Source organism: Manihot esculenta, chromosome 5 (assembly GCF_001659605.2).
Source record: "Manihot esculenta cultivar AM560-2 chromosome 5, M.esculenta_v8, whole genome shotgun sequence".
Lineage (NCBI taxonomy): Eukaryota > Viridiplantae > Streptophyta > Magnoliopsida > Malpighiales > Euphorbiaceae > Manihot > Manihot esculenta.
The window spans coordinates 1,267,445-1,338,648 of NC_035165.2; the positions used below are offsets into that span (position 1 = coordinate 1,267,445).

The 71,204-nt window shown below is 41.8% G+C and overlaps 4 protein-coding genes across 6 annotated transcripts in view; all 4 read left to right on the plus strand.

Moving 5' to 3' along the window:
- Positions 1-32,023: 32,023 nt before the first annotated feature.
- LOC110614838 (protein NTM1-like 9) lies at positions 32,024-34,144 on the plus strand. The gene is made up of 5 exons (XM_021756516.2): positions 32,024-32,512; positions 32,617-32,772; positions 32,865-33,142; positions 33,248-33,727; positions 33,819-34,144. Exons 1-5 carry the CDS (start codon positions 32,362-32,364, stop codon positions 34,005-34,007), a joined length of 1,254 nt encoding a protein of 417 aa, XP_021612208.2. The 5' UTR covers positions 32,024-32,361; the 3' UTR covers positions 34,008-34,144.
- Positions 34,145-44,105: 9,961 nt separating this feature from the next.
- LOC122723718 (NAC domain-containing protein 62-like) lies at positions 44,106-47,336 on the plus strand. The gene is made up of 5 exons (XM_043956845.1): positions 44,106-44,424; positions 44,503-44,682; positions 44,802-45,049; positions 45,429-46,457; positions 46,561-47,336. The coding sequence occupies exons 2-5, from the start codon at positions 44,505-44,507 to the stop codon at positions 46,681-46,683; spliced, it is 1,578 nt and encodes a 525-aa protein (XP_043812780.1). The 5' UTR covers positions 44,106-44,424; positions 44,503-44,504; the 3' UTR covers positions 46,684-47,336.
- Positions 47,337-59,983: 12,647 nt separating this feature from the next.
- On the plus strand, positions 59,984-63,006 carry LOC110614670 (protein NTM1-like 9). Of its 2 annotated transcripts, none has more exons than XM_021756279.2 (5): positions 59,984-60,266; positions 60,346-60,522; positions 60,610-60,866; positions 61,309-62,229; positions 62,320-63,006. In XM_021756279.2, the coding sequence occupies exons 2-5, from the start codon at positions 60,348-60,350 to the stop codon at positions 62,425-62,427; spliced, it is 1,461 nt and encodes a 486-aa protein (XP_021611971.1). In that variant the 5' UTR covers positions 59,984-60,266; positions 60,346-60,347; the 3' UTR covers positions 62,428-63,006. The 2 variants fall into 2 exon arrangements, with proteins under 2 accessions (XP_021611971.1, XP_021611970.1); XM_021756278.2 differs by having other exon boundaries at positions 59,984-60,257.
- A 1,893-nt stretch (positions 63,007-64,899) lies between these two features.
- LOC110608149 (protein NTM1-like 9) overlaps positions 64,900-71,204 on the plus strand; it is a 16,436-nt gene continuing 10,131 nt past the window's right edge. The window contains exons 1-5 of one of the 2 annotated variants that reach the window (XR_006350790.1): positions 64,900-65,309; positions 65,414-65,569; positions 65,662-65,939; positions 66,045-66,524; positions 66,616-66,855. Coding sequence is in view for 1 of the 2 variants with exons in the window: in XM_043956900.1 (XP_043812835.1) it covers positions 65,159-65,309; positions 65,414-65,569; positions 65,662-65,939; positions 66,045-66,524; positions 66,616-66,804 (1,254 nt within the window). In the remaining variant the exon portion in view is untranslated. Of the gene's footprint in view, positions 65,310-65,413; positions 65,570-65,661; positions 65,940-66,044; positions 66,525-66,615; positions 66,997-71,204 lie in introns of those variants that run through there. The other variant, XM_043956900.1, reaches the window with a different exon arrangement.

Below are 71,204 nucleotides of genomic sequence, written 5' to 3' on the forward strand. Positions count from 1 at the left end.
TGGAGCTTTGGGAACTCAGGAGCTCATTTTCGTGGATCTCCAAGTTTAGGTCGTCTCTCTCTCGATCTTCAAGAGGTAAGAGCCGATCTTAAGCTCCTTATATGTTTTAAGTAAGTTTTAAGTTGTTTTATGGGTAGAGATGCATGATTAGGCTTTAAGTTGAGTTTATGGGTTTGATGTATGTTCTTGAGCAATGTGGCTTGCTTGTGTGTTGTAGTTGGGGTATTTGATAGTTTGAGACCCCTAGGTGTGATGTATGGTGTTTATGCATGTTTTAGAACAAGTTTATGCATGATTGGTGAGTTTGGAGGCAAAAATGCTTAAGGGAGCCAAGTTTCTGCCCTTTGGCAGAAACCAGGTTCGGCAGCCGAAGGGAGTTTCGGCCGCCGAACATGGCTTGGGAGGCAGCTTTAGGCTGCCGAAGCTTGCCCCCGAAAGTTGGAGTTTCGGCTCTGTCCGAGACTTTCGGCCGCCGAAGGTGCCGCCGAACATGCATGAGTTTCGCCTCTGTCTGGGAGTTTCGGCCGCCGAAGGTGCCGCCGAACCTGCCTGACTTTCGGCTCTGGAGGGACTTCCGGCCGCCGAAGGTGCCGCCGAAAGTGCCCTGTCCAGCCTTTTCTTGCATGTTTTCTAGGGGTGTTTTGAGGTGTTTTTAGGAGGTTTTTGGGGGTATGTTTAGAGTCTTGTTTATGTTTGTTTGGTACCTCATCTAAGTCCACCTGTGTAGGTTCGGACCCGAGGAACCGAGACCCCCGGCAGTGAGATAGCTGCCTTTGAGTTGTTAAAGCTTCAGTCGTCAGGTGAGTGGAACAACCCCTTAAGTTTTAAAGTAAAGTAAATGAATAAATGAATGAATCATAAAGCATTGCCCATGCATCACTAATGCCATGCAATATTTCAGGATGTTTGCATTAGAATTCACGAATATGCTGCATTGCATAAATTGATGTTGATGTGGATGGTTGATTGGATGATCCATAGTCCTCGATATGTTATGATGAGATATGGCATGTTATGTATGAAAGTCCAGGTTGTACCCATTCTACGTCCCTGGCACAAAGAAAGAGAAAGACCGGTTGACCCATTCTACGTCCCGGCATATTGGAATGTTATGTTATGATGTGTTATGTAAGAGAAAGACCGGTTGACCCATTCTACGTCCCGGCACTTTGGAAAGGAAGAGGACTAATGGTGACAATACCATCCTTTATGTGATTAGCTGTGATGTGTTGCATTTCATGAAAGCATGAAAAAAAAAAAAAAAGTTAAATAATATGTGGAAATAAAATAAATAATAATAATAATAATAATAATAAAAGAATAATAAATAATGAATAATGATAAAGGAAATAATAAAATCAATGTTTTTAGTTTCTGCTCATTGGGCTTTATAGCTCACCCCCTCTCCCCTAACCCCAGTCTTGCAGGTGCAGAGTAGATAGAGAAGTCAGCAGAGTAAGAGAAGTTTATGTAATAGCTTAGCTGTGGACATGGTTTGTTTGTAATGTAAAAGTATGATATGTAATGTAATGAAAGTTTAATAGTGTGCTTGACTAGAGTCTGTTGTATTCCCTGTACACATGGTCTTGTATGAGATATAATGTTTTTATGATGCCTATGTAACCCAAGCCTATGTTATGTTATGTTACCCCATTGGAGTATTTGATGAGGACTCCAATGAGAGGTTTATGTTATGTTTGTGCATGCACAGGCTAGGCTTGGCAAAGAAATGTTTGAATGAAAGAAAAGTTTTAATTTTTTATGTATGTTGTTGACCATGTATGGGATTAAACAGGTTCACAGGATGTATGTTTGGCTTGCTACGGGTTCTGGCGGCCTTAAGCCGACCTGAATCCTAGCGCCGGTAGCGGTCCGGTTTCCGGGTCGTTACAGAGTGGTATCAGAGCCCTAGGTTCATATGGTCGGACCTAGAGTGTCGGGCTCATAGATGTTATAGAAAGTCAAGCACAATAGGAAATCATGTCCACTAGGATAGGATGTAGAGTCCTGTCTAGAATGAAAGTATGTATGCCATGAGATATGCTATGAATATGATGTGTATATGATGTGGGTTCATGTGTTTCCACATGAACCATTTGATGCTAATGTTTTGTTATCTGTGCTGTTTTTCAGTAAACAGAATGCGAGGAACTCGTCGATCGGCTAGATTGACTAGAGTACCACCGGAGGATGAGGGCACGAGCGCCCGTCCTCCAGCATTGCCAAGGGCAATGTCAAGTAGGTCCAACAGGGACAGAGCAGTGGGAGACCCTAGAAGGTCTCTGGATCTGGGTAGAAACAGATCAGTAAGAGGAACGGTTCAAGGAGGCAGGTCAGTGGATGTGGGAGAAGAGATGGATGTGGACCAGAGGAGGGATGGTAATCTTGGTGTGAGCATGCCAGAAGAGGGCATGGGTGAGTCTCAGGGAGGCACTCAGGCCTCGGGGTTTGTTCCACCACCCCAGTACCCACCTTTTTCACCATACCCCGGGTATTCGATGGGAAGTACATCGGATTACCCCAGTTTTAATCCTTACCCTTCTCACATGCCATACCCACCTTTCCACCCACAGTATCCACAATACCCTATGTACCCACCTCAACCCTCCTATCCAGGCACAGCAAACCCTATCCCAGGGGATGCTGCACCACCACCACCAGCAGAACCCACAGTTCCAGAAACCCTAAAGACCTCAGCCTAGCTCATCTGGAGGGAGCAAAGTCAAGATGACTGACTACATGAAGTTGGGTGCTCCCCAGTTTGATACAGGTGATGATCCGTTTGTGTACCTGGAGAAGGTCAAAACAATTACAGATGAGATAGGGGCGGATGACAGTAGAGCCATTCAGATGGCTGGTTTCACTCTGAAATGCAAGAAGGCACGAGAGTGGTTCAAGAACTATGTGAAACCAAGGGTGGACAGTCTGTCATGGGAGGAGTTTGCGAATGAGTTCGCAGGATGGGCTTTCCCTGACAGTTCCAGGGAGCTGAAGGTGATTGAGTTTGAACAGCTGAAGCAGACAGATGAGATGGGTGTCGATGAGTACACCGATAGATTCTTAGAGTTGTTGCCGTTTGCTGGGCAACATCTGGACACAGATCCGAAGAAGTCGAGGAGGTATATCATGAGGCTCAATTCCAGGTATTCCTCTTTGATTCAGTCAGCTGATAGAGAAAGTTTCCATGCCATTATAGACATGGCCAGGAGAATGGAGGCTAGTGTCGTAATAGAGGGAAAAGTCAAGCAGTCAGTGGCACAGCCTTCTGGTTCTAAGACCCCAGGTGGGGGAAGGATAGACCCTTCATCCTTGAGTTCAGCTAGTAAGAAGTGGGGCAGTACCACTAAGAAACCAAAGAAGAATAAGTTCTGGAGCAAGATCAAATCAGGTCTGGGATTAGGAGGTGGCTCAAGCTCTGGTGCTGATAATGCAGTGTGTGCAAGGTGTGGTAAGCTACACAGGGGGGTATGCCGGTTTGGGACGACAGCCTGCTACAGGTGTGGGCAAGAGGGACGCATGTCTTGGGAATGTCCGAGAGCAGTTCCTACGGCACAGCCCCAGCAGACAACTTCGGGTAGCGTAGCACAGCCAGCAGCTTCAGCCGCAACACAGGCTAGTGGCAGAGGCCGAGGGAGAGGGTCAGCCTCTTCTTCATCAGTTTACAGAGGGGAAGGTCCGTCAGCTCCAGCACGGATCTTCACAATGACGCAGCAGGAGGCAAACGCATCCAACACCGTGGTGTCAGGTAATATCATCATTGGTTGTTCAGATGTTTATGCCTTAATGGACCCGGGTGCATCCCATTCTTTTGTTTCTCCGAGAGCGGTCGAGAGGTTGGGTTTGATGGTCTTTGGGTTAGAGTGTCCCCTATGGGTCAGCGGACCCAAATGTGACCCGTCAGTGGCAGAGTCAGTCTGCCAGTACAGTCCAGTTTTCATAGAGGGAAGATGCCTATCCGCCGACCTAGTGGTTCTAGACTTGACAGATTTTGACGTCATTCTAGGGATGGATTGGCTATCTACCCATGGTGCTACCTTGGATTGCAGAGACAAGGTAGTTAAGTTCAGATGTCAGGATGGGTCAGAGGTTGTCTTTAGAGGAGACAGGGGGAGTACACCTAGAGGTTTGATATCAGCCCTACAGGCTCGTAGGCTGCTCAGGAGGGGTTGTCAGGGTTATCTAGCTCATGTGAGAGAGCTAGACAGAGATGTCAGAGAGCCCGCCTCGGTGCCTGTGGTTAGAGAGTTCTTAGATGTTTTCCCAGACGAGCTGCCAGGTTTACCGCCTCCTAGGGAGATAGAGTTCGAAATAGAATTGATGCCAGGAACCAGACCGATCTCTATCCCTCCCTACAGGATGGCGCCAGCAGAGCTGAAAGAGCTTAAAGAACAGTTGCAAGAGCTGGTAGACAAGGGTTTCATCCGACCGAGTGCCTCACCTTGGGGTGCTCCAGTGTTGTTCGTGAAAAAGAAGGATGGATCCCTCAGACTTTGTATCGACTATAGACAGTTGAACAAGGTTACTACCAAGAACAAGTACCCGTTGCCTAGGATCGACGATCTATTCGACCAGCTAGCAGGAGCAGGTTATTTCTCCAAAATAGATCTGAGATCTGGATATCATCAGCTGAGGATCAGAGATGAAGATGTGCCAAAGACAGCATTCAGGACCAGATATGGGCATTTTGAGTTCCTAGTGATGCCGTTCGGGTTAACAAACGCCCCTGCAGCATTCATGGATCTCATGAACAGAGTATTTAGCCAATACCTGGATCACTTCGTTATTGTCTTCATAGATGATATCTTAGTGTATTCCAGGAATGCAGAAGAGCATGCCCATCATCTGCGGTTGGTCTTGCAGACTTTGAGGGAACATGGCTTGTATGCCAAGTTCTCTAAATGTGAATTCTGGCTGAGGAGCATTTCGTTCTTGGGGCATGTAGTGTCAGAGAATGGTATTGAGGTGGACCCCAAGAAGACAGAAACTGTGGCTAACTGGCCTAGACCCACTTCAGTGACAGAGATTAGAAGTTTCTTGGGTTTGGCAGGTTACTACAGGAGGTTCGTTCAGGACTTCTCAAAGATAGCAGCTCCTCTGACCAGGTTAACCAGGAAGAATCAGAAGTTTCTGTGGACCGACCAGTGCGAAGAGAGTTTTGAAGAGCTTAAGAAGAGGTTGACTTCAGCACCAGTTTTAGCTCTGCCATCTAGTGATGAGGACTTTACAGTCTTTTGTGATGCGTCCCGTGTGGGACTGGGTTGTGTACTGATGCAGAATGAGAGGGTGATTGCTTATGTTTCTAGGCAGCTGAAGAAGCATGAGTTGAATTACCCCACACACGACCTGGAGATGGCAGCAGTAATCTTTGCACTCAAGATGTGGAGGCACTACCTCTATGGGGTAAAATGTGAGATCTTTACAGATCATAAGAGCCTGCAGTACATCCTGAGTCAAAGAGATTTGAATTTGAGACAGAGAAGATGGGTAGAACTGCTCAGTGACTACGATTGCAAAATCCAGTATCATCCGGGTAAGGCTAATGTTGTAGCTGATGCCTTAAGCCGGAAATCACTCGGCAGTCTATCCCACATCACAGCAGAACGAAGACCAGTAGTAAAGGAGTTCTACAAGCTCATCGAAGAAGGGCTACAGTTAGAGTTGTCGGGTACAGGTGCCTTGTTGGCTCAGATGAAAGTGACACCCGTGTTCCTTGAGCAAGTCGCTCAGAAACAGCATGAGGACCCCGAGTTAGTGAAGATTGCCAGGACTGTTCAGTCAGGCAAGAATGATGAGTTCAGATTTGACAATAAGGGGATCCTCCGCTATGGGAGTCGATTATGTGTACCAGATGACATAGGGCTAAAAGGAGACATTATGAGAGAGGCTCATAATGCAAGATACAGCATTCACCCCGGAGCCACCAAGATGTATCAAGATTTGAAGAAAGTTTATTGGTGGCCAGCGATGAAGAAAGAAGTGGCACAGTTCGTGTCAGCCTGCGAAGTGTGTCAGAGGGTGAAGCTGGAACATCAGAAGCCAGCTGGAATGCTTAACCCGCTACTGATTCCAGAATGGAAATGGGAAAACATAGCTATGGACTTCGTAGTAGGGTTACCGGCGACGTCCAACAGAGTGGACTCCATATGGGTGATTGTGGACAGACTCACCAAATCTGCTCACTTCATCCCTGTCAGGAGTGGCTACTCTGTGGACAAGTTGGCGCAGGTGTATGTAGATGAGATTGTCAGGCTGCATGGGGTTCCTGTTTCGATAGTGTCAGATAGAGGGCCCCAATTCACCTCCAGGTTTTGGCGGAGTCTGCAGAATGCCATGGGTACTAGGTTGGATTTCAGTACTGCCTTCCACCCCCAGACTGATGGACAGTCAGAAAGGACCATCCAGACTATAGAGGATATGCTCAGGATGTGTGTGCTGGACTTTGGCGGTTCTTGGAGGCAGCATCTACCTTTGGTGGAGTTTGCCTACAACAACAGCCATCATGCTAGCATCGGGATGGCTCCATATGAAGCTTTGTACGGAAGGAAGTGCAGATCACCTGTTTGCTGGGAGGAAGTTGGAGAGAAGGCCTTGGCAGGGCCTGAGCTAGTAGAGATCACCAGCAGGGTGGTACCATTAATCAGAGAAAGAATCAAGACTGCTGCAAGCAGACAGAAGAGTTATGCAGACATCCACAGAAGACTAGTAGAGTTTCAGGAGGGGGATTTGGTATTGCTCAAGGTGTCTCCAATGAAGGGAGTGGTTCGCTTCGGGAAGAAAGGTAAACTAGCCCCACGATACATCGGACCCTTTGAAATCTCGCAAAAGATTGGGAATGTGTCGTACAAGCTGGATTTGCCTGCTTCAATGGAAAGGATCCATCCGGTTTTCCATGTTTCCATGTTGAGGAAGTTTGTGTCAGATCCGAGCAAGGTTCTTAGTGAGCCTGATGTGGAGGTCCAAGAGGATCTCACCTATGTTGAACAGCCAGTACGGATCATAGACACCCAGATTAGAAAGTTAAGAAACAAGGAAATCCCGATGGTGAAAGTCCTGTGGAACCACCACAACTTGGAAGAATGCACTTGGGAGACACGGGAGTCTATGCTCCAGCAATACCCTCATCTCTTTTAAGGTTAGATCCCTATGTGTTGATGTGCTATATATGTATGTTATATGTTTGCCATGTTATGTGTTGTTTGGTGAACATTCGGGGACGAATGTTCTTAAGGGGGGAAGAATGTAATACCCGGCTAGACTCTGGTATCGGAATTCCTACCGTCTGGTGGAATCTCGGATGTCGGAAGCCTCTAGTAGGGTAGAAACATGTTTTCATAAAATATTTTAAAGCATTTCATGGTTTTAAGTATGAAAAATTAAATGAGTTTTGCATGAGAAGTCTTTGGAGGAAAACCCAGGTTCGGCCGCCGAAAGTCAAGTTCGGCCGCCGAACATGCATGCGTTTTGGAGGCACGTTAGGCCCCCGAAAGCATGAGTTAGGGAAGTCCAGGTTCGGCCGCCGAAAGTCAAGTTCGGCCGCCGAACATTGCATGGATGCGGAGGCACATTCGGCCCCCGAACGTGGCCTGGCCAGCCACCTATAAAAGGGGCACTTAGCCGAAATGGGCGAGCTTTCTCCCATTTTCGGCCACAGCAAGCTTCCGACCTTCCCTTTGCAAATCTTGTGTTCTTCCTCCAAATCTCTTCCATTTTCCTTGAGTTTTAAACTCACATTGCAAGTTTTGAGCATTTAAACCAAGTTTTGGAGCTTTGGGAACTCAGGAGCTCATTTTCGTGGATCTCCAAGTTTAGGTCGTCTCCCTCTCGATTTTCAAGAGGTAAGAGCCAATCTTAAGCTCCTTATATGTTTTAAGTAAGTTTTAAGTTGTTTTATGGGTAGAGATGCATGTTTAGGCTTGTTGATGAGTTTATGGGTTTTGATGTTTTGATGAACAATGTATGTTGTTTGTGTGTGTTGAAGTGTTGTAGTTGGGGTATTTGATAGTTTGAGACCCCTAGGTGTGATGTATGGTGTTTATGCATGTTTTAGAACAAGTTTATGCATGATTGATGAGTTTGAAGGCAAAAATGCTTAAGGGAGCCAAGTTTCTGCCCTTTGGCAGAAACCAGGTTCGGCAGCCGAAGGGAGTTTCGGCCGCCGAACATGGCTTGAGAGGCAGCTTTAGGCTGCCGAAGCTTGCCCCCGAAAGTTGGAGTTTCGGCTCTGTCCGAGACTTTCGGCCGCCGAAGGTGCCGCAGAACATGCATGAGTTTCGCCTCTGTCTGGGAGTTTCGGCCGCCGAAGGTGCCGCCGAACCTGCCTGACTTTCGGCTCTGGAGGGACTTCCGGCCGCCGAAGGTGCCGCCGAAAGTGCCCTGTCCAGCCTTTTCTTGCATGCTTCCTAGGAGTGTTTTGAGGTGTTTTTAGGAGGTTTTTGGGGGTATGTTTAGAGTTATGTTCTTGTTGTTTGGTGCCTCATTTGAGTCCACCTGTGTAGGTTCGGACCCGAGGAACCGAGACCCCCGGTTGTGAGATAGTCGTTTAGAGTTCGTTGTTAAAGCTTCAGTCACCAGGTGAGTGGAACAACCCCTTAAGTTTTAAAGTAAAGTAAATGAATAAATGAATGAATCATAAAGCATTGCCCATGCATCATTATGCCATGCAATATTTCAGGATGTTTGCATTAGAATTCACGAATATGCTGCATTGCATAAATTGATGTTGATGTGGATGGTTGTTGGGTGATCCATAGTCCTCTGATGTTATGTTATGATGATATGTTATGGAAGACCAGCGAGACCCATTCCACGCCCCTGGCACTATGTAAGAGAAAGACCAGCGAGGCCCATTCTACGCCCCTGGCACTTTAGAATGTTATGTTATGTAAGAGAAAGACCAGTGAGGCCCATTCTACGCCCCTGGCATTTGGAGATGTTGAGGACTAATGGTGACAATACCATCCTTTATGTGATTAGCTGTGATGTGTTGCATTTCATGAAAGCATGAATAAGAAAAAAAAAAAAGAAAGAAAAAGTTAAATAATATGATAAAATAAAATAATAATAATAATTATAATAAAATGAATAATAATATACCTAAAAATGGAGGAATTAAAGCAAATGTTTTTAGTTTCTGCTCATTGGGCTTTATAGCTCACCCCCTCTCCCCTAACCCCAATCTTGCAGGTGCAGAGTAGATAGAGAAGTCAGCAGAGTAAGAGAAGTTTATGTAATAGCTTAGCTGTGGACATGGTTTGTTGGTAATGTAAAAGTATGAGATGTAATGTAATGTAAGTTTAATAATGTGCTTGACTAGAATCTGTTGTATTCCCTGTACACATGGTCTTGTATGAGATATAATGTTTTTATGATGCCTATGTTATCCAAGCCTATGTTATGTTATGTTACCCCATTGGAGTATTTGATGAGGACTCCAATGAGAGGTTTATGTTATGTTTGTGCATGCACAGGCTAGGCTTGGCAAAGAAATGTTTGAATGAAAGAAAAGTTTTTTTAATTTTTTTTATGTATGTTGTTGACCATGTATGGGATTAAACAGGTTCACAGGATGTATGTTTGGCTTGCTACGGGTTCTGGCGGCCTTAAGCCGACCTGAATCCTAGCGCCGGTAGCGGTCCGGTTTCCGGGTCGTTACAATTCCCACCTTCCTTTTGCAACACTTACATACTACTTGCTGTGGATTATGTGTCCAAGTGGATTGAGGCCAAAGCAACAAGAGATGATGACGCAAAAACAGTGGGTGATTTTGTAAAATCCCACATTTTCTCAAGATTTGGACTGCCCAAAGCCATAATCAGTGACCGAGGCACCCACTTTTGCAACAAGGTCGTAGAAACTCTCCTCAAGAAGCACCATGTCATCCATAGAACATCTACTGCCTATCACCCTCAAACAAATGGGCTGGCTGAAGTATCAAATAGGGAGATCAAGTCCATCTTGGAGAAAACGGTCTGCCCAAATCGCAAGGACTGGAGTACGCGCCTCAATGATGCCTTATGGGCATATAGGACAGCATATAAAACCCCAATTGGGATGTCTCCATATAGGCTGCTTTATGGGAAAGCCTGCCATCTACCGGTGGAACTTGAACATAAAGCCTATTGGGCTGTGAAGAGCTGTAATCTTGATGAAAAAAAGGCTGGAGTTCACAGAAAATTACAGATTCAAGAGCTTGAGGAGATTAGGCGTGATGCATATGAAGCTTCATGGGATTATAAAGCAAGGACCAAAGCATTCCATGACAAGAACATCTCCAGAAAACACTTCCAGGTTGGTGATAAGGTTTTGCTCTTTGATTCCAGGTTCAAATTATTCCCTGGAAAGCTTCGGTCTAGGTGGATTGGGCCATTTTTGGTTGAGCATGTTTATCCACACGGAGCTGTTGACATTAGGAGCCCACAGACAAGCAAAGTTTTCAAAGTTAATGGGCATCGTTTGAAGAGATTCTATGAAGGTTTTACTGTCCATGTTGTGGAGGAGGTTCCCTTGGATCCCTCTTCCCAAGACTGCTGAGCAAGACACTGAAGTCCAGCCCAAGACAGAAAACAGGGCGCTACTGGGAGACAGCCCAGAGGCAGTGATTTGCCCAGTGATTTGCCCACTGCTTGCCCAAATCGCCGGGCAAATCGACTGAATGTACAATAGTCACAAGCGATCGGGGCAGTGATTTGTCCAATTGCCCAGATAATTTGACCAAGATCACCGGTCCAATCGCAAAATCAAGCATCAGCAGAAAAGGGCGTGAACAGTACCAGCCCAGCAACTACAAAGGAGAAGCGATCTAGCCAAGTGATTTGCCCACTGCTTACCCAAATCACTGGTCAAATCACCCTGTCAAGAATCCAGAGGGCCAGCAATAAATGATCAGGGCAGATCACATACCCTAATTACTTTAAGTAGTCTTTTCTTTTATTTTTAATTCTTACGCTAAACTACTGTTTTTATCTCTTCTACTCCTTTAAGCTTTCTCCTCTCCGACCACCACTCACCCACCGGCAAACTCAAGACCACCATGGTCCGAATTAAGATGAAGGCCACCGGCGGACCGTTCATGTGGAAGAAACTAGGGCTGCCGAAACCCATCCCCTCTGACAGTGACGATGAAGCGTGGGACGCACCTCCACCGGCCACCATCAACACCGAGACACCACCGGCCACAAGCACAGGAACAGGACGCATCGATTCACCGGCCGTCCAGATATATCGCCGGCAAAAGAAACGGCAAAGAACGCCGCCATCACCTTCCACAATAACCCCGACGGCAGACCCTGCGGGCAAAAAGCTACCCAAAGCCACCACTCCCTCCGGCCACAGCCAGAAACGGCCAAGAACTCAGTCGCCACCAAGATCAGAGTTGGAACCCACCATTGCCATACATCTCGCAGGACTCAAAGGAAGTGGTATGCCCACTGATGCGCCCACGGACTTGCCAAGCGCTATGGCCAGCGATGTGCCTAGCGATGCGCCTACTGATTTCACCAACGCTATGCCCAGCGATGTGCCTAGCGATGCGCCTACTGATTTCACCAGCGATATGCCCAGTGATGTGCCTAGCGATGTGCCTAGCGACACACTCAGTGATATGCCCAGCAATTTGCCCAGCGATTTGCCCAGGCCAGCATACCCAGATCACATCGTCAAAGCACTGACATTCAACAAAATTTCTGAGCGCACCAGGCTGCTTAAAATTTCATCTCTACCATATCACCCTGGTAAGTATATCCACCATGCCACCCTTGGAGCACTGAGACTCCATTCCCAGGTACGTTCTCTCATCTCTTCTATTGGCTGGGATACCTTTTTCTTCCTACGCATGCCCTCCTTCCTGGAACTCACACAGGAGTTCTTCACCACATTCTATTTTGATAAACCTGCTATGCACAACATACACACACCTGGCACTATTGGGTTTAGATTATTGGGGAAGCGATTTCGCTTATCCCTGCAGGAATTCGGCATAGCCATAGGCAGTGAATGCCCTCAGTCCACCTGGGACTTCCCTGCTGAGTTTGATCCAAGCTCTGTGTACTTGGAATTAAGTGACAATCCACCAGACTCCTACTCACCAACAAGGTCCAAGGACCTTTACCTCAAGAACCCCAGCCTGAAATACCTCCACAGATTCCTGGCTTACACATTTTCTGGGAGGAAGGATGCCTCCAACATCCTGACCAGAACTGAGTTATATATTCTTTGGTGTATGCACACACATAGGAAAATACATCTGGGATACTGGGTTGCCACCCAACTATCTAGCATCATTCAGTATAACAGGCCACTGATTTTTGGCCCCTTGATCACTGCCATTGCAGTGAATCTCAAATTATTGCACCCAGCATATACTGACCTTTCCCCCACCCCCAAAACAACCCCCTTGGACCTACGCACATTGGATGATATGGGGTTGCTTTGTAAGGTGGGGGATGTTTTTTCCATTGCACCTGCAGGTCCAGTAACACCACGCCATGAGCGTGTTTTCAGAAGGAAGAAAGCCACCATAAGCATCACCACCCAGCAGCCAGCCACTACAGCAGCCCCTGCAGATGAGACAACACAAGCAATAGGGCAGGAACCAGCAAATGAGCCACCTCCAGCAGCCGCCCAGCAGGATGCTCCTCAGCCACCTGAAGACGAAGACCCCAACCAGACAGTAGAGGCTCGTCTCAAAAGGATTGAAGATCGAATGCAAAGGATGGAGCACTTGTTGGACCTGCTGGCGGACCATTTTCTGCCCCAGCACCGTGACAGATAGCAATTTGCCCAGTGATTTGCCCAGTACTTGCTCAAGTCACTGGTCAAATCACTCACTGGCCAGGGAGTACCTTTCCCTTTTCTCCTTCATTTTTCTATATGTTTATTCACACATTGAGGACAATATGTGGGATAGGTGTGGGGGTACTGGAGAGTATTTATTCACTGATCACACCATCTTTTTTATTTCTTTTTGTTTCTTTTTGCATTATTTTTTTTACCCCTTTTTGCACACACCAGAATTTTTTTTACACTCCTAGCACACACACAGAATTTTGTAGCTAATTGCTTTACTCAACATAGATAACAAGGTTGAAAGAGTACCCTTATCTCATGACCCCATTAATTTGCCACCCCTTTAAGCCTAAATTGAATCATTCACAGTATGTTACCTTCACTTAGGGAGTTTTTCTCTTGAATTGAATCCTTAAATGTGCTAAGGTCAAGGGAAATAAAAATACAAATACATGCAAACACAAAGCTAGTGTAACTCCCTATGAGTTGATTTGCCCAAACTATCATGAAAAACGAGCACAAAGCACAAATCACAAACTTGTTCCAATGGTCTAAGACTATGAACTGAGCCTAATAGCCACTTGGAGAAGTAACTGACTGAGTAACTGGGGGTGTATCACCCATGTACACAATCGCGTAAAAAGGTCAGTGACTTTTCCAAGCAAATAAGTTTCGATGGTCTAGACTATGAGCAGAGCTAGTAGCCACTTAAACAAGTGACTAACTGAGTAACCGGGGGTGTATCACCCATGTACACAATCGCGTAAAAAGGTTAGTGACTTTTTCAGGCAAGGATAAGAATAAGTGCTGCTGAAAATAAAAATGAAAATTAAAAGGAGAAAAAGAAAAGGGGCAAGTCACTCCTAGGGGTTGCATTAAAACTAACATAAAGTAATAAGCATGATTGTTTCAAAAACCTTTCTCTTGACCATGGTAGGTGAAAGGAAACAAGGAAAGGAGAGGATGACCTTAGTGCATGTACTCTATACTGTGATAATTCAGATTAGGAGTCTAGGGGGGGCTGATTAAGTGGTACTTAGGCTCTAAGGAAAAAGGGGGCTTGATTGGCTAAGTTATTTGTTGCTTGAGGACAAGCAAAAAGCTAGGTGTGGGGGTATTTGATCAAGCATAATTTAGCCACATTTTTATCATAATTATTATTGCTTATTTACACATTTTTCAGTTTAATTTATAGTTTTTATCTTGTTTTTACAGAAAAAGAAGAAATTGAAAAATGGAAGAAAAAGTGCAGAAAATTCACAAAAGGATGATTTGCCCAGTGATTTGCCCAAGATCACCAGATATCTGCTCCAATCACTGCCCAGATCAAGCTAAAGCAGAAACTCGGAGGCAACAGGCAGCAGTGATTTGCCAAGTGATTTGCCCCAGACACTCGAAGATCACTGGCCAAATCACTCGCAGAGACATAGAGGACTGACTCACAGAAGCAGTGATTTGCCCAGTGATTTGCCCACTGATCGCTCAAATCACCGGGCAAATCACTTTGACAGCAGAAACTTACAGCAGAGCGGGAAAATGGACAGAAAACAGAAATCCGAATTTTTAGAAGTCCAAATCCAATCCAATCACCTCCAACACAAAACCAAGAGCCACGAAAGAGTCTCTCATCCAAGGAAATCCAATTGCAATCCAAATCTACATCTATAGAGGAGTCAAACACCAAATCAAAGAGGGATTCCAAAACCCTAGATGGAGAGAATTCTTCAAGCTATAAAAGGAGAACCTCCAAAACCAGCAGGGCATCTTCTGATCAGCATTGGAGCTTCCTCTTCCCCTCGCCAGAAATTCTGCAGCTCTTCCCTTTTCTTTTCTTTTTCATCTTTTGTGTATTTAGTCCACCATGAGTGGCTAATTTTCATATTTTCTAGTTGAAGTTGAGAATATTCAGATTTGTGATGAATTGGGAGGTTTAATACTCCATTGTTGAACTCTTGTTTGTTTCAATATTTATGCAATCTGATCTTTTTTATAAATATTACTTTGCTTTTAGAATCAATAAGGGCCCATTGCTTTTAAATTGCTTAAGTAATATTGTTTGAATTGTTTAGGTCCGTAATTGCTTAGATTGTTCAAATACACTTTTAATCAGTTTGTATGATCTAAACTTGACCACGCGGTTGGCAAGGATAGAATTGGGTTTCTCTAAGTCTTAATGCAATCAACAGTTGTTCGATGCTACAATGCCCCAAGGACGTTCCTTGGCAACTTGTTGATTAGTGTTTGATTAGCGAACGTTTCCTAATCAAACTAGAACTAAGGAAAAATTTGGATTGTGAGAAGCGTCTTCCACAACCAAAACTAATTTATTGAAATCAAATAGGAGTCTTTAATAATCAATGATCAATTCTGAACAAACTGAATTAGACTCACACTTCAGCTAGAATCTCTTTCTCATTGAAATTCTCATCTATTTAAATTATTGCTTTCTTTTGCTATTTCATTTTAATCATCAAATCAAAACCCCACTCTTTTAATTACTTGTTATTTACTTGACCTAGTCATTATTAGGAAAATCATTGGTGTCAATTCCCTGTGGTTCGACCCTATTGCCACTATCTACAAGTTTATTGTTGATTGTTTAATAGGTTTATTTTTTATGGCTTCGACAACCGCCTATCAGCAACCTAGATGCTCTTGAAGAAGTTAGAGAAGAAGCCCAAATCCGAACTGCTGCTTATCAACAACGGGCAGCACGATATTACAACCAAAAGGTTAGAGAGAGAAGCTTGAAAGTGGGAGACCTGGCCTTAAGAAACCTAGAAGCTACAGGGAAAAGAGCGGCCGCGGGCAAGTTTGTATGGGAGTTGTTTGTTGGGGGTTTTTAGGTAGTTTTGGACCCCTTTGTGCATATATTTGAGTATATGTTTGCTATGTGTGTTGGGATGCATGTTGAGTGAGGTTTGGGGGAAGTTGTGCATGAGGTGAGCTAGGTTCTGCCTAACTGGAGAACCCAGCTTCGGCCGCCGAAGAAGGGTTCGGCCGCCGAACATGGTGAGGAGGTGGTTTCGGCTGCCTCAACCTGCCCCCGAAGGATTGGACTTTCGTCTCTGGAGGGGAGGTTCGGCCGCTGAAGGTGCCGCCGAAGGTTGAGACTTTCGTCTCTAGAGTGTGTTTTGGCCCCCGAACCTTACCCCCGAAGGCTTCGGCCGCCGAAAGAGGAGATTCGGCAGTCGAAAGTAGGCAAGTTTCGTCTCTGGAGAGGACATTCGGCCGCCGAACCTGCCGCCGAACGTGTCCTGCCCAGCCTTCTTTTGCATGCTTTGCATGATTGTTCTAGGATCTTTTAGGGGGTTTTTGGGAAGGTGTTTAAGCGTTGTTTTAGAGTTATGTTAGAGTTGTTTGGCACCTCATGTGAGTCCACCTGTGTAGGATCGGACCTGAGGCGAGGTGTTTAGCTCCAGTGTGAGAGTGGGCCCAGAGTTAGCCACAGCTTGGCTTCAGGTGAGTAGAACTAACTATGCATGTTTTAAAGCTAATGGTTAAGATAGTTACAGTATGAGCATGAGACACGCATCATGGATGCCATGTGATACTAGGTTGTATTGCATTAGAGATCACGAATATGTTGCATTGCATTGGTATTGTTGATGGGATGGACCAAGGCGATCTCAGTAGCCCGCTACCTGTTATGGCTAGATAAGACCTTGGGAGCTCCGCAGTTAGGGGCCGGGCTCTAGTACATGTAGTGACCTGAGAATCCGTATGGACCGGGCACCGACAGAGGGAGTTCTGGGATCATGTCTAATCCGAGATGTGAAATGTTTGTGCTGTGACACATTCCATGAAATCATATAATGAATGAATTGTTTTATGGTTTCTACTCACTGGGCTCTTGTAGCTCACCCCATTCCCTTAACCCCAGTTTTGCAGGGCCAGAGTTCAGCAGAGTGAGCTATGGGAGAGCAGAGGTTAAGCATGGGTTGCCGTGTTTGGCTGTATAGCATAGCTAGGTTGTGATAGAGTGGCATGTATATGTATGCAAGAAACTTAATGTATTTGTTGATGCAAGATATGTAAAGATTAACGGATGTTATGTTATGTTATGTATGTTTGTATAGTATAGTTGTGGACATGCTGTATGGACATGATATGTGCGCATGATGTATATACAGGTCTTGTGGTAAAGAGATAGAGTATAATGAGATAATGTCTAGAGTTGTGCTTTGCCCAGTGTGTGCTGAATCCCTAGTGTATGCATGTGTCCTGTTTTCCGTTTCTAACTGAGAAATGTGTCAAGCTAGGCTTAACATATGATGTGTTTCTAAAACTCCAGTGATCAAGGAAGAAAGGGTATAAATCCCTTGACCCATCTGAGAGGGAAGAAAGGGTAAATCCCTTGACCCAAAACAGACATCAAGGCTAGCCTGTAATATGCTGACCCTACGAGGATGTGGTCTATGTTTTCCGTTTAGTAGTAGATCACTGGTGTAGGCCTTGACGGCTGTGATTTTAAGGTTAAGCCTGGTAGTTTTACAGAAAAGATTTTCAAAGCTAGTGTTTAGGTGGCTCATGTATGGGATTGAGCAGGTACCCAGAGTTCAGTAGCAGGCTTGCTACGGGTCTAGGCGGCCTTAAGCCGATCTGGATCCTAGCGCCGAGCAGTTTGGAGCCGTTACAGAGGGGTACCGGTTTTCGGGCTGTTACAGATGGTATCAGAGCATAGGGCCTCTTGAGTACGGTGTGGAGTACGGTGTCATGAGCAAAGATGCTAAGGGATTAGAGGTATCTCACATCGGAAAGAGGTTTTTGTCTTTAGGAGGGCAAGCACAATAAGAAAGATCGAGAGAAAGATCATGTCCACTAGGATAGGCTGAGGAGTCATGTCTTGCTTGATGATGTGTAATGCCATGTTTGATGCATGTGCATTTCTGTTGGTATTATGGATGTTGACGGATCCCTTAGTCCTCGCTATGCTATGTTATGATATAAGATGAGTTGAGAGACCAGGTATGGCCTTTGGCACAGTTGGTCATGGCATGTTAGATTGAGGGCTTTTGGTGACAGGATCATCCATGATATCGATGTGGTTTAGAGTTCATGTGGTTGCGACATGGACCCTATGTTCGGTTGCTTTTCATGTGTTTTGTGTTTTGTTCACATGATGTGTGAAGCTGATGTGTGCCTGTGTGCCTGTTGTGTTTCAGAAGAGTGATGATGCAAGGTGCGAGTCAGTTTGTGGAGTCAGATCCATCTGAGTGGGAAGGTACGGACACCTTTTCTCCCGTTCTGCCAAGAGTGCAGTCAGGAGAAGTTGGCAGTAAGGAATCATCAAGGAACCTTGAGATGTCGCGAGAGGGAAACAAAGAAGGAATGGAGCAAGGAAGAGTGTCCGGAGACAGCATGCGAGAAGAGAGGATGGATGTGCGAAGGAGGGATGTAGGTGTGCAAGTGAATATGGATGCAGAAAGGTTGGGCAACTCGGAAGATGATGTGCAGACGAAGGATGCTCAGACCTCAAGTTCAGGAGAAGTTGAGCCCTCCCTTCTGAGCACAGCTGCAAAAAGAGAGAGAAAGAAGGTTAGAAGCCTTCGGCAGTCGAAGAAGGGCAGGTTTTGGCAGAAACTAAAGACTCGTTTCGGTGTTGGTGGAGGCCCTCCAAGATGTTTGACGTGCGGAAGGTTACATCGTGGACCTTGTCGGATTGGTACAACGGCATGTTTCACGTGTGGACAAGAAGGGCACTTTGTGCGTGACTGTCCTACTTCGCCCAGGGTGGTACAAGCCCAACGGTTAGCTACCAGGAATGTAGGTCAGGCCAGTCACCAGGGACGTAGAGGAGCAGACACAGCGGACACAGTGATGCCAGGTATGCTCACTTGTTCCTGTTCTGTTGTTTTGTGAGCTCTTGTGTGTTCTCTTCGTTAGGTGCTCTAGGAGCTTTGAGCAGTTGAGTTGATAGCTTCTCGGCTTCGCGTGTCCTCTTTGGGTTAGTTAGACCCGGGTAGGATTCATCTCTGGCAAAGGTTCAGTCCAGTGTCCTTGAGAGTAGATGCCAGCCACTCGACTTGACGGTTCGAGACTTGAGTGTCTGGATGTCATTCGGGGGATGGTTTGGTTTTCTCTTTCTGATGCTGGGGTTACCTGCGTCTGCAGCGCAAGGTAGTCAGGAACGGAGTTCCTGATGAATCCGAGATAGGTGTCAGAGGGGACCCAGTAGAATGCCTAGAAGTTTGATGTCAGCTGTCAGGCTCGTAGGGTGTTTAGGCGTGGTTGTTAAAGTGAGTTCTTGTTCAGGTTTGAGCGGGTAGCAAGCAGGTTTGGGAACCAGCCTTAATATCGTAGTGTGAGAGTGGTTAGATGTGTTTGTAGGCTAGTGTCAGGTTTCCCATCAGGCAGGGAGGTAGAGTTGGTATCGAAGTGGTACGCAGTACCAGTACCATTTCTATCTTTCCTCACAAGATGGCACCTGCGGAGTTGTGAGCATGCGTAAGGGCGCGTAGGAGTAGTGGTGTGCTAGAGAGCCAAGGATGAATGGTCCAGTGTGATGTGAGAAAAGAAGGATGAATCCGTGAGCTTAGGAGGGTACAGAGGCAAGAAGAGAGCAAAGAAGAGTAAGAGTAGAGAAGGAGGAAAAAAAGAAGAAGGATCAGAGTAGCGCAGCAGAAGCCTGTTGCGAGTTAAAGACGAAGCCAGTGGAGGACAAATGAAGAGAGAAGGGCAAGGATCAGAGTGCGCAGTGGAAGCTTGGACAGTTCGAGAGCGACGTTAAGTTTCGTTTGCTTGTTTGCTTGTGTATTTGTTGTTTTAACATTCGGGGACGAATGTTTTTATAAGGGGGGTAGATTGTAATACCCGGCTCGGTCAGGCATCGGAATTCCTACCGTCCGGTGGAATTTCGAATGTCGGATTCGTTTTGAGGGGTATTGCAAGGGTAACCTGAAGGTTTTCTAAAGGTTTTCGCACATGGTTTGAAGTGTTTTATGGTTTTATGGTTTTGAAAGGAAAGGAAATGAATTTTGAAAAGAAAAGACCAAGGAGGCAAAAATGCAGGTTCGGCCGCCGAAGGGAAAGTTCGGCCGCCGAAAGTGCTAGAGGTTCGGCTTCCGAAACTTCACGTTAGGCCGCCGAATGTTGCATGGTTTTGCATGCAGTTTCGGCAGCCGAAGGAAAGGCGGTTGGCCACCTATTTAAGCCCCTTTGACCGGCCATGGAGGGTGTTGGAAGCTCTCTTGGTAGTCAAAGGTGAGGTTATGCTCTTCTTGGATGTTTTCATGGTGTTTTCCTCAAATCTTATAAGGTTTTCATGAGTTTTTACTTGGGTTTGAAGGTTTTGAGTAAAAAGAGGAAGTTGTGGAGCTTGAAGCTTGAGGAGCTTGGTTTCTCCATGTTTTGAAGCTAGGATCACACCAACCTTTGTTCTAGAAGAGGTAAGTGTTAATCCTCGTGTTTTCTAGTGTTTTAAGCAAGTTTTATGGAGGGAAAGGGTAGAGTTGCATGGTGAGGTGTACAAGGAGGTTTTTGAGGGTTTTTATGCATGAGTATGTGTATGTGTTATGGGAGTTGTTTGTTGGGGTTTTTAGATAGTTTTGGACCCCTTTGTGCATATATTTGAGTATATGTTTGCTATGTGTGTTGGGATGCATGTTGAGTGAGGTTTGGGGGAAGTTGTGCATGAGGTGAGCTAGGTTCTGCCTAACTGGAGAACCCAGCTTCGGCCGCCGAAGAAGGGTTCGGCCGCCGAACGTGGTGAGGAGGTGGTTTCGGCTGCCTCAACCTGCCCCCGAAGGATTGGACTTTCGTCTCTGGAGGGGAGGTTCGGCCGCTGAAGGTGCTGCCGAAGGTTGAGACTTTCGTCTCTGGAGTGTGTTTTGGCCCCCGAACCTTGCCCCCGAAGGCTTCGGCCGCCGAAAGTAGGCGAGTTTCGTCTCTGGAGAGGACATTCGGCCGCCGAACCTGCCGCCGAACGTGTCCTGTCCAGCCTTCTTTTGCATGCTTTGCATGATTGTTCTAGGATCTTTTAGGGGGTTTTTGGGAAGGTGTTTAAGCGTTGTTTTAGAGTTATGTTAGAGTTGTTTGGCAGAGGTAAGTGTTGATCCTCGTGTTTTCTAGTGTTTTAAGCAAGTTTTATGGAGGGAAAGGGTAGAGTTGCATGGTGAGGTGTACAAGGAGGTTTTTGAGGGTTTTTATGCATGAGTATGTGTATGTGTTATGGGAGTTGTTTGTTGGGGTTTTTAGATAGTTTTGGACCCCTTTGTGCATATATTTGAGTATATGTTTGCTATGTGTGTTGGGATGCATGTTGAGTGACGTTTGGGGGAAGTTGTGCATGAGGTGAGCTAGGTTCTGCCTAACTGGAGAACCCAGCTTCGGCCGCCGAAGAAGGGTTCGGCCGCCGAAGAAGGGTTCGGCCGCCGAACGTGGTGAGGAGGTGGTTTCGGCTGCCTCAATCTGCCCCCGAAGGATTGGACTTTCGTCTCTGGAGGGGAGGTTCGGCCGCCGAAGGTGCCGCCGAAGGTTGAGACTTTCGTCTCTGGAGTGTGTTTTGGCCCCCGAACCTTGCCCTCGAAGGCTTTGGCCGCCGAAAGAGGAGATTCGGCCGCCGAAAGTAGGCGAGTTTCGTCTCTGGAGAGGACATTCGGCCGCCGAACCTGCCGCCGAACGTGTCCTGCCCAGCCTTCTTTTGCATGCTTTGCATGATTGTTCTAGGATCTTTTAGGGGGTTTTTGGGAAGGTGTTTAAGCGTTGTTTTAGAGTTATGTTAGAGTTGTTTGGCACCTCATGTGAGTCCACCTGTGTAGGATCGGACCTGAGGCGAGGTGTTTAGCTCCAGTGTGAGAGTGGGCCCAGAGTTAGCCACAGCTTGGCTTCAGGTGAGTAGAACTAACTATGCATGTTTTAAAGCTAATGGTTAAGATAGTTACAGTATGAGCATGAGACACGCATCATGGATGCCATGTGATACTAGGTTGTATTGCATTAGAGATCACGAATATGTTGCATTGCATTGGTATTGTTGATGGGATGGACCAAGGCGATCTCAGTAGCCCGCTACCTGTTATGGCTAGATAAGACCTTGGGAGCTCCGCAGTTAGGGGCCGGGCTCTAGTACATGTAGTGACCTGAGAGTCCGTATGGACCGGGCACCGACAAAGGGAGTTCTGGGATCATGTCTAATCCGAGATGTGAAATGTTTGTGCTGTGACACATTCCATGAAAGCATATAATGAATGAACTGTTTTATGGTTTCTACTCACTGGGCTCTTATAGCTCACCCCATTCCCTTAACCCCAGTTTTGCAGGGCCAGAGTTCAGCAGAGTGAGCTATGGGAGAGCAGAGGTTAAGCATGGGTTGCCGTGTTTGGCTGTATAGCATAGCTAGGTTGTGATAGAGTGGCATGTATATGTATGCAAGAAACTTAATGTATTTGTTGATGCAAGATATGTAAAGATTAACGGATGTTATGTTATGTTATGTATGTTTGTATAGTATAGTTGTGGACATGCTGTATGGACATGATATGTGCGCATGATGTATATACAGGTCTTGTGGTAAAGAGATAGAGTATAATGAGATAATGTCTAGAGTTGTGCTTTGCCCAGTGTGTGCTGAATCCCTAGTGTATGCATGTGTCCTGTTTTCCGTTTCTAACTGAGAAATGTGTCAAGCTAGGCTTAACATATGATGTGTTTCTAAAACTCCAGTGATCAGGGAAGAAAGGGTATAAATCCCTTGACCCATCTGAGAGGGAAGAAAGGGTAAATCCCTTGACCCAAAATAGACATCAAGGCTAGCTTGTAATATGCTGACCCTACGAGGATGGGGTCTATGTTTTCCGTTTAGTAGTAGATCACTGGTGTAGGCCTTGACGGCTGTGATTTTAAGGTTAAGCCTGGTAGTTTTACAGAAAAGGTTTTCAAAGCTAGTGTTTAGGTGGCTCATGTATGGGATTGAGCAGGTACCCAGAGTTCAGTAGCAGGCTTGCTACGGGTCTAGGCGGCCTTAAGCCGATCTGGATCCTAGCGCCGAGCAGTTTGGAGCCGTTACAGAGGGGTACCGGTTTCCGGGCTGTTATAAAAACCCTCAAAAACCTCCTTGTACACCTCACCATGCAACTCTACCCTTTCCCTCCATAAAACTTGCTTAAAACACTAGAAAACACGAGGATCAACACTTACCTCTTCTAGAACAAAGGCTGGTGTGATCCTAACTTCAAAACATGGAGAAACCAAGCTCCTCAAGCTTCAAGCTCCACAACTTCCTCTTTTTACTCAAAACCTTCAAACCCAAGTAAAAACTCATGAAAACCTTACAAGATTTGAGGAAAACACCATGAAAACATCCAAGAAGAGCATAACCTCACCTTTGACTACCAAGAGAGCTTCCAACACCCTCCATGGCCGGTCAAAGGGGCTTAAATAGGTGGCCAACCGCCTTTCCTTCGGCTGCCGAAACTGCATGCAAAACCATGCAACATCGGCGGCCTAACGTGAAGTTTCGGAAGCCGAACCTATAGCACTTTCGGCGGCCGAACTTTCCCTTCGGCGGCCGAACGCCTCCTTGGTCTTTTCTCTTCAAAATTCATTTCCTTTCCTTTCAAAACCATAAAACCATAAAACACTTCAAACCATGTGCGAAAACCTTTAGAAAACCTTCAGGTTACCCTTGCAATACCCCTCAAAACGAATCCGACATCCGAAATTCCACCGGACGGTAGGAATTCCGATGCCTGACCGAGCCGGATATTACAAAGTTAGCACCGACCTGGGAGGGTCCATTCAGGGTGACAAAAGTGGTCAAGCCAGGGGTATACCGGATCGAAGATATGCAAGGAAACCCTGAGCCCCACGCTTGGAACATCCAACACTTAAAGAGGTATTTCCCTTAATATATTTGTAAAGAAAAACATTGTATTTTGACACACATGAGTGAATAAAATTGTTTATACAATGTGATTATCTTTGTGAATAATACTCCTCCGTGAAAAAGAACGAACAGGGCTCAGAGAGACCCCTTGAAAAACAAGACCTCAGTAGGTCACAAAACCAGCTGAGATGACGAAGCGACAGTAAGGCCAATGTGCCTGAATATTGTGCAAAACCTCAAGGAGGTACAAAAACGACCAGGATCCCGTAAGATCTCCTGAAGCAAAAAACAACCGGCGGGGCCCCGAGGTCACCCCGGAACAAAAATGACCAGGATCCCGTAAGATCTCCTGAAGCAAAAAATAGCCGGCGGGGCCCCGAGGTCACCCCAGAACAAAAACGACCAGGATCCCGTAAGATCTCCTGAAGCAAAAAGCAACCGGCGGGCCCCGAGGTCATCCCGGAACAAAAATGACCAGGATCCCGTAAGATCTCCTGAAGCAAAAAAGCAGCCGGCGGGGCCCCAAGGTCACCCCGGAACAAAAACGACCAGGATTCCGTAAGATCTCCTGAAGCAAAAAAGCAGCCGGCGGGGCCCCGAGGTCACCCCGGAACAAAAACAACCAGGATCCCGTAAGATCTCCTGAAGCAAAAAGCAGCCGGCGGGGCCCCGAGGTCACCCGGAACAAAAACGACCAGGATCCCGTAAGATCTCATGAAGCAAAAAAGCAGCCGGCGGGGCCCCGAGGTCATCCCGGAACAAAAATTGCCGGTGAGGACCTTAAAGGACCTCCCGGAGCATGAAGACCGGGAACCCCTGAGAACTCCCGGGTAACCAAACAAGGCCAGGACCCCCCAAGAACTCCCGGAAAAACAAAACAAGAACGGTCGGTGAAGGTCCCAAAAACCTCCCGAAGTGAAAATTTCTCATATCATAAGCAGGGACAACTTACAAAAATATTGTTCCAACCTCACAAAAAAGAAGGGCTCAAGGCTATCAAGGAAAAATCAGATTCCGACCTCCCGAAGAGGTTCCGACCTCCTGAAGAGGATCAGGGCATAACAGCTAAAAAACGCCGACCTCGAAATGACTGCTAATACATAAAGCCTGGGCAAGAAGAAAAGGCCGAGCTCCCAGTTTGGATAGTCCTGTACCCTAACGCTCGAAGTATAAAGGCCGAGCGAAAAGCCGAGCTCCCTCTATAAAAGAGCTCATAAACGAAGAAACCAGCAGGGAGATAAATGAAGGTAAAAAGGCTATACTCAAAGCCCAAATCAGTTTGTCTGGAACAGACATCCAAAGTCACAACCAAGAAGAAAGGGTTAAAAACAGAAAAACAGACATTTTAGTCGCTAGTAAAAGATATGAGACTTGATCTCTCAGACAACTAGCTAAGAACTGAGCTCACAACTTAAGACTGATTCAGTGGGGAAAAAGCTTATGAATGAGAATACGTAGTGTAAATATTACAAGTATGAAAAGCAGAGATAAATATGAAGAACAAGAATAGTTCAAGGAAAAAGGAATCAAAGTTTCATTAAAATAGCTGTTACAATCTATTTTTCGGACGAAGTAGAAGGAAAAATAGTCCTTAAAGGACTCACATCTGTGAGAACATCCTCGCCTACACTATCTTTATTTACAACTACATCTGGAGGAAGCACGGCCTCCTTTGGATCAGGCCTCTCAACATCAACAACAGGGGCAACCTCTGACCTTAGGTGGGGGTCCTCCTTCTCAGAATTAGGGTCATCTCCCTCAGACCTAAGAACTTCCTCGTCCTCCCCCTCCGGCTCAAATTCTTCTGAAGGAGACACAGATGGCCGGCCTGCGACGCGACAATCCCCTCTGGGCATAGGGAAATCATCTTCCCTATATAACACCGGCTCGCCATCCGAGTCCACTTCGGGCTTACGAAGCTTTTCCAAAGGAATATCAGAAGCGTGTCTAGCTTCCCTTAAACCACGATTGTAACCGGTTACGTACATACGGAAGGCTTTCTTAAAAATAGCCGACCCCATCTCAGCGGAAGCTTTATATTCATCAAGATGTGCTTCACAAGCCTCGGCTACAAACGCCTTCAATTCAGAAGAATCTTTGTAGTCCTGAAGGTGAACCTCACAGGCCTGCTCGATCTTCCTCTTCAGTTCATCAGACTCCTGATACTCCGCTATACATTGCTCACGCTCTAGCTGAGCCCTGTCTTCAACATGCTTTACTACTTTGAGCAGGGCTGAACACTTACGTTCCAAGGTCCTGACTTCATGGTTGAGCTGTTGGTGGCGAAGGTTGAACTCTTCAGCCGACGAAGCCAGGTCTCTGATACGATCAGAGCTCGTACTCAACTCCCGCTCAAGGACCTCCACCCGAGCTAGGGCCCCTTCCTTCTGAGTTTTCACCTCCTTCAGGTGAACCTGCAGTCCTTCAGAATCAGCCTTTAAGGCCTCATATTGACGCTGGACCTCAGTTCTCTGGCTCACAGCCTCATCTCTTTCTCGAAGGGCCCCCGTCATAGAGGACAGCTGCTTTAAAACTTCTGCACAATGAGCCTCCACGGCAGCTGCTCTCTCATCAGACTCCTTGAGAACCTTGCGAGTATGAGACAACTCTGCTTCTAAAGACTTGGTGTGCTCTGCTGTCTCAGCCGCTTTCTCCTCAGCCTTTGTAATGATCTCCAGCGCAGAGTGCAACTCTACCTGGAGGGACTGGGTATGCTCCCGAGCTGCTGCAAGGTTACCCCTGGCGTCACTAGTTGCAGACAAATTTTCATCCAGACGTGCCTCTTCAATCCGACGGTCTACAGATTCCCGAAAGGAGCGATCACGAACATCCACCTCCATAAAGAGGCCCGTCACCCAGTACGGAATAACAATCGTCAAGAAAAAGAAATAAAGCAAATTAAAAGAGAAGTGGAAAAGTAATTTACCATCAGAAGCATCTCCCTAATCGTCGATCCGAGCTCCTCACGAGAGCGAGACCGAAAGGACGCTTGTTCCTTGGTAGCACTGGCTAAGAGACCAGTCAGGGCAAGAAGACGCGGATCTGAGGCCTCGGCAATTCCACCGAACATTCGCTCTCTAAGAAGTTCGGCAACAGCACTGGCCGGAGATTCAGAGGTAATGTTCGACGCGTTTAGAGCGTTGTCAGAAGAAGACAACAAAGGCACAGCAGGAACACCTTTCTCCTTCCCAATGGGAGGAAGAGCTGGAGAAGATCCTGTGGCGGCCCTGGATTTCTTCCGAGCAGGAGATGGAGAAGAAGTTCCAGAAGGGGCTGGGCGCTTATCCCCGGTCTTTAGTGGAATGCCTTCAGACCCCTCAGGCCCAGTCCCCACAGAGGCAGGGGCATCTTGGGTAGGAACATCTAGGATTTGGTCCTCTATGAGGATGATCTCCATCCCTGTCCCAGAAGCCTCCTTGTCTTTAGTAACGGGGGACTTAGATTTTCCCCCTGACACCCCTTCAGGAGAATGGATAAGACCCAACTCCACTTGTTCAACGACTTGGGTCTGCTCCACAATGGCTAGGGAGGTTTTCCTTGCGCCCTCCGAGGAAGCTGGAGTAGATTTAGACCCTTCAGCGGGCTTAAGAGTTGAGCTCGATCCACCACGGCTAGATGGCCGACATGATTTGGTGCCGCGAGAGCTTGATTTAGAAGCTCGAGAAGAAGCTTTGGCAGGAGGTCGGCTAACCTTTTTGGAGGAAACAGCTTGAACCACCTCCGCCGCAGCCTCAGACACCGAACGCCCAGCCGAAAAAGCGTCGAAAACTGCTTGCATATTATCCCGAGACAGGACAAAGTTCTTGGGGAACTTGATGTCATCCATTTTAACCTCAGAAGCTGCAAAAAACACGAAATTATAAAGAGTCAGCATACTTTCTGATATCATGAGCAAAGAAGAAACAGAATCGCTAGACAAAGCAATATACCCGTGTTCCGGATATCCCTAAGATTGGACACAAACATACACTTCTCGACGTCATACTTCCTTTCAACGGAAGTCAGTCGAAGCAACCCCACCTGCTCAATAAGGCTCAATTGGGGCAGCTCGTTGCAACCCGGATGGACCTCCTCCCAACTTAGATCCACCTCCCACGATCGGGCGGACTCTAATTTCAGCTCCGCCACAAGGAAATTCTCTACCCATCCCTTTATGGAATCCTTGTAGCCCGTGAAAAGAGACAACCCACTACGGGGGGAAAAGTAATAAAAATTCTGAACCGCCCTAACCAGACGGAAAAAAGTGACAAACAGACACGCTGTGGGGGTAAAACCCCAACTCAGGCAGATAGACTCAAAACAGGACAGAAACAAAATAGAATTTGGGGATAACATCCGAGGGGTTACCCCGAAGTACTCGAAAACCTCAATAAAGAAAGGGGTAAAAGGAAACGGTAGACCGAAATCCCTCTGTTTGAGAAAGAACACTATACAGCGACCCCTTTGGGGATCCATCAAACCAGGAGGAGGAGGGTTAGGAAGGACTATCCTTTCGTTTTGAAAAGGCGCTCGAATAAGATACAGAGGAGTATCTAAGAGCCTCTGGGAAATGTGCTTAGTTATGTTGGAAGAAGTAATATGCGACCTAAGATTAACGACATCGGGGAGCTTTGGACCTTCCATGGAAGAACAAAAAAGCGTACCTGAAAATGCAATAGGGTGAAAAAAGCAGAAGGAGTTGCAGGACAACAGAAAGCAGAAGAGAGCTAGTTTCTTCAGAAGACAGAAAGAAGTCGAAATGAAAGGCAATAATGAGACGGAACATTGATTTGAACAGTTTTGTCTTGGAACGGTGCGATCATTAATTACTCTCGAAGTTTTCCCTCTCAACGGTTAGATAATAACCGGCGAGAAGGTAAAGGGGCAAAAAGATGATCGCTGGGCTTATTCACATCCATCAAGAGCCAGGTCCACGATGACAGCCCATCATTCAGAAGCCCATTCGCCGGTTACATAATACAAGCCCAACTCGTCCGAACCTTAAAGACAGGGCTCTACCCGGATTTCCCAGTTAGTGCAACTTAACTTACAAAAATTTACCACTTCACCACCCCTATGGTAAATACCGAGGAAATAAAGGGGCAAGTCATACAAGCAGATAGGAGCATGATAAAGGTCAGACCTGCTTACCACTTAAAAAGTTATAAGATTTGACTTATCGTTATTAAACAAAGGCTACGAGATCGGAAAGAAGCGATGAGGGCACTTCGGAATTGTACAGAGCTGAGGGCTCAGAGTCCAACTCATGAATAAAAGACAAAGCTCACAGGTCGATTAGTCCAACCCGGGAAACATAACTTGAGAGCTCAGTTGGCTAAGGAGACTCAAAGCCCAATTCATCGAGTAAAGACAGAGCTCACAGGTCGGATAGTCTAGTTCGGAAAAAGTTAACCGAAAGCTCAGTTGGCTAAGTGAGTCCGGAGCTCAGCTCATCGATTAAAAGCAAGAGCTCACGAATATGGTCAGTCCAGCTCGAGAAAAGCAAAACAAAATTTAGTTGGATAAAACTACGAAGAAAGCAGTCTCAGTACTTCACCCATGACAAAGGAAGAACAGCTCAAGTATGAATGAAAAACAAGAATTTCATTAAAAGAAAAGTTTCATTACAGCGCATTACAAATACCCACATTACAGAACAAAAAGCTATCCTTAGAGGATTTACATGACCAGATACATCGTCTGCGTTTACATCACTATCACCTATCATTATCCTAGTTTTCGATACAGAGGAACTCTTGAATACGGGAAACGAGCTCGATAGGTCGGCCGAACCCTGCTTCGTTATTATAGGAGAACTGAATAAGTTGATTCCCATAAGCATTTCTCACTGTTCCCCTATGGACAAACATTCGGTTGCCCAAGTGTGATGCACGATACATTCGAACAAGCTCAGATATTATATGCTGTTCGAATGTCACGCATGAAAAACATAAGTCTTCGAGTTATGGCTTCAAGAAGATCACAGAACATATATTCGAAGGCATCGACGGAAGCTTGACTGAGTGCAGCAGATCTCAGCCCCTCATAATACAAGTACTCCACACCAAAGGGGACAATAAATTGATCATTTTCGCCACCTCCATTTATATCAAAAGAAGACAACATGGACATCGGGGAAATTTCCCTCTCGAAGGAAGGCAAAGTTAGAATAAACCCTTCAACAGCCCAGAACCTCTTTGGAGACCGGACAACAAGCAGAGGAGGAGGCCGGCCAGACGACCTGGGTAAAGTAGTTTCAGCAACTTGTCGAATGGTCCCACCCATCGACCGCCCCACCGAAGGATCTCTAAAGCAACGTTCAAACTCCTTAGAGGTAACCTCAAATTCTCAAGAATTTTGAACTGACTCATCTTTATCTCAGGTACTGCAGAAAAGTTCCAAAACAGAGAAGTTAGAATTATTTTCTAGCAAGATGACAAATGCAAGACCAAAGCAAACCTCCGGGGCAACAAAGCAATGTAACCTTGAGCTCACCTCTATCCGTTTGAAAAAGGCGTCAAATGGACCCTTCGCAGATAAAACAAGAATCTCTCGCTCCAACAGAAGGTTTGAGAATGAAGAAGAGCTAGCACTGATATATATACTCAGAGCCTAAGGCCTTAGCACAAGGCAGAGTTATGCTAGACTCTAAGCTAACGATGTCCGAATCTTAAAAGACATTCATGGAAGAGGAAAGAAAAGGCATGACCAGACGATGATGACAGGAAAGCAAAGACAGCAGAAAACACAGAGAATAGAGAAAAGCCAGAAAGGGGAAAGAGCAGATAGGATTCAAAAACTGAGCAATGACAAAAAGATGAAAGGGTGTTATGAAGGCATCTGAACACGAACAGGCGCGGTCATAATGGTTCTCGGTATTCACCCCCTCGGCAGTTGGAGCAATAACTACCGAGAAGGTGAAGGGGCAATTGATGACCGCTGGATTTCTTCACCCCGGTCCAGGGCCTCGGCCACAACCTAAAGCCCGCAAAGTAAAGGCCCACCTACTTGGTACTCAAAACAGGCCCGGCTCATCCAACCTTCAGGGCCGGGCTCGACCAAGCTTCCTCACTTAGATCGACCCAGTCCGCGATCGCAGACCCTTTCCTCTCTGGCCCAACTCTCGGCCCAACCCAGGATCCAGAATGATACTCACCAGACAGCCTGGCAGATCCGTTCGAACGTACGCACAAGGAGAATCAGAGGCCGTTACGCATGGGGCAGGCGCCTGATACCCTCGTACGCCCGAATCTATATGGCAGAGACGCGTGGCCCAATCCTGGAAAGGCCTTTACACGTCCCCAGCAAGCAAGATAAAATGGATAAAAGGGGAGGCCCCTCCTCAGAAAGTTTAAACTTTATTATTCAATACCAAAACCCTTGTAAAACCCTATTCTATTGGATTTCAGATCATCACTATTTAAATTTATATTTACATTCTTCATTAAACGAGGACATAGTAACAGAGTAAAGATACAAGGAGACAGAAAAATAAATCTAAATAATCTAAGAATATATACAGCCAGAGAAAACTAGCATCAGTGCATATCAACATAGAACATGTGGCGAGCATCAAGAGAGATGGAAAATAAAGCTTTTATTCCATTTTATTTTTTATCCTTCAGTGGTCATGGACTTAGTGGGATTTAACATTCAATAAATTTTAAACTGTCTTTTTTCATTTCTCAGTTCCAAGAGTCCACCAATATAAGCATCAAATTGATTGAACTTTTTTCTGGTTTTGAAAATACTGTTACTGATAATTTCACAGCAAAATACTTTATTTATTTACTTTTTTGTTAACTGTAAAAATAAATTTTGTTTTTCATCAGAGGGGGAAAAGGGGCATAAAAGTGAAAGAAATTTTAAATGGAATCTAAATATATTTTAATTAATTTATAAAAAAAATTATCCAGTAATTTATATAATAAAATAATATTTTAATTTTTAAAAATAAAAAATTTAATATTAAATATTTATTTTTTAATAATTAAACTTAATATAAAAAATATAATATAAATTTAATATTTAAAAAATATATCATGTCACTGCTCAAATAGCTATTTACTAACGTCGTACACTTATTGATATGTCAATAAACTAATTATTTAACTGTCATATTTTTTTTAAATAGATTTTTTTAAAATGGTTTTTGAAATGGATTGTCATATATTTTTTTAATAAAAATTTAACTGTGATATTTAAAGTGTCAAATATATTTATTTAATAATATAACCGATTAAATAAGCATATCATCCATTTTAAATTTAAAAATAAATTTTTATTATATATAATTTTTAATATTTTTTTAATTTTATATATAATTTGAAAAATCATACCCGATTATAGCAAGGTAAAAATATCATACCTTTGGATTGTAATTTATCTGCAGGAACATTCCAGATTATTGTAGAAGCATACATCAAACTTCAGGAGCAAGTCGAATCTTACATACAGTGAGTCAATTTTATTCCCCAAAACTGAATTAAAAATGAAAAATTATACTTAGACGCGGTTTGGATGGTAGGGTCCATTCTGCAGAAACACCTATTTGCCACTCTTATCCCACCTATTTACCAACTTCTCCTGGAAGTAGAGACCAAAACTTGTCGTCCAAGGAGTGACGTTTTTTGAAGGTTTTGAATGGATAATCTCTAGTCCGATTCACTTTCACTTTCTGCACTTACAAATTCTCACTTCCCTCCTCTCCGTTTCCCCAACACATAACATTCTCTTCTTCGAAATGTCTCTTCTCTCTTCATAGCTCTTAGCTAATGCTCTGCGACTTTGCTGCTGTTGCTTCTGCCACTCATCTTCCTCTGTTTCGTATTTTATCCCAAGATAACAATCCTTCCTTCTCTCAAATCAATCAAAGCCTTTGCAGTTCCATTTTGGGAAGAGGAATGAAACACAACTTATCATCTGGTGGGTATTTTTTCTCTTTCTTTATTTGCACATGTCAATCTTTCTTTGGTGTTGTTACCATGTTGCTGTTTCTTCTTTATAACTTCATCTTTTTCGTCTTACAGATATGACGATAGCTCCAGTGGTTGGATATAGATTCCATCCAACAGATTATGAGCTGGTTAATCATTTTTTGAAACGAAAGATATTTGGTTGCGATGACAACGACTCAACAATCACGGAGATTAAAGTTTGTGACTTCGAGCCGTGGGATCTACCTGGTAAACACACATATTTTCTATAATCTTTTTCTTAATTTCCTAATGGTGTTTGATTTTTTTAATGAGCTTCAATGAACGATATTGATGTGCAGATATGGTGGACACAGGTTCGGAGGATCAAGTGTGGTATTTCTTTTGTCCCCGTGATTATAAGTATTCACGAAGCCGGCGTTCAAATCGAACAACCAGGGCAGGGTTTTGGAAACCCACTGGCAAGCCGCGTAAAGTAAAAGATAAACGCAGTAAGGAAGAGATTGGTACAAAAAGGAGTTTAGTATTCCATGTAAAAGATCATCCTAAACCTAAAAGGACCAAATGGATCATGCACGAGTATGAATTTATTGTTTCAAATTCCACCATGGCTATCCAGGTAAAGGACTTGTTTCTTCTGTTGTCATCCAAGTAGAATTTACAAACATTTTTAGCATTGTTTACTGTAGAATTTGCTTATGACTGGAGATGTTTGTCTATGCAGGGGAATTTCCTTCTCTGTAAATTGAAGGCAAAGCCAGATGAGAAGATCAACAACGGCGATTGTGATCTTGAAATTCAAAACCTCAATGAGACGAAGACTAATTCATCTTGTGATGAATGTGAACCGAGCATCCATGTTGGTTCTGATTTTGGTAATCTCAACGAGTCGACTACTATGTCAACCTATGACAAAGTTGAGCAGAATGAGCTTATAGCTTTTGATTTTGAAACTGGATATGTGACCACCGATTCAGCTGGTGATGAAGGTGAATCACATTACTATTTGGGTTTTGATCAAGAAGATCAAAATCCAAATGAGATGGCTGCTATGTCAACCTACGTGAATGGCAAACTAATATGTCCAATCACTTGGGATATATCAGCCTGCAAAGAAGGTGAACGGAGCATCCCTTCTGATATACTAATTTCCTCGACTGCCGCTGATGTAGACAATAATGCAGCGGAGGCTACACAATCAGAGGTAAGAAATTGCATCTTTCTGTACAGTCTTAAACCTTCTGTGAGCAAACTCGGGGATTATGCTTTAATAATGATTTTTTATTTTTTTTCAGGCGGATCTACAAGCTTATTTTAATATGCTGGAAGAAGAAGTGCTTGAGCTAAAAAATGTAGAGAATTTTACCTCGGCATTCTTCTCCCCCATGAGCCCCGATGGTAGCAGCAGTAAGAGCACTTACAGTGGCTTTGGCAGCTCTGAGCAAACTGGAGTAGCATCAGAAATAGGATGTCCTTGCCCATGAGTTCCTATTTGGTGGGAGCCGCATTAGCTGTATGCCACGTAATGCTATGAGTTCTGCTTCCAAACTTGTACTTGGTAATAAGATTTTAATATTTGACTGTTGTATTAAATCCGGCAACTCTTATATTGTGTCGTTAATTACCAGTCTCCCTCTATCTCTCTCTCTCTCTCTCTCGTTGCATTTTGAGTTAATCAAGTTCTGCAGGTATTTCGTTTGATGCAAACACGAAATATTTGTATTTAGCAGAATCATTTGAAAGAAATTAATGTGTGTATATAAGAGATAAAGTTGCATTTTAGAAAAAAGCCTTATCCAGTAAGTAGAAGCAACTCCATTACATAATGGTCCAACAATAAAATAAATCTGAAAACCAGCAATAAGCAGCCCAACCCACATAAAGAGCCCCATCAACTTTGTTGACATAAATAAAAACGGGTAAAATCCGAACTAGAATCCAAGGCAATTCCAAGATCGTATTCGCCACTACTTAGAAACTCGTGAAGAGGAAAATGCCAATGAAAATCCAGAGAAATCTATTTATAATTTAATAAATTTTATCAAAATATAAAAACTAAGCTTTCAAATTTTAATTTATTTAATCTAATTTAGTTCAATAATTATTTTTTAACTAAATTATATTTTAATTTTTAAATTTTAATATAATTAATAAATTAATCTCTTTATTTTGAAAATTAAATTTTTAAATTTTAATTTCGTACAAATTAAAAAATTTTTCATCGAAATAATTATTAAAAAATATAAAATATTTATAGCACTTTAATTAAATTAAGAAATCACTTAAAAAATTTTACACTCACACAAATAATATATATTATTCAATTTCTCATAAATATTTTATTAAATATTATATATCCATTAACTTTTTTCTTAAAAATAATTATTAAATTTTATAAATAATATATTTATTATAAAATCTTAATTTTATAAAATTATTACTATATGATGACCGCTGGATTTCTCCACCCCGGACTGGGCTCAGGCCTATATCGTGATCCCATTATTTAGGGGGTCCAAGGTCTCCCCCGTGTGACTGGTCCAGCCCGTCCCCCTCCAGATCGGACTCCAATCAATTTCCTCAATCAGGCCGACCTAACCTCTTAGGCCCGATGAACAGATCCTTCTTGGATTCAGCCCATAACTTATCTTCCAGTCCAGTCTGGAATCAAGAGGGAGACCCACTCGTCCGTCATGTGGGTCCATACGCATGCGCGCCCGGGGAGAATCAGGGGCCGTTACGCATGGGACAGAGATCTGATTCCCTCGTACGTCCATATCAACGTAGCAGGGACAGGTGGTCCAATGATATACGTTCTGTTAACACGTCACTAGCAGACAAAAGAAAATATATAAAAGGAGAAATACTCTCCTCTGAGCAGAGACTTTTCCAGTTTTACAGAGCCCATTGTAAAATCCTATTTTCTGGATCTCAGATCATCAATTGGCGCCGTCTGTGGGAAACGAAGGAGATCTTTTCATCACCGGAGTTTCACTCTAAAACATACCCACTGAGATCCACGATGACTAATCATAACGAAAACAACAATCTTAACATTCCCAATGACCTGAGCTCTGCCCAGGAGGGGCAGCAGTTCTCTTTTTCGAGTCCTACGACTCCAAACAATCAACCACCCATTCCTTTCAATCCCTCACCAAGCCTAGCAGGAAATATATCCACCGCTGCCTTGTCCAACCAGGACCTCCAAGCCATCGCCCTCCAACTGCAAAACACTGCTCAGTGGCTGGGGCAGTTAATGCAACAGCGAGGCCTTAACACCCCGACAAATGTACCACCAGTGATACAAGAACCTCAAACTAACGAACCTCACCAACCTACCCTCAACCCTCCTTAAACAATCAGCCGAGAAACAGGGGAGAAAAGCAGGAAACATGGTGGAGAGGTAGAGCCAGAAGCTAGAGTTCACGGAAGGAGGGTGAGAGAGTTGATCGAGAATGACGAGGCTGATAGTTACTTTGCCGGGACGGCCGGGAGAACAGGAAGTGAAACGTGGGAGGAAGAACATCGCTTGGAGAAAAGGCCCAGACAAGAAGAGGAAAATATAGATCAAAAGCTGCAGAAGCTGAGAGAGCAGCTCCTGGCCGAGCTGGGGACGAAGGATCAGAATCAGGTTTTCCTGCCTACTTCTTCACCCTTCTCGAAATAGGTGCAGCAGGAGACCATTCCCAAGAAGTTCATGATGCCTTCTATGGCAGCGTATGACGGGGCTGGTAACCCGAGGGAGCATGTCATGAACTACAAGACCTTCATGGAGCTGCAAACTTTGTCGGATGCCTTGACGTGCAAGGTATTCCCAACGACGCTCTCGGGGCCAGCGCGGGCGTGGTTCAATAGCCTTGAGACCGGAAGCATTGGAAGCTTTGGAGATCTGGCCACTCGCTTCATCAGCCGGTTCATCGCCGGGGTGCCAGCAGATAGGAAGACGAGCTATCTAGAAACAGTAAGGCAGAGAAGGGATGAATCGCTCCGGGAATATGTCGCCCGTTTCAATACGGAGGCCCTACAAATCCCCGAATTAGATGAGGGTAGAGCGGTGGAGGCCATGCAGAAGGGGACGACCTCACCAGAGTTCTTTGGCTCATTAAGTAGGAAGCCTCCCACCTCACTAGCAGAGCTGATGAAGAGGGCGGAAAAATATATAAGCCAAGATGATGCCTTGGTAACCAGCAGGTTCGCCCGAGGAGCGGTGGATAAGGGAAAGCTCCCCGAAGAAAAGAGGCCGGAACGGCAAGAGAAGAAGCAAGGCAGGAGGCCAGAACCCTACAGACAGCCCTGGGAGCGAAGGGATTCAAGACCTCTGCCCCCTAGGGTCTCGGAACAGAAAACGCAGCCCTCATGGGTCCCTGAGAAGCCGACCCCGCTCAATGCCTCAAGAGCCGAAGTGCTCATGGCCATCCAGGGTAATGAATTCCTACAATGGCCCAAACCCATCAGAACTGAAGCAGATCAGCGAAATCCTGATAAATATTGCCAGTACCATCGAACTCATGGCCATGACACCAACAACTGTTTTCAGTTGATCACTGAAATCAAGAGGTTGATAAAGAGGGGCCACCTCAAGAATTTCGTGAAGAAACCGGAGGGACAGAGGCCTCAGCCTAATCCGGCAGTCCAAGCGCCGAGAAGAACGGGAGCTAACCCCGTAAATGATGGGTCCAGTGGGACCATCAATATGATCATTGGAGGCACAGGAGGTCGGATGAGCTGAAGGGGGAAAAAGAGGAGTAGAGAGGGAGAAAGCAGCAGTGCTGAGGTCATGCAGGTCGTCGAACACTCTCCAACGGTCATCACTTTCTCCTCAGAGGATGCCCAGGGTGTTCAGATGCCCCATGACGACGCCCTTGTCATTGAAGCTGTCATTCACAATTACCGGGTAAAGAAGATCTTGGTGGATGACGGGATCAAGGTGAATCTGCTGCCTTACCGAGTCTTCCAGCAGATGGGAATCCCCGAAGAGCAACTGGTTCGGGATCAGGCCCCGATTAAAGGAATTGGAGGAACGCCAGTGACGGTGGAAGGGAAGGTAAAGCTAGCCCTTACTTTGGGAGAAGCACCAAGGACTCGCACCCATTATGCAGTGTTCTTGGTGGCTAAACTCCCCCTGAGCTACAACGTGATCCTAGGAAGACCTGCACTGTTTGACTTTGAGGCCGTCACCAGTATCAGATATCTGGCAATGAAGTTTCCAACAGAAGCAGGGGTGGGAATAGTTCGGGGAAACCAGGAGGAAGCAAGGGCAGTGTACCTAGCTACGGTAGCAGAGCCGAGCTCAATAGAGGAAAGGCTGGTTTCAGAAGTCCTGGAGGTCCGAGACAAGAAAACAGAGGTCAGGACAGAGCCGGTGGGGGAACTGGAGATTTTTCCCTTATCAGAAGCAGAAACAGATAATGTCTTCAGTCTCAACGCCGGCCTTATCGAAGAGCAGAAAACCGAGGTCATGGCCTTGATCCGAAATCACGCGTCAAGCTTCGCCTGGAAGCCTTCTGAAATGCCCGGGATTGACCCAAAAGTGATGACGCACAAGTTGAATGTCCTCCCCGAAGCTAGATCGGTAAAGCAGAAGAAGAGAGTAGTCGGAAGGGAGAAGCAACAGGCCACCAGGGAGGAGGTATTGAAGCTAGAAGAGGCAGGCTTTATCAGGGAGGTCATGTACCCGCAGTGGTTAGTAAATCATGTATTAGTCAAAAAAGCCAATGGCAAATATAGGATGTGCATAGATTTTACTGACCTGAATCAGGCTTGCCCTAAAGATTGTTATCCCCTCCCTGATATTAATAAAATGGTCGATTCTACGGCCGGTTTTGATTATATGTCGTCTTTGGATGCAATGTCTGGTTATCATCAAATCCCAATGGACAGGTTGGACGAAGAAAAGACCTCGTTCATAACAGAAGATGGGACTTACTGCTATAGAGCCATGCCTTTCCGATTGAAAAACGCTAGGGCAACTTACCAAAGACTGATGAACAAGATCTTCAAAAATCAGATCGGCAGAAACGTAGAAGTTTATGTGGACGATATGGTGGTCAAGAGCCTAACTTTCCAACAGCACATGGCAGATTTGAGGGAGGTATTCGGAGTATTAGATCAGTACAGAATGAAGCTGAACCCAGCGAAATGTGCCTTTTTCATCAGGGGAGGAAAATTCTTGGGGTACATGGTGAGTGGAAAAGGCATTGAGCCCAATCCGGAGAAGGTAGAGGCCATACTGAATATGTCAGAACCGACCTGTATGAGGGACGTCCAGAGACTAACCGGGAGAGTAGTGGCGCTTAATCAATTCATGTCAAGGTCGGTAGAAAAGTGCTTACCATTCTTCAAGAAGTTGAGGAAAGTGCCAAACTTCGAATGGATAGAAGACTGCCGAGAAGCTTTCAAAGAGCTCAAAAGCTACCTCAGCTCCCCTCATGTGCTCAGCAGCCCCTTGGAAGGAGAGGAACTCCTGATATACTTGGCAGCCTCTGAACAAGCGATTAGTGCAGTATTGGTAAGGGTAGACGAAGGAGAACAAAAGCCGGTATTTTACGTCAGTAAGGTACTTAAGGGTGCCGAGACTAGATACCTGAACATTGAAAAGGTGGCGTATGCTCTGTTGCTGGCAGTTCGAAAGTTTAGGGTCTACCTGGAAAGCCATCAAGGTATAGTGATGACGGACCAACCCCTGAAGAAGATTCTACACAGGCCGGAATCCTCAGGCCGGATGTTGGCTTGGTCCATAGAGATTAGCCCCTACTGCTTAGAGTATCGACCTCGGACAGCTATAAAATCTTAAGCCCTTGCCGACTTCATAGCAGAATGTACATTCAACGAAAAGCGGGAAGAGTCTTCTTCAGAAGTGTTGGAGAAGGGAAGCGAGGGAGAGCCTTTGCAAGAATTCAAATGGAAGCTATATGTAGATGGGGCATCAAGCGCGGGGGGCAGTGGCGCTGGAATAATGCTCAAGGGGCCTGAAGAATTTAAGGTTTGCTACGCCTTGCGCCTAGAATTCAAGGCCTCCAATAATGTGGCGGAGTATGAGGCCCTAATAAACGGGATGCTGGTGGCAATGGAAGTAGGGGCAACCGATCTCGAGGTGAATAGTGACTCCCAACTAGTGATTAATCAGGTAATTGGGGCATATCAGGCCAGAGACCCGACCATGCGGAATTACCTGACAGAAGTAAAAGCTATAGAAGCCGAGCTCAGGAGCAAGGGTGTTTCCATCAAATTTCAAAGAATACCTCGAGAGGAAAATGAGGAAGCAGACCTACTTAGTCGGTTATCGAAGGAAGAATTAGAACAGCTCCCTGATGAAGTGTATATACAACACATCAACACGCCTGCTTTTAATAATACAATCACTGTATTGCAGATAGAACAAAGCCAGACCTGGATGACCCCATACTTGGAATATCTGGAAAAAGGAAAGCTCCCTGAAGACAAGGATGAAGCAAGAAAGATAGCAGCTCGTGCTGCTAATTACCAATCAGTAAGGGGGACCTTGTACAGAAGGGGAAAGTCCAGCCCATGGCTCCGATGTGTGAGCCCAGAGGAGGCAATAAAAGTGATGGAAGAGATACACAGAGGAATATGTGGAGCTCACGAAGGGGCAGGAACGCTGGCCAATAAAATATTCAGGCAAGGATACTATTGGCCCACTGTTAAAAAAGAAGCAGAAGAGTTCGTCCGAAAATGCAACGTATGCCAGAGGTTTGCCAACGCCATCAATGTCCCAGCCACTCCTCAGTCCAGCATATCCAGCCCGTGGCTGTTCTCACAATGGGGAATAGACATCCTGGGACCATTTCCCAAAACCACAGGACATAAAAAGTTTGTAGTGGTGGCTGTGGAGTACTTCTCGAAATAGCCAGAGGCGGAGGCAATCCCCACAATCACAGCCCGCAAGATGATAGACTTTGTATGGGGAAATATCATTTGCAGATTTGTCATACCAAGGGTGCTCATCTCAGATAATGGCAAGCAATTTGACTGCAACGCCTTCAGGGCATTTACGGCAAACATGGGCATATGGCACAAGTTCTCTTCAGTGGCCCATCCTCAGACCAATGGTCAAACAGAGGTTACCAATAGAGCTATCCTCCAAGGATTAAAGAAACGGCTGGATGGGGCAAAGGCGAACTGGGCGGAAGAGCTCAACAGTATCCTGTGGGCACTCCGAACTACCCCCAAAGCGTCCACTAAAGAAACGTCTTTTACACTGGCTTTCGGCACAGAGGCCGTAGTCCCAGTCGAGCTGCAAGTCCCCACTCATCGAGTCCAATTTGCTAACGAGAACACTAACGACGACAAGTTAAGGAACAACTTGGACGCTCTCGAAGAAATTAGGGAGGAAGCTCAAGTCCGAACTGCTGCTTATCAACAACGGGCAGCCCGTTATTACAACCAAAGGGTCAGGGAAAGAAGTCTAAAGGTGGGGGACTTGGCCCTAAGAAACTTGGAGGCTACGGGAAAAAGAGCGGCAGTGGGCAAGTTGGCACCGACCTGGGAGGGCCCATTCAGGATAGCAAAAGTAGTCAGGCCAGGAGTATACCGAATTGAAGATATGCAGGGAAACCCTGAGCCTCACGCCTGGAATATCCAGCATCTGAAGAGGTACTTCCCCTGAAATATTTGTAAAGAAAAGCATTGTACTATGAAAAACATGAATGAATAAAATAACACCATTCCTTACACAATGAGATTATCCCTATTATTGTGAATGATAATTCTCCGTGGAAAAGAAAGAATAGAGCTCAGAAGACCTCCTTGAGGCATAGAGACCTCCTGGAGACAGAAGACCGGGATCCCCAAGATCTCCCGGATTCAAGACCGGGATCCCCAAGATCTCCCAGATTCAAGACCAGGATCCCCAAGATCTCCTGGCTCAACAAGACCGGGATCCCCAAGATCTCCCGGATTCAAGATCGGGATCCCCAAGATCTCCTGGATTCAAGTCCAGGATCCCCAAGATCTCCTGGCTCAACAAGACCGAGATCCCCAAGATCTCTCGGATTCAAGTCCAGGATCCCCAATATCTCCTGGCTCAACAAGACCGGGATCCCCAAGATCTCCCGGATTTAAGACCGGGATCCCCAAGATCTCCCGGATTCAAGTCCAGGATCCCCAAGATCTCCTGTTGAGCGGGATCCCCAAGATCTCCCGGATTCAAGACCGGGATTCCCAAGATCTCCCGGATTCAAGTCCAGGATCCCCAAGATCTCCTGGCTCAACAAGACTGGGATCCCCAAGATCTCTCAGATTCAAGACCGGGATCCCCAAGATCTCCCGGATTCAAGTCCAGGATCCCCAAGATCTCCTGGCTCAACAAGACCGGGATCCCCAAGATCTCCTGGTTCAACAAGACCGGGATCCCCAAGATCTCCCGGACTCAAGACCAGGATCCCCAAGATCTCCCGGAATTACAAGTCCAGGATCCCCAAGATTTCCTGGCAATGAAGACCCTGAGACATAAAGACCTCAGAGGTACAAGGCCGGTAGATCGCAAAGATCTCCCGGAGCGAAACGGCCGGCGAAGATCTCAAAGATCTCCCGGAGCAAAAACGGCCGGCGAAGATCTCAAAGATCTTCCGGAGCAACAAAGACCGAATTCTCCAAAGATCCTCCGATGTCACATGCTCACAGCAAACAGCGATATGCAATGACAACACGGAAAAAAAAAAAACAAATCATTAATCGCTATATTTTTAAAAATCTATTAAAATAGTTTTGATCTTTTACTTCTATTATCATTTTAGTCCTTTTATTTATTTTTTTTTATTTTTATAGTTAAAGAATCATAAAATATGTCAAGTTTCTCTCTGTAGTCTCTCTGTATCTGGATACTCTCGCATTTTTCTCTTCTTTAAACTTAATTCTTCTTTCTCTTCTCCATAAAAGAAAATTTGTGTCAATTGACTATCGAAACGGCTCATCCTGTTAAATGTCAGGATAGCTGAAAGTAATGATTGTCCTGTATTGAAACTACCGAGAACTCGACAATTCTCAGACAAATAATGGTACACCGATAATTGTTGAAATTTTAGCTCTTCGTCACTATTTGCTCTTTGTGATATGATTTTTGTCTTTTAATGACTATATTTTTATGAACTGTCTGCAGATGGTTCAAACTCTTTGGTCTCCACATTCACATTTAAATATTTCTGAACTGGATTTGATTTTGAATGATTGTAAATCTTTGTTAGATCTATAACTGATATTTTTTTTAGATGGATTCATCGTAATATCACTCTATCTGCTCATATTTTACCTAAAAAATATATTAGACATGATCGTCTCTATTTGAGATGATATCACTCTTTATTTGATAAAATTTTATTAATACAACTATTAATTTTATTTTAAAAAATATATAAAATATAAAATTATCCATATTAATTAATTTTATCTCCTTTCTCAAGCCGCTAAATCTTTCTCTCGATTTCACAAATAATTTTTCTTAACTTAAATAATACCACCCCACATTTAATAGGAGTGCGGACTCTGCGTCCAATCTTTTATTTTTCTCAGAGTTGTGCATTTAGTTTTAAATTTTATTTACTTTTAAATTGAATATTATATGTATAAATTGAAACTCATCAATCTCCTTAGTAATTTAGGGGTGAGCATTCGGTCGGTTCAGTTCGGTATTAAACCGAATCGAATAAACCGAAAACTAAAATTTTAGTGTTTAAAAAAACTGAATCGAACCGATTTTGATCAGAAATCGAATCGAACCGAACCGGTCTGATTCGATTCAGTTTGATCAGTTTCGATTTTTAATAATTTTTTTATTTTTTACACTTTATTTTTAATATTTTAAAATTTAATTAAAATATTTTAATCTTAATATGATTTAATTTCTCTATATTATTGAAAAAACATATTATTATCACTAATCGGTTCGATTCGATTTTTTTATTTTTTTTTCTGATTAAAACCGAACCGAACTGAAATAACCAAAATTTTTGAAATTAAAAATCGAACTGAACCAAAATATATAAAAAATCGAACTAAATTTTTAAATCAATTCGATTCGATCGATTTTTTCGGTGTGAACCGAATACTGCTCACCCCGACGAGTTGAACTGGTTTACTCTTAAAGCTTTAAAATTCTTGTTCAACTATGAGCCACAGCTGGGGATCACAGAATATTTTATAATTTCGCAACAGATCACTTGCCTTTAATTTTGATCATATTTTCAATTTAATTATTTAATTTAAATTTGTTATTCTAATTTTAATTTTATTATCATAAATCTCCATATTATTTATTACGGTAGGTTTTCAGGGTAAAAATGCATTAATAGTTTTAATATTAAAAAATATTTAAATTAAAATATTATTTATTAAATATATTATTACTAGTGAAAATATTAAAATAATTAAATTTTAATTAGAAAAAATGAAATCATATAATAAATAAAAAATAAGAAAAGAGAAATAATATTTTATTTAAATTTACTCGAAAACCTGCAATAAAATATAAGTGTGAGTTTAACAATATTGAAATTAAAATTAAAGAGTTGTAATAAAAAATTAAAGTTAGAGTAACCAAATCCAAAAGATGGTAAAGATTAACAAGAATGACTTCACCATTAAAGCCTTCACTACTTCTCAGAGAGGTGGTACTACGATCACACGACCAATGGGCGATGACTCGGGGCGTATACTGTCGGAGTCTAAGTCAATGTCAATTTCTTTCCATCTGATTCTGTTCTGCCTACTAAAACCATTGTTCTTTCAGTGAAACCTTCACATTTCCCCCTTCTCCATAGTTAGCATTTCCTCTGTACCTCTTCTTCTTCTTCTTCCTCTTCTCCTCCTTTGCAATTACCAGATCTTTGATATCCTCCTTTTTCTGTTTCAGCTAAGAGGAATCAATCATGTGAGACGTCTCCTCCGGTGAGTGAAATTTTTCTTAGCTTTCTCTTACTCGCTTCTCTTTCTTCCGCTGATTCTTTAATTTGTTTCTTTTAAAAGATATGGCAGGTCCAATGCAGTCAGCGCCACCAAACTTACCGGTTGGGTGGAGATTCCACCCAACCGATTTTGAACTGCTTGACCCTTATTTGAAGAACAAGAGGCTTGGTCATCTTGCCCACTGCTTCTACATCGGAGAGTTTGAGCTATGCAATTTTAATCCTTCAGACCTCTTACCTGGTAATTAAATGTTTTAAACTCCATTTCTATTTTCTTATTTGTTTTTTTTTTCTTTTTTCTCGCTATACACGTATATACACAAATTAAATTAACCATAATGAAAATTTGTGCCTCTGTAGAATCGTCCGATGAAGAGTGCTATTTCTTCTGTCGACCTGAGCATTACTTAGAAAATGGACGGCGCAAAACGAAAAGGAAAGCGAGGACTGGATTCTGGAAAGGCACAGGCAAGACTATCTCAGTCACAAATAAAGATGATAATGAGGAGATTGGAACAAGAAAAATACTCGTTTACCATGATCCTAATCGGACTAAATGGGTCATACACGAGTATGCTTTCACTGCAAAACTCAACTTGCCCTTTAAGGTAGAATTCCAAAACCATGTTTCAAAATCACTTCAATTTAATATATGTATAAGATTTATAATTTTATTCATTTGGAAATTCACCTTATTGCTGGTTAAAATGTGCAAAAAAATCTGAATTTTTATCGTAATATTACTTGCGAGAAATTGCAATTACAGATATTTATGCAGATCCTATATTTCAGTGATCTTTGTCCAGGGTGTTCTGCTAGTTCTATTTTTTATTTGAAAGTTTGGCGATGTAATAAATTCTCTGCAAATTTGATGCCATGACTTCTGTTTGTTCTTTTATTTCCTCAAAATTTGGATGCCATAAATCTCTTGCAGCTCCGTAATCTGCTTTTGCTGATTAGTAAAGTATTATTTTTGTGCTTACACAGGGAGACTTCGTTCTTTGTAAATTACATGTAAACAAGAAGCAAACAGGCAATAAGAAGTCGACGAAGATTCAACCAAGTTCGAAGAATAAAAAGGCAAATCAAAAGTTAAAGGATATAAAGCTAGGTTGCAAGAAAGGTAAACCAAGTAAGAAGGCAAGAATGGATTTATCCGATTGCAATGCAGCTTCAGCTTCTACTTTTGAAAATCAAAATTTAATGACTAGTTCAGCCTATGGTGAAGGTGAACCACACAATCATATGACCTCTGATTGTGAAAATCAGAATCCAAATAAGATGGTTGCAATTCCAACCCATGAGGTAGGTGATTTTGGCTATCAAAAGGATTCTAATTTCTCATATGGAAACCCATATGATATGTCTGCTTTCTCAACCTACAACAAAGGTCAAGAATCTTTATCAATGACTCAAACTCCATATGGCATACATAATGTTTCAACCTGTAACAAAGTTGAAACAAGTTGTCTATTAGCTTCTCATTTGGAATATCAAAATCCAAATGAGATTAGTATTATTTCATCAAACGAGAAGTGTACACCAGTTTGCCAATGGGCTTCTGGTGTTGAAGATCAACATCCATATGAGATAACTACTGTTTCAGCAGATAACAAAGATGAAACGAGTAGTCTTATGGATTTTCAATTTGAAACTCAAAACCCATTAAAGATGAATTTTAAATCATCTTATGATAATGGTATACCAACTAACCCTGGTATTTTGGATTTTGGAAGTCAAAATCCCAGCATGAATTCCAATATATCAGTCTCTGAAGAAGGTGAATGGAATCACCTCATAGGAGTACCTTCTTATTTTGAAAATCAAAATCAATATGAGAATACTGATAATTCAATTCCCGGAAATTATTGGAGTACCTGCATTGCTTCTTATATTCAAGATACTACCTTTCAAGATGTGGAATTTCAACATAACACCCAAGACATGTCAATCTTTGAAGGACATATGATCAATCACTCGCTGGATAGTCTGTTAGGAGAATATTCATTTTCCGAGGTGAGAAATGGCATGCTTGGTGGAAAATTCTTAATTTTGTTCCTTTCAAGAAGGGGAAGCAAACTCGGAACTTACATTTGCTTTATTGTGATTCTTTTTGCAGAATGAGATATTTACACGTGATGAACAAGAAGACACTGGTTGCTCTGCACTGCAACAGCCTATTCACAACAAAGAGAACCCTTGTCACAGTGGCTTCGGTGCCTCTGTGTCTACTTCCACGTGAAACGTTCCTATTCAGTTCATTATTGGGAACTAGAGAACATTAATATTACAACTGGAGTCTCAGTATGTTATGTAGACAGGTCAGGTAAAGAGGGTAGACTATATTCCTCTGCTGCATCAAATGCGTCGTAAAGAAAATAAGACAACTATTGAAGGAACCAAATAGCTCTAGTTGTGTTTGGTTCCCTGTATTAAACTATCAATGGTTGATAGACATTACCATTGATTGGCCCAATGATACACGTGCCAAGTTAGAGTTGGTTTAGCTCCATCTTCAAGCTTATATCCTTTATATATAGGCTTTCTACTAAAAAATTCTGCAGATGTATGATTACAAAGATGCCTCTCTTATAGAAAGAGAGGCAACTCTTGTCCCAGAGTTATGACGACTACTGTTGTGTTCTGATGTGAATTGTATCAAGAACTAGCAGCTCGTATTTTCTCGATATGTACCTCTGAATCTAAATCATTATGTGATAGATCAAGCAGCCCTTTTCTTATGCATGCTGGAGCAAATTATTGAATTGCTAATGCTTGCATGTGGGTCCCAGGATTCTTGTGATCATGTTTAGATGGCTAAGAATGATTTACTTCCTCGTGAATCTAGTCTATCCAATCTGTGATAGCATCAGGTATGTAAATTTTCTTTTTCCATCATCTTGATCAAACTTTCATTCATCTTCTATCCTATGTGATTAATAATTAAATTAAAATAAATATTTTATATTTTTGGTTTAGACGAGAAAATCTTAATTCCATTAAGCTAGGTGTCTTCTCACTTTTTTATATCTTAATAGTTCTATCTAATTTATAAATTCATTAATTATTGTTAAAAAATTAAAAATTTTTATTTATTTATGTTTTTTTCTGTCGGAGATACAAAGAGATTAACAAGGCCAAATATCCTTGATGAAAAGAGATTGAGCAGAACTATTGGTTCGAAAGTTGGGATTCTTCAGAATCTCTCTAGCAAGGAGATGGGAAGTTTCATTCTGTTGCCTTCTAACCCAATTGAAAGAGATGAAATCCAGATGAAATCCACATCTTTGCTCAATTCTTGAATATCGTTGACAATATTCTGAATCATAATGGTTCTTTTCCAGAACATAGGCCATCAAAGAGCACCTTGCAATTTCCTTCCACAATTAGATTATTGATGTTCCTGTTGCGAGCCAAACTGACAGCCTCTCTACATGCCATGCTTTCTAGATTAAGAGGATCCAAAATATGAGGAACTGGTACACAACCAATTATATCCTGTTGCGAGCCAAACTGACAGCCTCTCTACATGCCATGCTTTCTAGAATAAGAGGATCCAAAATATGAGTAACTGGTACACATAACCAATCTATAATCCGAGAGTTATGATATTTCAAAATAACCGCTAAAGCATCCATATTCCGAAACTTATCTGAAGCCGCATCAAAATTTACTTGGAGTACACTTGCACTTGGCGGTTCCCAATATGGGGAAGAAACATTAGGATCTTAAAGAGGTGGGGAGAAGGGGTATTAGCTGCCTTGAACCTATCTTGATGGTTGAGAGCCGACGCAATAATGTCTTGTGGTTGTTGATGGATGTGGCGGAATACCAAATTATTTATAGCTTTTCATAGGCTGCAAAGGATAAAAATCGCCATCTAAATAAGATCTTGACTCTCCTCATGTTCTTTGAGTGCTGAATTAATCTCCTTCTAACTATCTATGAAAGAATATTCCCTAATGAGCGTAGATCGGAATTAGAGAGATATAAACTAGATTGTTATAGCCTTAGGACATTCTAGGAAGATATGCTTGATATATTCTACTTGACTACAAACCATGCATTCCGGATGTATATACTGTATACGCTTGTGAATTGCCAAGCTTGTAGGAAGCTTTTCTGAAAGGGCACTCTAGAGGAAAATTGATAGTTTAGATGGAAGGCTAAGCTTCCAAGTTTTCCTCCAGAATGATTCTAGGTACCGTTAAGAACTTGGTTCAGAAGCTGCAAGGTTTGCTTGTTTAGAAGCCTTCCTAAGGTGTCTTGCAATGAAGTATCCCAATTAAATCGTGTATCTTTCATGTCTTTCATGGTGCCAAACCAACCTATTGTTTTGCTTGCAAACACCAACAGGGAGCGATAAAATAAAATCAGCATCTTCCTCCACAAAATTATTTCTTACCCAATGGTGTTTCAAGAATTAGTGGAAGGATCTAGCAGTTGTGATGTCCAGATAATATTTGAGTCATGGTCATCTCTCACTCTAGGTTTGTCGAGAAATGTTTGAGGTATTCAACTGTCATCCTTGAACATAACAGAGCGACCATCGTGCATATGCCAAAAGGCATAAAAAAAGAAACGGGCTGAGGATAGAAAAGATTGAAGAAGAAGGAAGGATCAAGGCTGATCGACACTGGTACAAACAAGAAGCCACGCTTCAGTGAATTTGGAAAATCCTAAAAAGGGTAGGGGTGTAATCGAGCCGAGTCGAGCCGAGTTTTGTAAAGCTCAAGCTCGTTTATTAAAAAAGTTTGGAAACTCGAGCTCTAATATTTGATTCGAGCTCGGCTCGAGAATTAAATATTATAATCGAGCTCGATTCGAACTCCACTCGTGAAAGGCTCGTTCGATTTAATAACGAGGCTAATTCGAGTTCGAGCTCGAAAAACTCGATTAAGAAGCTCGTTAATAAAACTCGAGCTCGAACTCGGAAAGCTCGATTAAGAAACTCGTTAAAAAAGCTCGAGACCGAGCTCAAAATTAAAAAGTTTGGTTTGAGCTCAAGTTCAGGCTCGAGCTCGAATTAATAATTAAATTTTAATCAGTTTTTAATCATCATTAATTTAAATAATATAAAAAAAAGGAGAGTGTACATAAAAAAAATTACGTAACACAATTTATAACTAAAATAACACAAATAAATATAAATTCAACAATATAATAAAATTAGATCACACACAAAGTTTAATATCAAACGAATAAAGTTGATTCCAACTTCCAACAGTTGAAATAAGCTAATATAATTTAATTATCTTCATAATCATCTTCATGCTTGTTCAATTAGTTAACTTGAATTTCAACTTCAACATCCATATAACCTTAATTAATTATTATTAATATACTTTGATAATTATTATCATCTTTTACATTGTATGCTTAATTATATACAAATTTTTTTTTATAATTATACTTTAATTTTAAAATGTATATAATTTTTACAACTCAATTTATCATGGAGTACTATAATTTTAAAGAATACTTATTATAATAATTAATATTAATTATTTGTGATTATACATTAATTTTATGGAATCTTATTATAATAATTATATACAAAAGATTTTTATAATTTAATTTTAAAGAATATTAATTATAATAATTAATCTTAATTATTTATAATTTTCAATACTATAATTTTCAAGTATTTATAATAGTTTAAATTTTATAACTTTCTAGTTATTTTTATTTTTTTAATAATATATGAACTTGTTCATAAATTTATTTAACGAATTGGTTCACCAATTTATTTAAACAATATTACTCACGAGCCTATTTAACGAGTCTGCTCGTGAGTCTTCTCAACGAGCCAGCTCGCGAGCCTAAAAACGAGCCAGCTCGCGAGCCTTAACAAGCCGAATACTATAGAACTCAAGCTCGGCTCGTTTAAGTGACGAGTCTCAAAATTGAGTTCGAGTTTGGCTCGTTTAAAAAACGAGCCGAACTCGGTCGAGTTTTTATCGAGTCGAGTCTCGAGTAGCTCACGAATAGCTTGGCTCATTTATAGCCTTAAGGAAGGGCTAAACCCCAGAAGAGCTGTTTTTTTTGTTTTCTCTTTGGCATGTTTGAAACTTTTTGTTTTTTTGCCCCCAAAGATGATTTTTTGTTTTTCGGTTGTCAAAGCAAAGGTGGTAGGTTGGACAGTTTTTTTTTTTTTTTGTCAAAGCAAAGGTGGTAGTCATAGTTTGGACACTATTATATATGCAATTAATCATATGTGGTTTTAGCCGTACATTTTCCCCTCGCGTTGTCCCAATAATTCTCTCTTCCTATTCGCCCAGGGGTGTCTGCTTTAACATTTGAATCAAGAAGTGACTAAATCGGATGTCTATTTTGAACCGGATGTACGGAAAATTTTTTTTCAGATATGTATGCACTTTTTTTCCAATTTAATAATTTTATTGTAAAGAGATATTTAAGTAACAGTGCAATACACTCTATACTAGTGAGTCCGTTGCTAGTATTTCTTTAATAATAAAAAATGAAATTAATTTTAATTTTATATTATTTTTCTTTTATATTGTAAAACGATGAAAGTAAATATGATATTTTTTTATGGTCCGGTGGTGATGTGACTGGTTACTTGATATGGGATATTATCAGCTAATGAATAGGTAATTCCGCGATTGCAGACGTAATGAGAATATACTGAATTATACCATATAACAGTAATTTTGTGTCTTGACTCGCCATGTCGAGGGAAGAACGTGTTTTTGATGATGATCTGGGTATTTGAGATGTTTGGGACTTTTTTTTCTCTGGATGGACCGCCTTTCCTACGTATTTGGTCATTGCCACGTGGCCCTATCTCGTATAAACAGTTTACGGTTTATTTTAGACAATTATTATGTAACATCAAATATTTCTTCGCTAGTTTTTAATTCTTCGACTTTTAAAGAGATATATTTCATTGAGATCTGGGGCACGTGACCCCTCAATATTAATTGATATTAATTTCTAATTGCTCACGCTGTTTTGCTTATCTAACTTTTAAATGATGACTGTAATGCTTATCATGTCACATTTAAAATCTGCGGTCAAAACCATCCTATAAAAGCCCTTCGTCTTTCCCAAATACTATTTTTGCTCTCTTTTGTAACCTTTTAGATAAACTTGCTTTGCAACTTCCATTCCATTTTTGCTCCTTACGAAATTACTTTTTCTATGGTAATTATATTTTCCTTTTTCTTTAATATGAACATCAACACCTCTTCTTTTCTTTCCCCTAATGGGATTTCTTTCTCTAACTCCTTCTCTGATGGCCCCATTTGAGCATTGCCCCCTATCATTCCGTTGAGGGAGATTCTAGAGAATGAGGGTGGTCTACTCAGTGAGAACTCGTTTGTCCTCCCTGAGCGCGATGTGGATTGTTTGTATGATAGTTACCATATTCCTCGAGAGTCTTTCCAAGTCTCGGCGCCTTCTCCCCACATCCATGTCAACAATTGGATCTCTATCGAGGACACTTATCATTGTGTTTGAGGAGCAGATGAAGGCAATTCTCCAATTCTCTTTGGACCCTTTTTTCCGAAGGTCCTTTGATTTCACAAATTTTCGATTGCCCAGCTTCATTTTAATAGCCAGAGAATCCTTGTAACTTTCGGTTCATGTACTTCAATAATCATATCGAACCGAATGCAGCACTTTTCTCCTAGTTGCACCAGCTGAGTATCTGTAAACATGAAGAGTTTTGGTACTTTCGTAGTAAAAAATACTTAACCATTTTTTACCAGATGCCTTCCTCTTTAAAATGATGGAAAAATAGATTTTCGGTCCTTCACCGCCGAACGTCGGGTGGGTATTGGGCGTCTTCAAACAAGTTGGTATTTTTGGATGGAATTAAAGAAGGATGGGTCTGTACAAGGGAGGAGGACAAATATTTAGCCTTTCTCTTAATGATGGCTAAAGCCTTAAAGAAAATAGACATCATCCAGGTGATAAGGAATGCTATTTTTTATTGGTAGAGTCATCTGCAGGCAAATCAAACCCGGGGTCCTCACTCGTCCAACTTTTCCAACCTTGGCAAAGGTGCTTTCCAGACTTAAAATGAGGATACTTCTTGTAATACCCGGCTAGACTCCGGTATCGGAATTCCTACCGTCCGGTGGAATCTCGGATGTCGGAAGCCTCTAGTAGGGTAGAAACATGTTTTCATGAAATGTTTTAATGTTTTTGGATGATTTTAAGTAAAGAGGAAATGAGTTTTTGAATAAAAAACACCCTTGGAGGAAACTCAGGTTCGGCCGCCGAAACTCAAAGTTCGGCCGCCGAACATGTATGCATTTCGGGTGTGCCTTAGGCCCCCGAAGGCATAAGTGAGGGAAGCCCAGGTTCGGCCGCCGAACCTCAAGTTCGGCCGCCGAACATGGCATGCATGCGGAGGCACGTTCGGCCCCCGAACGTGGCCTGGCCAGCCACTATAAAAGGGTCCCTTAGCCGAAAATGGGCGAGCTTTTCTCCCCATTGTCGGCCAAGGTGAGCTCTCCGCCGTTCCTCACCAATCCTTGAGTTTTTCCTTCAAATCTTTCAAGATTTTCACAAGTTTTTGCTTTGTTTTGAAGATTTTTGAGTTTAAAGCAAGTTTTGGAGCTTTGAGGTTCAAGAACTCAAAAATCTCCCACCTCCGAGTTTAGGACGTCTCTCTCTCGATCTTCAAGAGGTAAGAGCCGATCTTAAGCTCATTTTATGTTTAAAATAAGTTTTATGCAAGATCTATGGGGTAGAATGCATGTTTAGCTCATAGTTAGGTTTTTGAGTTTATGTTGTGTTTTTTAGCAATGTGTTGTTGTTGTGTGTTGTAGTTGGGGTTTAAGTTAGTTTGAAGCCCCTAGGAGCCAATGTATGTATATTTGCATGTTTTGGTTGAGCTAAATGCATGATTGGAAGTTTTGGAGGCAAATATGCTTAAAGGAGCCAAGTTTTTGCCCTTTGGCAGAAACCAGGTTCGGCAGCCAAAGGAACTTTCGGCCGCCGAACATGGCTGGGGAGGCAGGCCTTTCGGCTGCCGAAGTTGCCCCCGAAAAGAGACTTTCGTCTCTGTCTGGGACTTTCGGCCGCCGAAGGTGCCGCCGAACCTGCCTGGGTTTCGGCTCTGGAGGGACGTTCGACCGCCGAAGGTGCCGCCGAACCTGCCCTGTCCAGCCTTCCTTTGCATGTTTTTGCATGATTGTCTTGAGGTGTTTTAGGGAGTTTTTGGGGGATGTTTTTAGAGTTATGTTCTAGTTGTTTGGTCCCTCATTTGAGTCCACCTGTGTAGGTTCGGACCCGAGGAACCGAGGACCCCAGCAGTGAGTTCAGCTGCTTCTGAGTCAGTAGAGTTTCAGCTAGAGGTGAGTGGAATAACTCTTATGCTTTTAAATAAATAAACCAGTTTTAGCATGATTCACGCATCATGAATGCCATGAGATATTTTAGGTTGTTTGCATTAGAAATCACGAATATGTTTTATTGCATAATATGATGATGATGTGGATGAATGTTGAATGATCCTTTAGTCCTCGTATGTTATGATATGTTGACGATACGGTACGAAAGACCAGTGAGGCCCATTCTACGCCCCTGGCATTATGGAATGTTATGTCATGCTATGTTATGATTATGTAAGAGAAAGACCAGTGAGGCCCATTCTACGCCCCTGGCACGGTCGGACCATGTAGAGGACTATTGGTGACAAATTCATCCTTGATGTGATTAGCTGTGATGTGATGCATTTCATGTTATCATATGTTTTAAATGTTTTACTATTCTGCTCACTGGGCTCTAGTAGCTCACCCCTTTTCCCTAATCCCCCAGGATTGCAGGTACGGGCTAGACAGAGAAGTCAAGAAGAGTAAAGTCTTGTAATTGTAATAGTTAGAAAGTGGACATGATAAATTGTAAGATGATGTATAACTGAATAGTTATGTTATGTATAATGAGATTGAGGATTAGAAGTTGTGCTTGACCCTATAGATGTTGTAATCCCTTTTTGTTACATGATTTTAATGTTTTATGATAAAGATGCTAGCCAACTCAACACATGTATATCGCCCATTGGGCATTGATGAAATCCCACAGAGGGATTAATGTTTATGTATATGTTATGTTCAATGCATGCTCAGGTTGAGTTTGGCGTATGATAGAATGAATGAAAGAAAAGTTTTAAATTTTTATGTATGGGATTAAGCAGGTTCACAGGATGTGTGTTAGGCTTGCTACGGGTCCCGGCGGCCTTAAGTCGACCCGGATCCTAGCGCCGGTAGCGGTCCGATTTTCGGGTCGTTACAGAATGGTATCAGAGCCCTAGGTTCATATGGTCGGTCCTAGAGTGTCGGGCTCATAGATGTTATAGAAGGTCAAGCACAATAGGAAGATCATGTCCACTAGGATAGGATGCGGAGTCCTGTCTTACTTGATGATGTGAAATGCCATGATATGCTATGATGTGTGATGCGGGTTCATGTGTGCCCACATGAACCATATGATGCTAATGTTTATGTGATGTATACTGCTTTTCAGAAAACAGGATGAGAGGAACTCGTCGATCAGCAAGATTGACTGGAGTGCCACCTGAGGATGAGGGCATGAGCGCCCGTCCTCCTACATTGCCTAGGGCAATGTCAAGCAGGTCCAACAGGGACAGAGTAGTAAGAGACCCTAGAAGGTCTTTGGATCTGGGTAGAAGCAGATCAGTCAGAGGAACAGTTCAGGGAGGAGCGTTAGAGGACATGGGGGATGATATGGATGTAGAGCAGAGGAGGGATGGCTGTAACGACCCGAAAACCGGACCGCTACCGGCGCTAGGATTCGGGTCGGCTTAAGGCCGCCAGAACCCGTAGCAAGCCAAACATACATCCTGTGAACCTGTTTAATCCCATACATGGTCAACAACATACATAAAAATTAAAAACTTTTCTTTCATTCAAACATTTCTTTACCAAGCCTAGCCTGTGCATGCACAAACATAACATAAACCTCTCATTGGAGTCCTCATCAATTGCTCCAATGGGGCAACATAACATAACATAGGCTTGGAATACATAGGCATCATAAAAACATTATATCTCGTACAAGACCATGTGTACAGGGAATACAACAGACTCTAGTCAAGCACATTATTAAACTTACATTACATTACATCTCATACTTTTACATTACCAACAAACCATGTCCACAGCTAAGCTATTACATAAACTTCTCTTACTCTGATGACTTCTCTATCTACTCTGCACCTGCAAGACTGGGGTTAAGGGAGAGGGGGTGAGCTATAAAGCCCAATGAGCAGAAACTAAAAATATTTGCTTTAATTCCTCCATTTTTAGGTATATTATTATTCATTTTATTACTATTATTATTATTATTTTATTTTATCATATTATTTAACTTTTTCTTTCTTTCTCTTATTCATGCTTTCATGAAATGCAACACATCACAGTTAATCACATAAAGGATGGTATTGTCACCATTAGTCCTCAACATCTCCAAATGCCAGGGGCGTAGAATGGGCCTCACTAGTCTTTCTCTTACATACATAACATAACATAACATAACATTCCAATATGCCAGGGGCGTAGAATGGGCCTCACTGGTCTTTCTCTTACATACATAACATAACATAACATTCCAATATGCCAGGGGCGTAGAATGGGCCTCACTGGTCTCTCTCTTAACTTAGTCCAGGGGCGTAGAATGGGCCTCACTGGTCTTCCATAACATATCATCATAGCATAACATCAGAGGACTATGGATCACCCAACAACCATCCACATCAACATCAATTTATGCAATGCAGCATATTCGTGAATTCTAATGCAAACATCCTGAAATATTGCATGGCATAATGATGCATGGGCAATGCTTTATGATTCATTCATTTATTTATTTATTCATTTACTTTACTTTAAAACTTAAGGGGTTGTTCCACTCACCTGGTGGCTGAAGCTTTAACAACGAACTCTGAACGACTATCTCACAACCGGGGGTCTCGGTTCCTCGGGTCCGAACCTACACAGGTGGACTCAAATGAGGCACCAAACAACAAGAACATAACTCTAAACATACCCCCAAAAACCTCCTAAAAACACCTCAAAACACTCCTAGGAAGCATGCAAGAAAAGGCTGGACAGGGCACTTTCGGCGGCACCTTCGGCGGCCGGAAGTCCCTCCAGAGCCGAAAGTCAGGCAGGTTCGGCGGCACCTTCGGCGGCCGAAACTCCCAGACAGAGGCGAAACTCATGCATGTTCGGCGGCACCTTCGGCGGCTGAAAGTCCCAGACAGAGACGAAAGTCTCTTTTCGAGGGCAACTTCGGCAGCCGAAAGGCCTGCCTTCCCAGCCATGTTCGGCGGCCGAAAGTGCCTTCGGCTGCCGAACCTGGTTTCTGCCAAAGGGCAGAAACTTTGGCTCCTCTATGCACATTTGCCTCCCAACTCTCAAATCATGCATAAACACCATATATCACACCTAGGGGTCTCAAACTATCAAATACCCCAACTACAACACTTCAAACACACAAAATCAACATACATTGTTCATCAAAACATCAAAACTTTGAACAAATTAAATTTCAAAATGATTGAGGATAGGGTTGTGTTTTATTGTTTCATTTTAATTTATGTGCTTGAGGACAAGTAAAAGTGCAAGTGTGGAGGAATCTGATGAGTTGCAAAACTCATAACTTTTTCCTTATTTAATTCCATAATTTTGCTATGATTTTGTTATAAATATTTAATTTTTACTTTGGAGTTTAATTTTAGACAGATTTTTTGAATGGAAGTTGAGGAAATGATAAGATAAGTTCAGCAGATTTTGTCACATAAGAAAGGATAAGATAAGTTTCTAAGTTGGATCAAACACAATAGGGATAAGATAGGAGAAGTATAATTTATTTTAAATTATTAAATTTTATCTTTTTGTGCACTTCTAGAATTAAACCCACGCATATATTTCCTCCTCTCCCTTTCCACATTTCTTGGTGTCGTCGCCTCTCTCTCTTCTTCTCCATCTTCTTCTTTTCTCCTTCTTTTCTTTAGTTTTACAATTTTATTATGACTCTTAAAGACTAAATAATTATTTTAAGTTGAATGTTAATTTAAATAGAGGTTTTTTTCAAATTGTGAGGTTATGTATTTCAATGTTTTCATCTTATTTTTATTTTCTGTTAATTTTTGAATTCGAGAAACACTACTTCCATTGTTATTTTCTTGAGAATTCAAGGGGTCCATTGAATCTCTTGGGAAGACAACATATTGCTAATTAATCCAATCAAATCTGTAATTGTGTAATTGGATTAATAATAAGTATCAATTAACATATTAGTTTATATTAAGGAATCAGTAGATTTGATTTAAATAAAACGCGTGTTTTTATTGAAAAAGTTTGAATTATTCTCTCTTAATGTAGTTGACTAATTAAATCTGCACGCGTGTTGATGTCATTAGTTAACTAGGAATTAAATCTATACACGTGTTGATGTCATTAGGTAACCAAACAATAAATAATAAAATAAATTAATTTTTTTAATTAATGATCAGCGGCAAAATATCTCAATTTGATTATTTTCGTGGGATTTCATCAATGCCCAATGGGCGATATACATGTGTTGAGTTGGCTAGCATCTTTATCATAAAACATTAAAATCATGTAACAAAAAGGGATTACTACATCTATAGGGTCAAGCACAACTTCTAATCCTCAATCTCATTATACATAACATAACTATTCAGTTATACATCATCTTACAATTTATCATGTCCACTTTCTAACTATTACAATTACGAGACTTTACTCTTCTTGACTTCTCTGTCTAGCCCGTACCTGCAATCCTGGGGGATTAGGGAAAAGGGGTGAGCTACTAGAGCCCAGTGAGCAGAATAGTAAAACATTTAAAACATATGATAACATGAAATGCATCACATCACAGCTAATCACATCAAGGATGAATTTGTCACCAATAGTCCTCTACATGGTCCGACCGTGCCAGGGGCGTAGAATGGGCCTCACTGGTCTTTCTCTTACATAATCATAACATAGCATGACATAACTGTAATACCCGGCTAGACTCTGATATCGGAATTCCTACCGTCTGGTGGAATCTCGGATGTCGGAAACCTCTAGTAGGGTAGAAACATGTTTTCATAAAATGTTTTAAAGCATTTCATGGTTTTAAGTATGAAAATTAAATGAGTTTTTCATGAGAAGTCTTTGGAGGAAGAGTGATTAATGTTTATGTATATGTTATGTTAAGCATGCTCAGGTTGAGTTTGGCGTATGATAGAATGAATGAAAGAAAAGTTTTAAATTTTTATGTATGGGATTAAGCAGGTTCACAGGATGTGTGTTAGGCTTGCTACGGGTCCCGGCGGCCTTAAGTCGACCCGGATCCTAGCGCCGGTAGCGGTCCGATTTTCGGGTTGTTACACTTCTCTTTTTGTCTTTTTTTTTTTTGAATTATTTTTCTTACTTGCTTTTCCGTTTTTTCAGATATGATAGGATCAAGCAAGTTTGCTGAGACGACACAGATCACTCGCAAAAGCAAAGTTGTCGTTGGGATTGCTAGTCCCCTCTAAGTGTGCTTGCCCCTCATAAGAGATTATTATGCTTTCTCCTCCCCCACCCCTTCCCACAACGAAACAGTAGAAGAGTGATGTGCGTTGAATTCATCAATTAAAATTGATTTTTTTTATTGATTTAAAAGAATTTGCAAATAAATTGATTTTAAAAAATTAAAGAAATAAAATATTTGGATGATAAAATAAATAATCAGATTAAAGATTTCGATAATTAAAATGGAGAGATTTGGAGTTTATCATTGATTAAAATGATAATTTATTTAATTATTCATCTTTTAGTTATAGTGTTCAAATAAATGAATTTTACCATTTGTTACTTATGATTAAATTAATGCGCATAACACTTAAATTAATTTCTAGTTAATTAATAATTTCATCAAATATGTAGATTTAATTAATTAACTACTTTAAAAAAGAAAAATTCAAACTTGATCAATAATAGTAAACGAATTATTTAAACCAAATTAATTAATTACTCAATATAAATGAATATACTAATTATTATATGTATTAATCCAATTAAATAATTATATATTTACTTGAGTTAGCAATATAATATTTATTTAAGAGATTTAATAGACACTTATGAAAAAAGGAGAGTCTTTAATGATAATTCAGATATTTAAAATGTCTAAATCTTTTATTTCTCGAGATAAATAGTCTTTTCTATATATTTATTCTTTTTCATATAATCTTATCTCATATTGAAAGCTCATGATTTAATTTGAATTTGATTCTTCTCAGGTAACTTTATCTCATATTCACATTTCATAATTTGGTTTAAATCTGATTTTTACAACATAATCTTATCTTATATTGATAGTTCTATATTTGAGTTGCACGGCTTTATTATGTAAAATCAATTTTATTAATTAATATTTGTAAATAATATGAAAAAGAAGTACAAGGGGACCTCCAACCAATAAATAAATAAATAATTGAAAAACATGGTAATTTCCGCGGGTAGTGGACTGGGAGCGACGATCACTCTTCGTCCAATAGTTTCACTTCCCTTCCTGAAGAAGCGGGTGACGTAAGATGAACAGTGAGTGAGTGAGTCAACAAGTTGTTGGAACTGAGAGTAGTGACTAGTGAGTACTGATGTTTCGTCTCTCGCATTTCTCTCTATTCGGCTGAAATTTTTCTCACTTCCACTAGTACAGCTAGTGCTTCCTCTTCCGCGAGACAACAATTCCTCTCTTCCATTTCAGTTCCGGATACTTCTTTGCTTCCTGATTTAGGAAAAATGACGGATAACAACTCCTCCGGTGAGTGAGGTCTAATTTTTTCTTATTCTATTGAATTGCTGTTTCTTTCTTTTCCCACTAATTTCCTTTTTCTGTTTTTGTTTCAAAGGCATGACATGTCCACCACAGTCAGACTCTCAAAACTTGCCGGTTGGATGGAGATTCCACCCGTCTGATGAAGAACTGGTTGATTATTATTTGAAGCGGAAGAGGCTTGGTCATCCTATATATGGCTTGGACATCAGCGAGGTTCAAGTATGCGATTATGACCCTAGGGATCTACCAGGTAATTATATACATTTGTTATTTTTTCTTTATTTTATTTTTTTGTTTTCTTTTCATACATAATTAACGATGACATATGTTTGTATAGGTCTTTCCATGAACAATTCTCGGGATAAAGTTTGGTATTTCTTTTGTCTTCGTCTGTATCACAATAATAGAGGCCAAGCTAAAAGGAAGGCTAAGGATGGATATTGGAAAGGCACAGGTGACCTTCGCTCGGTCACGCCTGAAGATAGTGATGAGGAGATCGGAACAAAGAGAACCTTGGTTTTCCATAATCCTAAAGCCACCCAATGGGTCATACACGAGTATGAGTACACTGCTGCACTCAATTTGCCTACAAAGGTAATTGCCTATGCTCTGTTCTATGAATTTGCATTGTAAGTAATGAGATATGCTATTCACAAAAATATGCATTTGGAAAGTCAGTCATCTTATTGCATGTTACAATCAGGTAAAATAACATCATTCGTATGTAACTGCTATCTGTGAGAAATTGAAATAGATTTTGTTAATGTGCCCAATTGGTTTTTCCTACATATGCATCAGACCCCTTGAACTGAAGTGATACCAAGAATTTTAGCTGATATGACTCTTCTTGTCGTTTTTGGTACAAATGAATTTCTTGAGATTTTGGTTATACACTGCAATTGTGACTTCCTGTTATGCTATTCCCTCAAAGTTCCGGTACAATGGACGCTTGTAGCATTTAGAAATTTGTTTTTGCCATTTTACAAGGTGTAATATGGATTTCATGCAAGTAACTTGTTGTTATGTGCTTGGTCAGGGAGATTATGTTCTTTGTAAACTAAAGATATCGAAGAACAAGAAAAAAGCAAGTAAGAAAGATGAGAAAGCTGAACCAGATAGCAAGAAGACAAGACCAAATAAGAAGTCAAGAAAAAGTGAATCAAATGGTAATTTGGCTTCTGCTTCTGCTTCCACTTCCAAAAATAGAAAGTTAGAGGGGATGACGACTAATTCAGCTTATGGTGAAGGTGAACCAAACAGCCTAATGATTTTAGATTTAGAAAATCAAAATCTAAATACGATGGCTTCTATCTCAACCTATAACAAAGATGAGATGAGCAGCCTGATGACTTCTAATTTTGAGAATGGTTATTATAAGAGAGCTATCGTTTCAACCTGTAATAAAGGTGAAACAAGTTGTCCAATGGCCTCTGATTTGGAAAATCATTGTCCTGAGGAGATGACTGCTATGTCATCATACAAGAAAGTTAATCCAAGTTGCCCCAGGGCTTCTGTTTTAGAAAATCTAAGTCCAAATGAGATAACTTCTCTTTCAACCAATAGCAAAGGTGATACAAGTTTCTTTAGGACTTGTGATATTGAAAATAAAAAATCAGATGCGTTTGCGAAAGTTAAATCAATAGACCTTGTTACTTGGGATTTTGAAAAGCAAAATCCAACTAAGAATATAGACATACCAGTCCCAACAGAAGGTGAACAGATTCCTCAGAGTCCCTCAGTGGCTTCTAATGCTGGAGAAACCACATGCCAAGAAGTGCAAAGTCAATATAAGAAGACTAGTGTGCCAATCCCTGAAGATTATGCGGGTTCCTCAACAACTTCTAATGAGGAAGCTATGTTTCAAGTGCAAAGCCAATATAAGAACACAGAGATGCCAATTCTTAAAGACAATGGTGATCTGTTTACAGCTTTTGATGCAGAAGCTAAATTTCCTGAGGTTAGAAATGTGTGCTTGATGGAGATCTTTTATTCATGTGAAGTGAAAGAAGCAAATTCAGTACTGAAGTTTACTTGATTCTTTCTGCAGATAAACTCTCAAATGCTGGAAGAGTTATTAGCGTTCTATGAACTAGAAGACAGCCTCAACTCTGCACCGCAGCAGCCTATACCAGAGGAAAGCCCCAGTATCAAGTAGCGGCGTCGGCAACCTCTGCATCTTTTTGAACAGGAATTTGTTCCTATTAGGTTCCTGCTCAGGAACTAAACAGCATAATAGTAGAATGGACTTAACTTATTGGCAAAGAGGGTATGTCCCTCTGTTTTGTATTAGATATGGCTGAAAGAAACTAAGACAATTAGTGTAGGAACCAAACAGCTATAGTCGTTTGGTTCCTCAATCTCAATGGTTGATCCACCCATTGATTATCCAAATGATAGACGTGTTGAGTTAGACTTTGATCTAGCAACTGCAGCTTCAAGCTGCAATCCATTATAACGTGGCCTTATACTACCGAATGTGTAGGCTATGTATCGATGGAAGAAGTTAACATGTCTCTTTCCCTGGAGTTATGGCTTAGACCATTATCGTCTGTTCTGAGGACATTAAAGAAGTATCGTAGAACTTCAATGTATTTAACTCCAATGTAGAGTTCTGTTCCTTATTTGTGAATGTGTTGTATCAAGAAATAACAACTTGAAGCTTCTGGGTTCGTACACATGTAACCTTTTGTTGTAAAAATGTTGAATAATAAGTTAAAGTTTCAATTGAAATTCAGTTTTCCCTTTCTTATATATTTCAGTCATTGAGTTGATAATGCTTTAACATACTGTTCATCTCAGAGATGTGATGATTTTTTATCTTTCTTGAAATATGGTTAGATGTTGCAGAGGAACAAGATGGTTTTACAGCCTCTCATTAATATTTCCAGTTGGAAGTATCCATGGTTAGTGCCTGAAAATTCATCTGGCCTCCGTCCCACGAAGGTGCTGCGTAGGATTCTTCACTCTTATTCATATGTTCTTTGAATTATGGAGATTTTTCGAGCTTTTTTTAATTAATTGATTAGGCTGCTATAAACTAAGTAAATATTTGTGAATACTATTTAAATTTATATTTACATTCTTCATTAAACGAGGACATAGTAACAGAGTAAAGATATAAGGAGACAGAAAAATAAATCTAAATAATGTAAGAATATATACAGCCAAAGAAAACTAGCATCAGTGTATATCAACATAGAACATGTGGCAAGCATCAAGAGAGATGGAAAATAAAGCTTTTATTCCATTTTATTTTTTATCCTTCAGTGGTCATGGACTTATTAAAATGGAAAATAAAGCTTTTAATTAATTTATAAGAGATTACTTGAGTTTTTATTTTATAAATTTATACTATTAAATTGCTTGTGACCTTGTTGCGGGACTTGACATATTCGAGCTTTTCTTAAATCATACATAAAAATAAAAAAAAAATGTATGATTGAAATTTATTTTTAAATTTAAAATAAGTAGTATTTTTGTTGGACAGTCAATATATTTGACATTTAAAATATAGGATAATTGGCTAAGTATTAAATATGTGTGTCATGTTAATAAGTTGGCTATTTTAGCAGTGATGTGATATATTTTTTTAATATTAAATTTATATTATATTTTTTTATTACATTTAGTTATTAAAAAATAAATATTTAATATTAAATTTTTTTATTTTTAAAAATTTAAAAATAATTTACATATAATTTTTTAACACGAATAAATCTATCACATTAATACAAGACTAGCACATAATCATTTCAATATAAATGTCAAATAAGTTTTTTTTATTGAACACTTATAAATCCAACGGTTCAAAAACCACAATAATTATCTAGCAACTCTATTTAAATATATATAAAAAAAATTAACTATAATTAAAGAAGAATACCGATAAATTTTATTTTTTTAATATTAAATTTATTTTATATTTTTTATAGGAAGTATAATCATTAAATATTTAATATTAAATTTTTTTATTTTTAAAAATTGAAAAATTTTATTTCATGAATTTATAAAAAAAAAAATTATCCAGTAATTTATATAATAAAATAATATTTTAATTTTTAAAAATAAAAAATTTTAATATTAAATATTTATTTTTTAATAATTAAACTTAATATAAAAAATATAATATAAATTTAATATTTAAAAAATATATCATGTCACTGCTCAAATAGCTATTTACTAACGTCCTACACTTATTGATATGTCAATAAATTAATTATTTAACTGTCATATGTTTTTTTTAAATAGATTTTTTTAAATGGTTTTTGAAATGGATTGTCATATATTTTTTTAATAAAAATTTAACTGTGATATTTAAAGTGTCAAATATATTTATTTAATAATATAACCGATTAAATAAGCATATCATCCATTTTAAATTTAAAAATAAATTTTTATTATACATAATTTTTAATACTTTTTTAATTTTTTATATAATTTGAAACATCATACCCGATTATAGCAAGGTAAAAATATCATACCTTTGGATTGTAATTTATCTGCAGGAACATTCCAGATTATTGTAGAAGCATACATCAAACTTCAGGAGCAAGTCGAACCTTACATACAGTGAGTCAATTTTATTCCCCAAAACTGAATAAAAAAGAAAAATTATACTTAGACGCGGTTTGGATGGTAGGGTCCATTCTGCAGAAACACCTATTTGCCACTCTTATCCCACCTATTTACCAACTTCTCCTGGAAGTAGAGACCAAAACTTGTCGTCCAAGGAGTGACGTTTTTTGAAGGTTTTGAATGGATAATCTCTAGTCCGATTCACTTTCACTTTCTGCACTTACAAATTCTCACTTCCCTCCTCTCCGTTTCCCCAACACATAACATTCTCTTCTTCGAAATGTCTCTTCTCTCTTCATAGCTCTTAGCTAATGCTCTGCGACTTTGCTGCTGTTGCTTCTGCCACTCATCTTCCTCTGTTTCGTATTTTATCCCAAGATAACAATCCTTCCTTCTCTCAAATCAATCAAAGCCTTTGCAGTTCCATTTTGGGAAGAGGAATGAAACACAACTTATCATCTGGTGGGTATTTTTTCTCTTTCTTTATTTGCACATGTCAATCTTTCTTTGGTGTTGTTACCATGTTGCTGTTTCTTCTTTATAACTTCATCTTTTTCGTCTTACAGATATGACGATAGCTCCAGTGGTTGGATATAGATTCCATCCAACAGATTATGAGCTGGTTAATCATTTTTTGAAACGAAAGATATTTGGTTGCGATGACAACGACTCAACAATCACGGAGATTAAAGTTTGTGACTTCGAGCCGTGGGATCTACCTGGTAAACACACATATTTTCTATAATCTTTTTCTTAATTTCCTAATGGTGTTTGATTTTTTTAATGAGCTTCAATGAACGATATTGATGTGCAGATATGGTGGACACAGGTTCGGAGGATCAAGTGTGGTATTTCTTTTGTCCCCGTGATTATAAGTATTCACGAAGCCGGCGTTCAAATCGAACAACCAGGGCAGGGTTTTGGAAACCCACTGGCAAGCCGCGTAAAGTAAAAGATAAACGTACTAAGGAAGAGATTGGTACAAAAAGGAGTTTAGTATTTCATGTAAAAGATCATCCTAAACCTAAAAGGACCAAATGGATCATGCACGAGTATGAATTTATTGTTTCAAATTCCACCATGGCTATCCAGGTAAAGGACTTGTTTCTTCTGTTGTCATCCAAGTAGAATTTACAAACATTTTTAGCATTGTTTACTGTAGAATTTGCTTGTGACTGGAGATGTTTGTATATGCAGGGGAATTTTCTTCTCTGTAAATTGAAGGCAAAGCCAGATGAGAAGATCAACAACGGCGATTGTGATCTTGAAATTCAAAACCTCAATGAGACGAAGACTAATTCATCTTGTGATGAATGTGAACCGAGCATCCATGTGGGTTCTGATTTTGGTAATCTCAACGAGTCGACTACTATGTCAACCTATGACAAAGTTGAGCAGAATGAGCTTATAGCTTTTGATTTTGAAACTGGATATGTGACCACCGATTCAGCTGGTGATGAAGGTGAATCACATTACTATTTGGGTTTTGATCAAGAAGATCAAAATCCAAATGAGATGGCTGCTATGTCAACCTACGTGAATGGCAAACTAATATGTCCAATCACTTGGGATATATCAGCCTGCAAAGAAGGTGAACGGAGCATCCCTTCTGATATACTAATTTCCTCGACTGCCGCTGATGTAGACAATAATGCAGCGGAGGCTACACAATCAGAGGTAAGAAATTGCATCTTTCTGTACAGTCTTAAACCTTCTGTGAGCAAACTCGGGGATTATGCTTTAATAATGATTTTTTATTTTTTTGCAGGCGGATCTACAAGCTTATTTTAATATGCTGGAAGAAGAAGTGCTTGAGCTAAAAAATGTAGAGAATTTTACCTCGGCATTCTTCTCCCCCATGAGCCCCGATGGTAGCAGCAGTAAGAGCACTTACAGTGGCTTTGGCAGCTCTGAGCAAACTGGAGTAGCATCAGAAATAGGATGTCCTTGCCCATGAGTTCCTATTTGGTGGGAGCCGCATTAGCTGTTTGCCACGTAATGCTATGAGTTCTTTTAACTTCAACTTCAAATACGAGACCTCCAACTTAATACCTTATGCTTGCTTCCAAATTTGTACTTGATAATAAGATTTTAATATTTGACTGTTGTATTAAATCCGGCAACTTTTATATTGTCTCGTTATTTACCAGTCTCTCTCTCACTCTCTCTCTCTCTCGTTGCATTTTGAGTAAATCGAGTTCTGCAAGTATACGAGTGTTAATATTTTCGTTTGATGCAAACACGAAATATTGGTATTTAGCACAATCATTTGAAAGAAATTAATGTGTGTATATAAGCGATAAAGTTGCATTTCAGACAAAAGCCTTATCCAGTAAGTAGAAGCAAATCCATTACATAATGGTCCAACAATAAAATAAATCTGAAAACCAGCAATAAGCAGCCCAACCCACATAAAGAGCCCCATCAACTTTGTTGACATAAATAAAAACGGGTAAAATCCGAACTAGAATCCAAGGCAATTCCAAGATCGTTTTCGCCACTACTTAGAAACTCGTGAAGAGGAAAATGCCAATGAAAATCCAGAGAAATCTATTTATAATTTAATAAATTTTATCAAAATATAAAAACTAAGCTTTCAAATTTTAATTTATTTAATCTAATTTAGTTCAATAATTATTTTTTAACTAAATTATATTTTAATTTTTAAATTTTAATATAATTAATAAATTAATCTCTTTATTTTGAAAATTAAATTTTTAAATTTTAATTTCGTACAAATTAAAAAATTTTTCATCGAAATAATTATTAAAAAATATAAAATATTTATAGCACTTTAATTAAATTAAGAAATCACTTAAAAAATTTTACACTCACACAAATAATATATATTATTCAATTTCTCATAAATATTTTATTAAATATTATATATCCATTAACTTTTTTCTTAAAAATAATTATTAAATTTTATAAATAATATATTTATTATAAAATCTTAATTTTATAAAATTATTACTATATGATGACCGCTGGATTTCTCCACCCCGGACTGGGCTCAGGCCCATATCGTGATCCCATTATTTAGGGGGTCCAAGGTCTCCCCCGTGTGACTGGTCCAGCCCGTCCCCCTCCAGATCGGACTCCAATCAATTTCCTCAATCAGGCCGACCTAACCTCTTAGGCCCGATGAACAGATCCTTCTTGGATTCAGCCCATAACTTATCTTCCAGTCCAGTCTGGAATCAAGAGGGAGACCCACTCGTCCGTCATGTGGGTCCATACGCATGCGCGCCCGGGGAGAATCAGGGGCCGTTACGCATGGGACAGAGATCTGATTCCCTCGTACGTCCGTATCAACGTAGCAGGGACAGGTGGTCCAATGATATACGTTCTGTTAACACGTCACTAGCAGACAAAAGAAAATATATAAAAGGAGAAATACTCTCCTCTGAGCAGAGACTTTTCCAGTTTTACAGAGCCCATTGTAAAATCCTATTTTCTGGATCTCAGATCATCAATTGGCGCCGTCTGTGGGAAACGAAGGAGATCTTTTCATCACCGGAGTTTCACTCTAAAACATACCCACTGAGATCCACGATGACTAATCATAACGAAAACAACAATCTTAACATTCCCAATGACCTGAGCTCTGCCCAGGAGGGGCAGCAGTTCTCTTTTTCGAGTCCTACGACTCCAAACAATCAACCACCCATTCCTTTCAATCCCTCACCAAGCCTAGCAGGAAATATATCCACCGCTGCCTTGTCCAACCAGGACCTCCAAGCCATCGCCCTCCAACTGCAAAACACTGCTCAGTGGCTGGGGCAGTTAATGCAACAGCGAGGCCTTAACACCCCGACAAATGTACCACCAGTGATACAAGAACCTCAAACTAACGAACCTCACCAACCTACCCTCAACCCTCCTCAAACAATCAGCCGAGAAACAGGGGAGAAAAGCAGGAAACATGGTGGAGAGGTAGAGCCAGAAGCTAGAGTTCACGGAAGGAGGGTGAGAGAGTTGATCGAGAATGACGAGGCTGATAGTTACTTTGCCGGGACGGCCGGGAGAACAGGAAGTGAAACGTGGGAGGAAGAACATCGCTTGGAGAAAAGGCCCAGACAAGAAGAGGAAAATATAGATCAAAAGCTGCAGAAGCTGAGAGAGCAGCTCCTGGCCGAGCTGGGGACGAAGGATCAGAATCAGGTTTTCCTGCCTACTTCTTCACCCTTCTCGAAATGGGTGCAGCAGGAGACCATTCCCAAGAAGTTCATGATGCCTTCTATGGCAGCGTATGACGGGGCTGGTAACCCGAGGGAGCATGTCATGAACTACAAGACCTTCATGGAGCTGCAAACTTTGTCGGATGCCTTGACGTGCAAGGTATTCCCAACGACGCTCTCGGGGCCAGCGCGGGCGTGGTTCAATAGCCTTGAGACCGGAAGCATTGGAAGCTTTGGAGATCTGGCCACTCGCTTCATCAGCCGGTTCATCGCCGGGGTGCCAGCAGATAGGAAGACGAGCTATCTAGAAACAGTAAGGCAGAGAAGGGATGAATCGCTCCGGGAATATGTCGCCCGTTTCAATACGGAGGCCCTACAAATCCCCGAATTAGATGAGGGTAGAGCGGTGGAGGCCATGCAGAAGGGGACGACCTCACCAGAGTTCTTTGGCTCATTAAGTAGGAAGCCTCCCACCTCACTAGCAGAGCTGATGAAGAGGGCGGAAAAATATATAAGCCAAGATGATGCCTTGGTAACCAGCAGGTTCGCCCGAGGAGCGGTGGATAAGGGAAAGCTCCCCGAAGAAAAGAGGCCGGAACGGCAAGAGAAGAAGCAAGGCAGGAGGCCAGAACCCTACAGACAGCCCTGGGAGCGAAGGGATTCAAGACCTCTGCCCCCTAGGGTCTCGGAACAGAAAACGCAGCCCTCATGGGTCCCTGAGAAGCCGACCCCGCTCAATGCCTCAAGAGCCGAAGTGCTCATGGCCATCCAGGGTAATGAATTCCTACAATGGCCCAAACCCATCAGAACTGAAGCAGATCAGCGAAATCCTGATAAATATTGCCAGTACCATCGAACTCATGGCCATGACACCAACAACTGTTTTCAGTTGATCACTGAAATCGAGAGGTTGATAAAGAGGGGCCACCTCAAGAATTTCGTGAAGAAACCGGAGGGACAGAGGCCTCAGCCTAATCCGGCAGTCCAAGCGCCGAGAAGAACGAGAGCTAACCCCGTAAATGATGGGTCCAGTGGGACCATCAATATGATCATTGGAGGCACAGGAGGTCGGATGAGCTGAAGGGGGAAAAAGAGGAGTAGAGAGGGAGAAAGCAGCAGTGCTGAGGTCATGCAGGTCGTCGAACACTCTCCAACGGTCATCACTTTCTCCTCAGAGGATGCCCAGGGTGTTCAGATGCCCCATGACGACGCCCTTGTCATTGAAGCTGTCATTCACAATTACCGGGTAAAGAAGATCTTGGTGGATGACGGGATCAAGGTGAATCTGCTGCCTTACCGAGTCTTCCAGCAGATGGGAATCCCCGAAGAGCAACTGGTTCGGGATCAGGCCCCGATTAAAGGAATTGGAGGAACGCCAGTGACGGTGGAAGGGAAGGTAAAGCTAGCCCTTACTTTGGGAGAAGCACCAAGGACTCGCACCCATTATGCAGTGTTCTTGGTGGCTAAACTCCCCCTGAGCTACAACGTGATCCTAGGAAGACCTGCACTGTTTGACTTTGAGGCCGTCACCAGTATCAGATATCTGGCAATGAAGTTTCCAACAGAAGCAGGGGTGGGAATAGTTCGGGGAAACCAGGAGGAAGCAAGGGCAGTGTACCTAGCTACGGTAGCAGAGCCGAGCTCAATAGAGGAAAGGCTGGTTTCAGAAGTCCTGGAGGTCCGAGACGAGAAAACAGAGGTCAGGACAGAGCCGGTGGGGGAACTGGAGATTTTTCCCTTATCAGAAGCAGAAACAGATAATGTCTTCAGTCTCAACGCCGGCCTTATCGAAGAGCAGAAAATCGAGGTCATGGCCTTGATCCGAAATCACGCGTCAAGCTTCGCCTGGAAGCCTTCTGAAATGCCCGGGATTGACCCAAAAGTGATGACGCACAAGTTGAATGTCCTCCCCGAAGCTAGATCGGTAAAGCAGAAGAAGAGAGTATTCGGAAGGGAGAAGCAACAGGCCACCAGGGAGGAGGTATTGAAGCTAGAAGAGGCAGGCTTTATCAGGGAGGTCATTTACCCGCAGTGGTTAGTAAATCATGTATTAGTCAAAAAAGCCAATGGCAAATATAGGATGTGCATAGATTTTACTGACCTGAATCAGGCTTGCCCTAAAGATTGTTATCCCCTCCCTGATATTAATAAAATGGTCGATTCTACGGCCGGTTTT

Coding starts and splice junctions, on each gene's coding strand:
- LOC122723718 (XM_043956845.1), top strand. CDS start 44,505: ATGGCAGGTCCAATGCAGTCAGCGCCACCAAACTTACCGGTTGGGTGG. Junction 44,683..44,801: donor TCCTTCAGACCTCTTACCTG/GTAATTAAATGT, acceptor GTGCCTCTGTAG/AATCGTCCGATGAAGAGTGC. Junction 45,050..45,428: donor AACTCAACTTGCCCTTTAAG/GTAGAATTCCAA, acceptor GTGCTTACACAG/GGAGACTTCGTTCTTTGTAA.
- LOC110614670 (XM_021756278.2), top strand. CDS start 60,236: ATGACGGATAACAACTCCTCCG. Junction 60,867..61,308: donor CACTCAATTTGCCTACAAAG/GTAATTGCCTAT, acceptor GTGCTTGGTCAG/GGAGATTATGTTCTTTGTAA. Junction 62,230..62,319: donor CAGAAGCTAAATTTCCTGAG/GTTAGAAATGTG, acceptor TTCTTTCTGCAG/ATAAACTCTCAAATGCTGGA.
- LOC110614838 (XM_021756516.2), top strand. CDS start 32,362: ATGCTCTGCGACTTTGCTGCTGTTGCTTCTGCCACTCATCTTCCTCTG. Junction 32,773..32,864: donor CGAGCCGTGGGATCTACCTG/GTAAACACACAT, acceptor ATTGATGTGCAG/ATATGGTGGACACAGGTTCG. Junction 33,728..33,818: donor CGGAGGCTACACAATCAGAG/GTAAGAAATTGC, acceptor ATTTTTTTTCAG/GCGGATCTACAAGCTTATTT.